At 36.8% G+C, this 69,752-nt stretch overlaps 2 protein-coding genes and 1 long non-coding RNA gene across 4 annotated transcripts in view; 1 reads left to right on the top strand and 2 right to left on the bottom strand.

Annotated features, from left to right (window-relative positions):
* RPE65 (retinoid isomerohydrolase RPE65) overlaps nucleotides 1–5,733 on the bottom strand; it is a 17,210-nt gene extending 11,477 nt beyond the window's left edge. Inside the window, exons 1-6 of the mRNA XM_049617028.1 lie at nucleotides 5,408–5,733; nucleotides 5,164–5,305; nucleotides 2,255–2,402; nucleotides 953–1,034; nucleotides 583–715; nucleotides 336–475 (exon numbers count right to left, since the gene is read on the bottom strand). Of these exons, the coding sequence (XP_049472985.1) occupies nucleotides 336–475; nucleotides 583–715; nucleotides 953–1,034; nucleotides 2,255–2,402; nucleotides 5,164–5,305; nucleotides 5,408–5,547 (785 nt within the window). The 5' untranslated portion in view covers nucleotides 5,548–5,733. The remainder of the gene's footprint in view (nucleotides 1–335; nucleotides 476–582; nucleotides 716–952; nucleotides 1,035–2,254; nucleotides 2,403–5,163; nucleotides 5,306–5,407) is intronic.
* A 29,944-nt stretch (nucleotides 5,734–35,677) lies between these two features.
* DEPDC1 (DEP domain containing 1) lies at nucleotides 35,678–57,499 on the bottom strand. 2 transcript variants are annotated; one of them, XM_049617025.1, is made up of 12 exons: nucleotides 57,347–57,499; nucleotides 55,001–55,266; nucleotides 51,381–51,537; nucleotides 50,811–50,929; nucleotides 50,256–50,386; nucleotides 48,837–48,884; nucleotides 44,706–44,843; nucleotides 42,566–43,417; nucleotides 41,938–42,110; nucleotides 40,046–40,222; nucleotides 38,448–38,633; nucleotides 35,678–35,856 (listed from the first exon to the last, which is right to left on the bottom strand). In XM_049617025.1, exons 1-12 carry the CDS (start codon nucleotides 57,392–57,394, stop codon nucleotides 35,710–35,712), a joined length of 2,442 nt encoding a protein of 813 aa, XP_049472982.1. In that variant the 5' UTR covers nucleotides 57,395–57,499; the 3' UTR covers nucleotides 35,678–35,709. The 2 variants fall into 2 exon arrangements, with proteins under 2 accessions (XP_049472982.1, XP_049472984.1); XM_049617027.1 differs by lacking the exon at nucleotides 35,678–35,856 and adding an exon at nucleotides 36,029–37,739.
* On the top strand, nucleotides 37,665–43,371 carry LOC125912518 (uncharacterized). The gene is made up of 4 exons (XR_007454765.1): nucleotides 37,665–37,751; nucleotides 39,555–39,735; nucleotides 42,998–43,039; nucleotides 43,281–43,371. It is a non-coding gene; the product is annotated as an uncharacterized LOC125912518 (long non-coding RNA).
* Nucleotides 57,500–69,752: the final 12,253 nt, after the last annotated feature.

The following is a 69,752-nucleotide window of genomic DNA, read 5'->3' as shown; positions in this document are numbered from 1 at the left end:
CCCCCCCCCCCCCCCCCCCCCCGCCCCCAAGGGATCTTGTCAAGTTGCGGTGAAGTTAAGTTTAAATTTACTTATCAGGTCATAGCACTTTTTAGTTTCAGGTCAGGTTCATAGACCTGATCGGTTTTCAGTCATTAACCGTGGTTTTAATATTCAGTTTGTGAGTGCTTCTGATTACCTAGCCTTCCTACTGCTTTCTCAATTATATTCTGCAACTTAAGCATACTTTATTTTTCTAGATGTAATTCAGAGTAAATATTGAGAGCATTGCTGAAAAAGGACCCTAATTTCTAGGAGTGACTGGAGACATAATATTATCCAATGTCCTTTCTTACCCTTTCCAGCAACAGAGATCCACAATCAGAAACTCACTGTCTTCATAAGTATTGATGTGATGGAAAAGATTAAAAGAAGAGGTCCTGTATTTATTATTGAGATACTTTCTTCTCTTCTTGTCAGCAATATGAAGCCAAACCTTGAAAAGTGAGGAAAATATTTTGATGGATTTAAAAAGGAAAACAGCATACATTATGAAACACCTTCTTCAGAAGCATGAATCTGGCAAATAAATGTAAGTCTTACCCCCATGGTTTCATTGGACTCAAAACAATCCATGTAGTTGGCTCCCCAAAGACTCCATGAAGAAAGGAACTTGAACAGGTTAATTTTGACTGGCGTCTCCACAAAAACAATATAGTTGGGAGTCAAACCAAAACTGTTTAGAAACACAAATAAACTTGTGAATGGGAAGGGCTGATTTTCAAACCACAAAGAAATACGTGCACATGAGGTATGCTCAGTTATATGAATCAACAGTGCCTACGTGAAATTAATTACATTTAAATTTAGGTTTCTGCAAGAAAATGTCATGATCAGGATTGGTATCAAAGGTAGGCAAAACAGATCTTTAAACTTGGTTTTCCTGAAGATTCATAGCAGGCCTTCAAGTTACCTATGGACGTAAGATGGCTTGAATCGGTCACTGCAGGGGAATTGTACAACGACCTCTGACTTGCTTATTGGATCTTCCTTGTCTGAAATAAAGCGGTTTTAAAAGGCTTTGGAAAAAGCCTCTCTTTTCTCTTTTAATACAAAGCATTTAGAACAGCTCATGCAAGTAAAGAAATACATTTCCAGATCTTGATTGTTTTGTTTTGTTTTGTTTTAGAGCTTATTTTCATTTTCTCAGTCATTGGTGTTTCTTAGGGAAATTTCATGAGAAGCTGCAGTCACCCAGGAAAATCCAAATAGCAGCAGATTTGGAAAAGTGCACTCAAATAGTGTTGTGCAGGCAGAGTACAGGGGAGTCACATCGTACAACTGGAGGTGGTAGGTGCTAAGTCAGGGAGTAAAGGAAAACTTTTGTATGGTCAAAATGCCTTTTATAATCTCTTAAGTTTCCTACAAAGTACAGTATATGTGGGTTTGTGTCATTAGCTCCGTACAGTAATTCTTAAGCACATAAAAGTTTGTTTACTGCTAGGTCAGTGGTCTTCAAACCTTAGTGTGCTTCAGGATGACATAAAGAGCTTCTTAAAAATCCTCACTGCGGACCCACACCCAGAATTCCTCATTTAGTCAACCACGGGTGGGGATCTGGATTTCTAGCAGCTTCCCAAATAATGCTGCTGATTCAGGAACTAAATCTTCAGAACCGTGCTACCCAATACTAAACAAAAATCCATTTTTGTTCAAATAGTTCTGTCACCAAGATGGTTATCAAATTTCTGGCAATGAATGGAGGATGAATGGAGAATTCTAAAGAGTACTCTCTTTCTGTTTTAATATTCTTTCTCTATAATATTAACATGAGTTAATAGATTTGTTTGGAGTTTGGGGAATTAAACACACAGAAAATACTTAGTACACTTTCATATATGTGTACATGCAATTATGCATACATATAGGTTGGTTTAAAAATTTAATCTTGCCTGGCACATGAATAAGTGCTCAATAAACATTTCCTGAATTTTAATCTAACTCTTATATGATCAAATACACATATGCACAATATTTTTGAAACATTGTAGAAAACAACTTGGCCACTTGCTTTCTATATTTTCAAGTTGTCATTTTCTGCTATGGTGCCCTTAACCATCGGTCCCTGGTAGGATAGGGGCAAGGGCAATCTGAGAATAATTTCACCATGCATATATAGTGCTATCCTGGTATTCTGATCTGGTATTCTGTATTTCTGGTAGCTTTCTCATAATATAGATACTTGTTTTAGGAAGAGTCAAATTGGTAAACTGACCTGCTTGTAGTGGAGGGATCTTTACAATATTGTAGGCAATTGAAAAATTTTTCCCAAAGCAATTACCAATGTTGTAAACAGTTCCATCACTTTCAATATGGGGGTGAGCAGTGGCTCCATTGACAGAGACATAGTTGCAAAGATCAACCTATGGAAAGAGAGCAGAGGTCATCCATGTAAAGAGAAAGATTGTATTACCCCTTTGGTCTCTAGGTCTGACCTCACTGCTCCCGCTTGCAGCCTCACCCTAAGTGCATTTTCTCTTTCTTTGCATCTTTCTGGGTTCTACCCTCTTTCAGGTCTGCCTGAATGCCCGTTTTCAGTGCAGAGCTCTCCTCTGACCCCCATGCGGACTCCCCAACACCTCTGAAATCTTGGAGATGTCCCTGGTCGTGCTCTTCAGTGTATACCAGATGCTACTCTAGTTAGCTACTTTCCTTTTGCGCATGCAGGTTGTCCTCAAAGTGGTAATTTGAATCTTGGGGTTTCTTTATATCCCCCTTATTTTATTAGGTAAATTGTGTGAAACTGCTTATGTGCAGTAATTTTATTTTACAAAAATGGCAAATTTGTATAGTATAATCTAAATACCAAACCTGTTGTCTTGCGGAGAGTATAAATTTGGAACTGAAAGAAACCCCAAGATTCTATTTAGTATAGAGTCTTAACCTAAATAGACTTCAGGAGAACCATGAATCTCCTGGAATTAAATTAAATGCAAATGTTTTTGGAGAGAAGATTTAGCGCTTTAATTCAATTTGGAGTCTCATAAGAAATTCAGAATCACAAATCTAGCATAAACCTCTCTGTTTATAGAAAGAACAACTGAGGTCCCAGACAGGTCAAGTGACTTTTTCAAGGATACAGAGCCACATGCTGGCAAAATCAGCACTAGAATTTCTACGTGGGACTGGCTCAACACAGATTTATCGAATGAATAATTGATGAGGTATGTATTTATTTAACCACAATTCTTTCTATTTGATTAGGAGAATGTGTTTTAAAGGGAGTTTTTAGCATTCTTATTTAAATAATAGGCGAGACATTCATTCATTTATCAAGTACTCATTGAGCTAATATTACTGTGCCAGGGTCTAGGAAAACAGAGATGGTCTTTGCTCTCAACAACTGTAGTCTAGACTTGTGCTGTCCAATATGGTAGCCACATGTAGTAATTAAAATGTGGATTAATTATGATTAGATAAAACTTTAAATTCAGTTCCTCAGTCATAGTAGTCACATTTCAAGTGCTCAATAGCACTTGGACAATGATGTATAGAATACTGCCATCATTACAGGAAGTTCTATTTGATAGCGCTGTGTATAAAATATAGTACATTGCTGGTAAATGCAAAATGGTATCTGTAGAGAAGGGTCATCTAACCCAGATTGGGAGATTAGGCAGGGTTTCTCAAGGGCAATGACTCCAACTAATGCTTGAAAGACAAGTAAAAGTTAATCAGGTGGAGAAGGATGACAGTGTGTTCTAGGGAGTGGGAACACTGATGTACACGCATTGAGTTGTGAAATAGCACGTGCTATTTGGGGATTACTAGTCATCGAACATGGCTGCTGTCAAAGGCATGCATGCAGGAGGAGAAAGAAGAATCAGGCGGCCGCAAAGCCCTGTTTGGACTTTATTTTAGAAACTGTGGATGCCTCCGATACCGTAACACATTTATGCCTGAATTTTAGAAACATTGCTTCTACTGAATTAAGGAAGTTGTATTTAAGAGAATCAGGCTAGAGGCAAAGGCACTGGTTAGGAAGCTATTTTAGTAATAGTAATAAAAAAGTTTCAGATTTTTAAAACTATATTTTTATATGAAGTCAAGGTACAGTGCTGTTGACCATGGAACCTGACCCCTAATAAAGGCTGTTTTGAAGCCATACATGAACATTATATTTGCAATTATATTCCCATAGCAATTTGAGTACAGGTTTACTTATCAGAGTTAAATGAATGGTTTAGACCTCAGCTACATGGTGCCTGGGTGGTTTAGTCAGTTAAGCGGCTGGCTCTTGATTTTGGCCCAGGTCATGATCTCATGGTTTGTGAGATCGAGCCCTGTCACACATGACGGGCTCTGCGCTGACAGCCGGGAGCTTGCTTGGGATTCTCTTTCTCCCTCTCTCTCTGCCCCTCCCCTGTTCACTTTCACGTGCTTTTTCTCTTAAAATAAATAAATAAAAAAAACAAAAGAACTCAGCTTAAGTTCTTCTCTAAATGATCTAACACATACTCTTATATGATTACAAACATACATGAAAAACAAGAATGAGCTATTGAGAGTATATGTTAAGCCTTAGTAAATAGTCTGCTGAGAACAATAAATCAGCTATTGATATAGAGACTTAGTGTTGGGAGCATTATTCCTTTCTATTTACACTACACTGAATTTCTAATTTTGGTCTTAAATTCCCCTAACTGGTCTCCTAACCATCTCTTATCTCTTCTTTATTCCCACATAGCTTCCAGATTAAATATCCTAAAGCACAGCTCTGCTTATACCATTTCTCTGAGCAAAAACTTTCAATAGCTTCCCATTAACTCAATAACTTATTCCAGATTTTTGTCTTACCCGTGTTGTCTTACCTACTGATGTGTCCTTTGCATCTAGTGTAAGTTTTGATACATGGAAGGGACTGAATAAATATTTGTGTCACAAATGAATGAATGAATATGTTAAGCATTTTTAAAGATTTTCCTTCAACCCGTATTATAATTGTTTAAAATTTCATAGATGAAGAAACAAAGTTTGCTCTGTCACATTAGGTAGTTGATGACAAAGCAAGGAGGTGAAACTTAATCTATCTGGTTCTCGTGTTCTTTCCCCCAAACTGCACAATTAATGGTAGGGTGCAAATTCTAAATTCTTGAGCAATGTTGCCTGAGCACTGTGTCCTACCTGTTTAATTGTCTCCAAGGTCTCAGGATTAATCTTTGTAATGAAGTTGGTCTCTGTGCAGGCATAGTAATCTTCCCCTACTGGGTAGATGTTAACAAGGGCATTGTCAGTGACCTCCACTCCTCGAAAGTAAGAAAAAAACCTGCAGAAACAAATGGAGTTTTCAGTCCAGTAACTTCCAAGCCATGAGAGAGAAGGGCTAATGTAAAATGTCTTTAATAATATGCCGTTGAGTTTCAGTAACCTGGAAAATATATTCTTGCAGGGATCTGGGAAAGCACAAGTGCCAAATTCCGTTATGACGATCCTTTTCTCAGTCATTGCCCGAACGTAAGCATCAGTGCGGATGAACCTGAAGGACACAGAGACATGACAAAGGGTCATAGGCAGGGCCAGTCAGTATGTCCATATGGAGCTGAGAATGGTCAGAGAGAATGTGGAATCCTAAATCCACTACATCAAGAATAAAGAGTATTGTCAGGTCACTTTCTCAGGGTGACTAAGAAAGAAAGAGACAATGCTGTGAGCTTGAATTTATGCCTTACAAACCTCCCAGTGACAGATGAGGAAATTGAGGCTCGTGGCTTGGACTTGCTGTGTCCAAGCACGGAAATTAAGTGGTTGGCGTCTGTAATGAAGCTAGGTTAGAACTCAAGTCGACCCAAGCCAGGAAACATGCATTTCTCCATATCACACTATGCAGTGGGTAGTTCACATAGGACCTCCAACTTCCTGTAGCCTATAACCCATCAACTACACTGAGTGGAGAAATACAGAACATGGTGTGTTGAATTATATTCTTTTCAGTCTCTTTGTCACTCTTGTTTTTTCTTCAATTGTAAAATTTGTTTTGCTAGTTTTAAAAGTAGGGTATTCTTGAATCCAGTATCTTGCACAGGCAGAACTCCCGAACCATATCCCATACATTGCCTAGGATTTCTCACATGGAAAATCAATTAAAATCTGATTTTGCACTTCCTGCAATCTGTATAATAAGTGTTTAAAGTGTCATAGATGAAGAAACAAAGTTATGAAGAGGAAAAAGTACCAAGGTCTTTAGTGAGCATATGAAAGCTTTCTCTGACTTCTTAGCTAAATTTTTGCTTGATCTGATCGAATTCTCTTCTATTACCGTCTGAGGTATCCTGACTACTTCAAGTCTCCATTTGCTCTTCAGAATTCCTGATACCTGTGGTGATCAACAAAGTGTCTAACAGGTCTGAATATTAAAGCATAAGACTATTTATTGTGGTGTTAATGGGTACTTCCTGGAGTGATGGCTTAAGCCTTCAAGCCTTTTAGCAACAATCCCCTGTTTTTAGAAAACTTCTCTTTCTTGTATTATTATGACATAATTTGGTCCTTCCCTTTGTGCCACCACTCCCTCCTTCCCAGGGGCCTTTCTGATTATTAAAAAAGAAAAGGAGTCAAGAAAACCAATGGTCTAATAACTATAACAGTAACTATAATAATAACAACTTATTATTACTGAACGCTTCCCAGGTGCTTCATTTAATCCTTGTAATGAACCCTGAAGTAGACACTATTATTTCTCATTTTAGAGATGACAAAACCAAGAATTAGTAACATCTTGCCAAACGTTGCCCACCTAGACAAATAGTGTCTGGTAGATATAGAATTTGAAGTCAGGCATGTTGGACCCCAAAGCTCTAGTTCTTAGGTTCTTTATCATGGCACACCTCCCAGGTACCTATGCAAATGCACTGGGCCAGTGGATTCTGAGAGTAAGCAAATATATAGGTCTCCTCTTGGGTTCAAGAGGTTCAGAAGCACATAGGAGGAAGAGCTGAGCTAGGTCTCACCCCTAGGAGGAGTAGGACCTAGCATTCTTTACCTTCTATGATATGTGACATGTCCTTCTTTAAAGTCAAACTTGTGCAGGAGGGCTTGCCCATCAAACAGGTGGTAAAATGGTTCAGATCCAACTTCAAAGAGTCCTGGCCCACATCGAAGGAGACTGCCAGTGAGCCAGAGGGGGATCCTGCCTGTGATGAAGGCGAGACATAGAACATTGCTTCTTACTCCTGCCCTTTGCTGTGCTCATCCCTGGTAAGGCGTGGTGATTATATTAGCAGCTCAATTGGGCAGCCTCTTCATAAAGCTGGCAGTGATTTTCATTCCCAGTTCTCATGCTGGGCAGCCCTGACAAAAACGCCTGCTGACTTGACTCTCCTTTCACTAGGAGACCAAGTGGTGGGAAATGTCACAGTGCCTGAGTTTGGATAAAGGGTTGGAAGGAGACAAGGAAAAGGCCCTTGAGGAAATGGATTCTCTACCTAACAGATTTCCCCAGGTATCAATACATTTGCCTTTTAAGAAAAAATTCAAATTTCTTGATATATTTTGATGGAGTGAGGAGTAGGAGAGGTAGATTAGGAGCAGGGATCAAAACACTATAAAAAGATATTTCAATAGAGAAGAGCATTTAAATGGAACAATAATACTGGCTTTTTGAAATCTAGAGTCCATTGAGGGTATGGACTACTGTCCAGATGAAGGTTAACCTGCTGTAGCAGGAATTGCACAGGGCTGGGTGTCAGAGACCTGGATTCTGGTTCAGGATTTGCCATGTGACATCTCTAGGGCTCAGTGTCCTCATCTGCAAAATGAGGGGTACACAACAAAGGCCTAAGACTTTTAGTTTAAGCGGTAAGGTCTGTGCCCTTTTATCCATTGAAAAGTGCAGTGTTTGCATAATCCTTACCAACTGTTTTTAAACAAATGGATTATTCCCAACAGTTCAGTTTCAGCAGCCTGCTTCCTAAGAATTTATATTTCTGATAAAAACTTTAAGAGAGCATGACTTAACTAAAGGCATAACATTAATTTCATTGCTAGAGCCTAAATTGTTAGCATCAGAATCTAGCTGAGAAAGAGCATTTGGCTCATCTCTTCTATTTTACAGAAGAGGAAATGGGGGGTAGGGGAGAGACTTGCCATATCCAAGCAAGGATGCTGTATGGGTCATATGAGGTCTTTGAATGATGCTAACAATAGTAATAATAACTACTTATTGATTGCTTTGTGTTGAATAGTAGGTGAATCTTTCAATTAGTCTTAATCTTCACAACATCCCCATGAGGGAAAGTTTGGTTTTTGATAGGTAAGGGAACTGAGGCTCAGAAAGTTTAAGTAACTTGTGAGATTCACAGCCAGTAAAATAATGGAGCTGCAATTAGCACCTACATCTGTCTGACTCCAGAAGCAATGTAACAGGCACGAAACCTACCACCCTTTATTGTAATGTTTCCAGATGCTTGTCACCCAGTCCTCACTTATCCGGACACTGATGGAACAGACATTTATAGGAAATTTACTATGTGCCAGACACTGAGTTAGGCACTGACTAGTTTAAAGATGACAAAGGTGTAGTCTCAGTCCCCAAGGGATTCCAATTAGGCAGGATTTTTCTACATTAGGGAAACAAAGGGTAAATGAGAGGAAATAGGTTTCTGATACAAAGAGGCCACACCTCCAGATTCTCCTGTCTGTAGCCCGCAGCGGGAAACACTACTGAGAGATGCCAATGAACAAAAGCCAGTGGAGAGGGATCTCGACAAAAAAGAGAAGATGGTTTCAAGACCGGTGAGACCAACCTGTAACATGAGCTGTGAGTGGTGAGGACAGTTCCTCCACAGTTTCAAACAGTTTCTTGTAACCACCAGCAGGATGTTCAACTCTGAAAAGGTGGAATAATGGGGAAGAAGCCCATGTTGATACTCAAAAAAGTCCACTGAGACAGAGGCACAGCTTCAGGAGAGAAGGCAGTCTCTGGATCAATGACAATGCACCACTGCCAGTCTAGCCTTTGCTGGGAGCTCATGGTATTTGGGGGCTGGAAAAGTCCCCAGGTTTGCAAGGCAGGGCCCCTGGTTCAGTCCTTCACCTTTGATGTGAAGGGAAATGACCTCCCGTTTAATGTCATGGTGGACTTAATTCTGCCTTCTGCAGTTTTCCCATATTTCTGTAATCAACTAATCCTGTTGCTATCTCTTGACTTCCCGACAGAGTCCTTCCCTGGAAGGGAATTACCCTGCCCTGTTGCACTGTTTTGTTGATTATCTTGCTTCATAAAGAATCTCCAAGGGTAGGGAGATGACAGCTTTTTGGGTTAGTAACTCATTCTCTGTTACTCACCTATATTATACCATCATCTCTTCCTATCATCTCATTTCTTCAACAGTCTCCAAGAGTTATGGTGCCCTTTAAAAATAGTCTGACTAGGAGATTCAGGTAATATTCTTGCTTATTTTCTGCCTCCTCACTTTGGCTCCATTTTAGAACTTCTTAGAGTGGGAACTCTGATCAGACTCCCTAATTATGATAGCCATCTTTTATTAAGCACTTACTATGTGCCGCACACCATAAAAAGAACTTTGTATGCTATTAGCTCATTTATGTCACAACACCACAATGGGGAAATACTTGTATACTCATTCTATATATGGGAAAACATAGACTACAAAAAGTTAAGTAATTTGTCCAAAATCACATAGCTAGGAAATGGCTGGAACCTAGACCTGCCTCATTACAACCTTCATGCTCACCACTGCTTTCAAGGCCCAGTCACAAAAATCCCACAGTAATTTAGACCTAAGTGCTAGATATATGCTTCAATATATAAATAGGAAGAAATTTTCCCTGTCAAGACTGGAGGCCTCCCATAAACAGGCCATCAATCCTCTTCAGGACCCCTTGAAATAGCCCATTTACTATCGACCCACTAAGGCATTTAAAAACATCTCTCAGAGATACTTACTGGATGGACATTTTCTCTCAGTGAAGGATTGAGAGTTCTGGCACGAAGTGCAGAATGAGGAAGCAAGTCCTCAACCAAGGGCCTTTATATGCCTTCTAAGTCTCTCTAAAAGGAGTTAGGGCTTTCCAAACCCTTTCCCACCCCCTCAGCTGAGAGAAGGGGAACAGAAGTGGCTTTCAGCACTTAGATCCTCCTGATGCTTGAGCATTATTTGGGCTTGCCGTTCCCATAACAGTTTTTTGGCTGTTTTCCAGAGACCTCAATCCTTCCCAAAGAGAATGACAAGTGGATTGGAAAGAAAGAAGCTGTGTGGGAGTGGCTAGCATCAGGCCTGAGCTGATCCGGGTCACCCCACTGGAAACTGGCACTATTCTCTGGCAGTCACCTCCCTCTACCACCTCTGTGCCCTCATCTTCACCCTCATTTATTCATTCACTTACATCTTTTTAAAACATCTATTACATATCGTCTATGGGTCAGACAGGGATGGGCATTGTCCCCATCATCACAGATGGTGTAATTCTGCAAGGAAAACAAGAAACTAACGAACTATTGAATAAAATTTTTTAAGTGCCATGATTGGAATAATCATGATATGGAGTGTTATGGAAGCATATTGTAGCACCTCCAACCCTCTCTGGCTACTTCATTGGCCCCATTCAGCACCCCAGTTACAATGAGGCTGAGGACTTTATGTCCTTCCAGTTTGCTAAGGATGAGCCCTTTTCATGTCCTTGCCTGTCACTAATGCTCGCTTGCTCTCCACCTCACCTTCCTGTTCATTGGTATGTGGGGAGACCTCAGAGAGTAGATGGCCTTATTTCCTTCACATTTCCATAAGCCTCAGTTTGCCAGAACAGACATGGTACTGCCTACTGGAAATGGACAAAATATATACTATACAAGCTGATGACTTTAACATTTTTTGAGAAACTCATTATCCATTTTGAAATTAAGAAGTGGTTATGGCTATTCACCCCAGAGCTCTTAAACAAAATGATTAACCTGGGCATCCCCAAGACAGAAGGCAAGAGCTTATTTTTCCAGCTTTCCTTGCAGTGAGGGCACAGACTTGTGACCTGGGCTCCACCAATCAGAGGAAGGGGCAGGGGTACTCATGGTAGTACACAGTGCCCAGCGCCAGCTGTGTCTCTGCTCATCCAAGGCAGTCATAGTGCCTCCATGGAGCCATTCGACAGTGGGGCCTGGTGTATTACCACTGGCCTGGTATTATCCAAGCCCCATCCTTTAGCCATCTCAGGGATTCTATTAGCTACCTAATATTTAAAATATTTGTGTGCTGTTTGATTAACTGAAGTCGGTTTCATTGTTTAGAACTAAGAGCTCTGTCTCTGTAAAATGTTGATAATATAGGATACTGTGGTATCACATAGGATGAATATCTATATTGGTATATGGAGGTCCCAGAGGATTTTTGAGGAAGTCTCTAAGCTGAGATAAGAAGAATATGTAAAAGTTAGCCAGTCAAAGGGCAGGGAGAAGAGTGTTCAGGCGTGGCTGGTAGCATTTACAAAAGTCTAGAAGTGAGTGTGATTTGGGGAAATGGTGAAAGATGAAGCTAGATTAGAGAGAACCATAGGCCAGATTATGTAGAGATTTGTAAACTATGTAAAGAAATTGAGACCCATATCTTGAGAACACAAGGAATCACCAAAATGTGTTATTCAGAAGGGTGACACAATCTGATTTGCATTACTAAGACTACTTTACTTACATTCTATATATTGGAAAGGGATATTTGGGCAAGATAAATTACAGACCAAACAAGTAAAGGTAACTGATGTAGGGGGATGTGTTGGGGTTGGAGATGAATGATCAGATTCAAGAGATATTCCAGAGATGGACTGATCAAATTTTATGATTGGTAAATGCATTGGAGAAATAAAAGGTAGAAAAAAGGATAAGGATAGATTTCTGGATTGAAATATGGTACAAATACTTGAAGTACATACTGTGTGTGTGTGTGTGTGTCGCGTGTGTGTGTGTTAGAGAGAGAGATGTTTTAGCAATGCAGAGAGAATGAATTCTGATTTTTATATATTTATTAAAGAAAGAGATCACTGGGGGCTGTAATAGTTGGAAGACTTCATAGGGAAGTAGAGTGAGTTGGAATCTAAGTGACACGCAGGGTATGGGCACAGAGAAGATAAAAAAAAATATCTGGTAAAGGGAGCAGAGTGAGAGAAGGCAGAGTAGGCAGTGTAGGAAGCAATGTTAAAAGGAATTTCTATCTCTTGCACCACTTCTGTTGGCTCAGAAGTGTCTCTTCTTGAGTAGAATTATGGGCCATGTTGTGATACCTGTCCACTATCCACTGTCATTCCACTAAAGAGAACTTCCAGGAATGCTATAACCCAGCTGCTTTTCTTCATTTTCACCTCGTATTGCAAGGGGCCAAAGTAGAAGGCTTTGTGGCAGCCAGGTGCTAGAAAACCTATACTAGCTGAGTGATGAAGCACTAACAAACTGCATTTTCTATTGAAGAGCATTTTCTGGGAGATGAACACCAATCTGATGAGTGCCCATGACTGTACCAAATGCCTTTCATAGGTATTCCTGTGTTGACTTTGGTATTCTGGGACCATAGCCATGTTGTTTAAGAACAGGAATTAATTTTGGTGATTTTTGAATTTAGTTTTGCATCTTTGGTAGCCTTTATTTCTCAACTTGTCTCAATCCTAGAAATCAGTGGCTTGAGCGTCATTTAAAAAAATATAAGTCAAAGTTCATTCCTGGAAGACTTATAGACTCATGGATCATGTGAGTCATCAAGTTAGCATGCTTTATTAAAGTCAAAATGAAAACTAATTACTGTGCACTGAACCTCACGGAACCCGGAGTTCTTCAGGTATAAAACAAAGGAAGTATGCAAAAGCATTTTTTAGCTCAAGGTACTCTATACAAATATTAAGTGATATTCAGCAATGCTCATGCTTAGGGAGTGTGAGTTCATGTCTAATCTTCCAGCTAATACCTTTTACCTCAGAGATAACCCATTTCTCCATATTCTCTCTTGGGTGAAGTCAGAAAACAGCTAGGCTGTATCCTTCCCAAAGCATTGTTTTGACCTCTTGGCTTCTAAAGCCCCAAATGTGGATCTCTTTTTCATCCAACCGTACCCTTCTGTTGTTTCGGTGTTATACACTGAATCACCAGTGTGTTGTTCCTTTTTCTTTCTTCCTCTTCTCTTATTCTCCACCTTAATTTTTTGTTGTTTAGAAAAATCAGATCTTCAGTTTCTGTGTCTGCCAAACAAACTATTTCATTTTGATATATTTTGGTACATTTACCAAAATAATATTCCTTTCTTCATGCAGAGCTTTCTTTACATTTAGTTATTTTTGAGAGACAGAGTGACAGAGCACAAGTGGGGGAGGGGCAGAGAGAGAATGAGACACAGAATCCGAAGCAGGCTCCAGGCTCCGAGGTGTCAGCACAGAGCCGATGCGGGGTTCAAACTCACGAGCCGTGAGATCATGACCTGAGCTGAAGTCGGAAGCTTAACCGACTGAGCCACCCAGGCACCTCTACATGCAGAGATTTCTTAATAGGAACTGATTTCACGTTTCTTTGAAGAAACCATTTTTGAGAGAATAATCCCAGCCATGTGGCAGACTATGCTGGGCTTAGAGGTCACGGTGAGGAACTTGAATTAGATTGTATTCTTAGAGCAGTAAGAAGAAATTAAAGCATTTTGAACAGGGTCATGCCTGAGGTGATCTGATTTACATCAGTCTCCTGGATATTTGAAGAACAGATTATAAGCATCTAGAGTGGAAGCAGAGAAAGCAATAGTAGTAGTTGAGGTGAGCTGGTAACGATTTTTAGTCTAGAGTAGAGCAATGCAGATGGATTTGAGATCTGTTTGGTAGGTAGAAGTTTAGGGCTTTGTGTGATGTAACTGATACGCCTGGGATGTAAGAAAATGCAGTCACGGGGACTATCATTTATCTCTTGTAACATAAAAATTAATCATCAAACCTGAGTGCCCTACAACAGTAAGTGCCTGGAGTGGCTGGCTAGGTAGATTTGCTGATATTGGCTGGACTTGCTGTCATAATTGGATTTGCCTGGCTGTTGGTTAATCTCTAGGTCTCAGCTGGGATGAGTGGGGTAAACTGGCTTTACCATACACATCTGTCCAGCAGGATAACCTGGGCACCTTCTGCCCATGGCAGAAATGAAAGTGAGCAAGTAGAAATACAAAAAGTCGCTTAAGGGCTAGGCTCAGAACTGATAACCACCTCCACAATTTTCTGTTAGCCAAAACAAGTCCTGGGACCAGCCCATACCTCAAGGGGTATGAAAATAGCCTCTGCCTTTAGTGAGAACTACAGTGGCACACAGCAAGGTCATGGATACAGGGAGAGATGAAGAATTAGGGCCATTTTGTAGCCAGATGCATGAAGAACTAAGTACGATTTTTAGCAACTGAATGTCATACTGTTCTTTAAGACTAGGGGAGGAATAGTTGAGTGGAAATGGATGTATCAAGAGTTCCTGATGAAATTTGAGATTCTGCAAGATATTCATCTTCTCCGTAAGACTTATCCACTCTTCTTCCCTCCTATAGCACCTTGGATCCTCCTTAGCCTGAAGGAACTTGTTCAGTGGAGGTGGGATTCAAACCAAAGCAGTCTGATTCCAGACTGATTCCAGTCTGTATTCTTATAAGTACTATTTCTAACCCCACACTTAAGTTTTGATAAATATTATCTTCTCGATTTTATTATGTGCTTAATAACATTTTAGTACTCCTTGTAGACAGATACTCCTGGAAGCCTCCCAGTTAACTTGTCCCTAATCTGCGTCTTCAACCATTCCCCAATAATACTGTCAGAATGATTCTTCTTAAAGGAAAATTAGACCATGTCCCTTCTATTCTTAGATGCTTTCAAGAGGTCTGCATTACTTACTAGATAAAGTCTAAGCACTTTAGCATGACTATGGGATCCCCCATACCCTGATCCCTGCCTGTGTCATTTGTGTCTTTGTGTCCTCATCTGCCATGCTCTTTCATTTGTGTTCCAGCAGTACCAAGCTGCTCATTGCTTCTCATCAATTGTGTACCATTTCATGCTTCCCTTTGTTCATAGAGTCTAGCTAACTTTTCTTGGAAAAAGTTTTCTTTTTCTTCTCATCCTTCCGTTGTCCATCTGGTATATGCCTAGTTTCTATCACCACCCTGATAGAGCATCACCTTCCTGTGATGCCTCAGACAGAATGCTCTCTTTTATACTTTTCTTGGAAACGTTTATGTAAGTCCATTTTTATATGTATCACGTTACATTGTTTTATTGTTAGCATGTCTATCTTCCGCTTTAGTTTGTGAGCTTCTTGATTGCTGAGTGATAGAATTAAATCACCCAGCACAATGACATTTGGCTAAACCATTCAACACCTGTCAGGATGGAAACTGGCAGCCACCCCAGCTGCTCCCCCAGGGTGAAAACCAATAGACTAGCAAAATCTGTGCACTCACTTCTGCTGCACCTCCATAAATCATGCAAGGCAAATATCCTGCCCCTCTTATCTCCCCACCACTGCCAAAATTAGTCTGCCCTGGCATCATTGAAAAATGTCATGGGGAAGGAGATAGACATATATATAGTCCCCTGCCATGCACACTCTATCTTCTGTCTTCTCTAGTAGATACCAGAGTGCTCTCTCTCTTTTTTTTAAATTTAATTTTATTTCATTAAAAACATTTGTTTTAATGCTTATTTATTTTTAAGAGAGACAGAGACAGAATGCAAGTGGGTTAGGGGCAGAGAGAGAGGGAGGCACAGAATCCGAAGCAGGCTCCAGGCTCCGAGCTGTCAGTACAGAGCCCGATGTGGGGCTCGAACTCACGAGCTCTGAGATCATGACCTGAGCTGAAGTCAGACGCTCAACTGACTGAGCCACCCAAGCACCCCCAGAGTGCTCTCTTATTGGTGGGTCTTGCCTCTCAGGAAATCCCCTTGCTTTGCACATGGCTATGTGAGTAATAGTTTACTTTGTGGTCTCTGGCTTGGGTGTAATATGTTTTGACATATCCTTAAAAAGGTGGAGCCTAGGCATCATTATGTTCAGGGCATCAGTATAAGAACTCAATAAAATTTGTTTGTTCAACCTAGTTAATATAGGTCACTAAAATAACTGCCTTAGTGAATTGAGCACGAGAATAATCTTAGAATTGTGTTTATAAAATGAGTGGAATTTGAGTTTGTTTTCTCTGAAGAATTTAAAATATTTTACTTAAAATGTTGATTATAGTCTTATTTTAATTAATTAGCTCTTGCTTCACACAGACACACAAAGCACAAAAGAGGATTCTGGGCCAGCCCTAGTGGATTAATGGTGCCTCAGCTATTTAAGGCCTTAGTACACTTTTAAGTTCTCTGGTTCTGCAAGTTGGTACAAATGCAAAGAAGAATGCGCAGCTGAAATCTTTCAGAACAGACTTTTTTCACCCTCTCTGGACCAGAGAACTGATTAGACAAAAGAACCTCAAATGTGGATTAGGAATAACTTATCCTCTTAACTTTAGGCACATGAATATCAGAAAAAGAACTATTCTAATAGCATTAGGAATCCTGGTTGTGCTAATCCAGTTTATGAAATTTTAGATTAATTATGGGTCATTCTCAGACAGTGGGAAAATAGGTTTACTAATAAAAGAAATTTGTTAATAACAATTGACTGAATGTCCACATATATCTTTGTTCCTTTACTTATTGGAGTATATTATCTGTTTTTGTTCTTGTTTCCCTACTTAAGAGTTTCTTGAGACAGTGCCCTTGTTTATTTGTCACTGTGTGGTAAAGCCCAGCACTTAGTAAGTAGTTATTAAATATTTTATTCCAATGTAAATCGTAGTTATTTAAATTTGAATTTCTGCTTGTTAGATGTTAGCTTATGGAAATATATTTTTGTAAATTGATGTTGTATCCTGCATTCTTCCTAAACTCATTTATTCTGGCAGTTTTTTAAGTAGATTCCATCATATTTTCTAATAGAAGATCATGTTGCTGTAAATAAAGACAGTTTTACTTTTTCTATTCTAATCTAGATGGTTTTTATTTCTTTTCTCACCTTATTTTACTGACTAGAACCTCCAGGACAGTGTTAAATAGAAGTGGTAAAAGAGGACATCCTTGTCTAATTCCTGATCTTAAGTAGAAAATACTGAGTCTATCACCATAAAGTGTGATGTCAGCTATAGCTTTTTTCATAGATGTCCTTTATCAGGTTGAGGAAATTTTCTACATACTGAGGGTTTTGAATCAGGAATGGATGTTAGATTATGTCAAATGCTTTATGTTGTTGTTTTCATTAAGATTATCATATGAATATTATTTATTAGTTTGTTAATATGGTGAATTATATTTATTTTCTTAGAATATTAAACCAACTTTGCATTTCTGGGATAAACCAGAAACATATTATCATTTTAATCAACTTTTAGATTCTGTTTAAGACTTTTACATCTATGTTCATGTAGGATATTAGTCTATAGTGTATTGTTTCTTGTAATGTTTTTGGTTAGTTTATGTTGGCTTTAAAGAATAAGTTGGAAATTGTTATCAGCTCTTAACTTGTCTGGAAGACTCTGTACAGATTACTATTATTTCTCCCTTCAGTGTTTGATGGACTTCATCAGTGAAGCCGTTTAAGCCTGAAACTTTTGTTTTTTGACAGGGTTTTGATAACAAATTCTATTTCTTTAGTAGAGATGGGACTCTAGATTATCTATTTCATTTAAGGTATCTATTTCATAAGATTTGTTAGTTTGTGTCTTTCAAAGAATTTATCCATTTCACCTAAGCTAGTGAATCTATTGGTATAATGTTGTCTATAATAATTCCATATTATTTTTTAATATCTGTAGAATCTGTAGTTATGTTGCATTTCTCATTCCTGATATTGGTAACTATACCTTTTTCCTTTTTTTTCACTGATAAATCTGGCTAGGGGTTTATCAGTTATTGATCTCAAAGAATAATCTTTTTTAATTTAATTTTTTTATTAATTTTGTTTCACGTTTATTTAGTTTGAGAGACAGAGTGTGCAAGCAGGGTACGGCAGAGAGAGAGAGAGAGAGAGAGAGAGAGAGAGAGAGAGAATCCCAAGCAGGCTCTGTGCTGTCAGTGCAGAGCCCAACACAGGGCTTGATCCCATAAACCATGAGATCATGACTTGAGCTGAAATCAAGAGTCAGACTCTAAACTGACTGAGTCAATCAGGTGCCCCAAAGACCCATCTCTTTAAACATATGTATATATGTGTATGTTTGTGTTTAAAACTGAATTTCTTGTTGGCTGAATATAGTTTGGTCTTTTTTATCAATCTGATAATATGTATCTTTTAGTTGGGATATATAGACCATTCATATTTAATGTGACTATTGATGTGGTTAAATTTGAGCCTACCATCTTACTGTTTTCTGTTCATTTCTTCTATTCTTTGTCCCTCCCCTTTTTTCTGCCTTCTTTTGGATTAATCAATTCTGTTGTTGTTAATACCATCTAGTGTATTTTCATATCAGATGTTGTAGTTTTCATCTCTAGAATTTCTATTTGGGTCTTTTTTTTTAATATTTCCTGTATCTCTACTTAAATTTTTGAATATTTTAATATACCTGTCTGGTAACTATAACATATGTGTCAGTGTCAATTGACTGATTTTTGTCTTAATTATGGGTTATATTTTTCTGCTTCTTTGCATGCCTGGTAATTTTTATTGGTTACCAGGCATTTACATTTTTACTTCATTGGTTGCTAGGTTTATTTATATTTCTTTAAACATTTTTGTGCTTTGTTCTGGGACTCATTGTTTTTGGAAACAGGTGCTTTTGAGTTTTGTTATTAAGATTTCTCAAGTGGGATTGAAATGCTCAGCGTAAGGCCAATTTTTCAGTACTGTCCAAATACTAAGGCAAAATTTTTCTGTGTGTTCTACTAAATTCTCTATGAATCATGAGATTCTAGTTTGGATGGTGGTAATAGTTAGGTCCTACTCTCAGTTCAATGCAGGTGACTATACTTTCCTCTAATCCAGACAGATTCCTCTTGGCCTTGGGTAATTTGCTTACATAAAAGCACTGATAAATATTTCAGCAGAATACTTAAGGGGGAAATTATGCAGAGCTTCAGAATTCTCTCTGTAGGTTTTCCCTTCTGTGGGACTCCTTCTTGTGAATTTTAAGTCACTGCATTCTCCTCAGATTCTCAGCTTCATCTCCGCAACTAAAATCTTCTAGATTCTATCTAGGTTCACTTTCTGGGCATCACAGCACAGAAACATTTCATAGCACTAAGCTGGTACATTTGGATGACTTACCTTGTTTAGTGATCATTATTTTTTATAGTATGATGTTGAGTATCTCGGACACTGTTGTTTTAATTTTTATTATTTCAGGCAAGAGGATAAATCTAGTCTTAAGAGCTTAATTTTGGTTGGGAGCTGAAGTTCACCAACTGATAAAATTTTTGACATAAATTTCAGAGACCTGCTTAGATTTCATATAGAACAACTTGGGGGGGGTGTGTTACATATCTTTGGAAGTGGGAAAGTGAGATTATAGTATTTTATGACTAAAGGCATTAGGCATAATATGCTAATGCAGGCTGGATAATGCAGGAGGCAAGAAATTTTAAAAAGACTGTTAAGACTTACAAATAGTGTGTACACTATGTATATGGTAGTGAATCAAAAGAGAAACTCCCTCTTCTAAAGTTTTTTAATCTACACCCGATATGGAGCTCAAACTCCAAGATCAAGAGTTGTGTGCCCTTCCGACTGAGCCAACCCGGTGCCCCAAAGTCCCTTTCTTCATCAGACTTCATTAGAGTTTGCATGAGCACAAGTGTTTGCCTAATTTATTATTTTTTGCACTCATTGAGATGTTTTATTTAATTAGGATAGACAATATAGCCCCAAGAATATACAACATATGACATGCATTACCTCACAGCTTTGTATTTCCCCATTGTAACACCTGTATTGTATTATAATTGGCAATTTATTTGCTTCCCCAACCAATCTGTCAGCTTCTCTACATCAAGATTAGGGTGTTTTTATTTAGTCTTTTATCCCCATTGTCTAGCACAATGCAGAACACATAGCCAGTATAAGTGAGTGAACAAATGAATGGATGATTAGATGAATGAATGGTATAAATTTTTAGTATTAGGGTTGACTGTCAAGGAAGTTATTTTGGATAAATGGGTCTTTTGGTTACTTTTAGGTCACTGTCCTGACACCTAACAGTCAAAATAGCCAACACATTTATTCTCAAGCCCAAATGAGGTTGGTGTGTAATAATAATAGGGTTATGTGCTCAGTATATGGTTTTTTTTTTTTTTTTTTTTTTTTTTTGTGAGTCAGCTTCACACCCAGTGTGGAGCCCAGTGTGGGGCTTGAAGTCACGACCCTGAGATCAAAACCTGAGCTGAGATCAAGATTCAGATTCTTAACCAACTGAGCTACCCAGGTGCCCCTCAGTATATGTTTTTTTAAAGTTTTAATACTAATCTCTGTGACAACATCAAGCTTTTTATTGCCTTCAAATTTAAACAAATAAACAGCAGTATTTCCTAAACTCAAACAAGTGAGAAGCTAATTATATGTCCATTTGAGCAATATCCAGTACTTACTTCATGATATGGCAAAGGCAGCTCTATATTCTTCCAATATGAAGCAATAAATTGATAGATAAAATTTTTAAAAGGCAGCAGTTAATTGTGGATCATGGCCTTGGCAGCAGGATCCATGTATGGGTCTCTAGGACCAAGAACAATGCCTAGAAGGGGTGCCTGGGCGGCTCAGTCTGTTGGACGACTGACCTCAGCTCAAGTCATGATCTCATGGTCTGTGGGTTCTAGCCCTGTGTCGGGCTCTGTGCTGACAGCTCAGAGACTGGAGCATACTTCAGATGCTGTATCTCTCTTTTCTCTTTCTCGCCTTGTGTTCTATCGAAAATAAACATTAAAAAAAATTTTTTTAAAAAAGAACAATGCCTAAAAATGAATGAATGAAGAGGTGAATGAACAACACTTCATCCTTCTATAGGTTAATTCACTATCTCAAAATGACTCTGGGAGCATAACTCAAAAAAAGGAAAAGGTGAACCCATTTAGCAAAGTAATATCTATAATTGATGAGGATGCTATTATTATGGTTTATGAAGAGAATACCCATTTTTTAAAAAAATGTATATTCAATAACGCATATATTTTATAATCAAATGGCCTTGGGCCACTGTAGAAAATGGGTGGGAAGATTGTTTTTTAGGATATTTTTGAAATATAATGCTGTAGCTTAGCTCAAACTATTCAAGCCATGATTCAATACCCTGAATTCCAATCAAGTTTGTAAAATGAGGTGTCACATTGAAAACCTCTGCCAGAATTAAGTTGCTTCTCAGAAGGTCAGAATAGTACAAGGGCACACAGGGGAAGAGAAGGAGAGAAGCCACACATAAAAGAAAACATGGCAAAGTTGTGCATAAGTTATGGGGCTTTAATGATATTTTATAATTCAACGTCTGGCCAGATATTTGATAGGACATCAAATATAATTATGAAGAAGTGAAATATCAGAAAAGAATTCATTAAAGATGCTCAAGTCAGACTTGTCAAATTGACTTATTTCCAAACTCTGCTTATGTTACATATAAAAAAAAAAAGGTCAAGGGGGGGCGGAAATTAAATTAGATTCTGATAGCTTACCATGCGAGCTTTGTTTTTTTTTTTTTTTTGTTTTGTTTTTTGTTGTTGTTTTGTTTTGTTTTTACCATGCAAGCTTTGAGGTTTAGTTTGCAACTGCTGATAATGGCACAAAAATGTGCATTCAAGCTGTGAGATATTCCGTGAAACTGCTACAATGACTTTTTCTGGCATCAATCATAAATGCAGAAATTCACATTCAATCCGATTTGCTAGCTTTTTTTTTTTTTTACCACTATAAATCTCTCATGATCTTTCTTTAGCTAAGTTCATCATAACTGCCTGGTCATATACAGTTGAGACAATTATTCGAAGAAACTACATCTTAAAAATCACTTTCATTTTTAGTGTTCACACTTCTGAGTGGACACTATAGATTTTTTGTTTGAATCATCTACTGTTGAGCTAAATTGCTTTTTTATATATTTTTGTATGAGGACACATTTCTGAGTGGGTAATGTGTTATTATTTATATTCATTAATCAGGAATTTCTTTTAACAACTGATTTAGAAAGGCTCCAATTGCACTGAAATTACATTTTAACTGTTACATTGAGAAGATCTATTTTAGATTGTTATGGCTGTGAAGCTTCTAACTAGTAGAACATAGATTTGAAAGAATCAGTATAAAGTTCACATTTGAAATAGGGTAGAAGAGACAGTGGTGCCATCTCTTCTATGAAGGGCATTAAATGAATTTCTCTACTATGGAATGGAGGAAAACTATTTAATCAGTCATTGGACCACTGGCTTCTTTCAGAGCTTCTGGGAATGTAAGAGGTGAAGAGAAAAGGAAGTGACAAGGAGTTCCTTCTTCCTCCCTGCCCGATGTCCGAACTTGGATTAAGTTGGAAACATTAGCTGGGTTTACAGAAATAAATAGATTTGTTGGTCTTTATTGAATTAACAGTCAGATTAATATAGTAAAACGACTATCAATTCAATAAACATTTCAGTCATACCAATGACTAGTTATATTTTCTTTGACTAGACCAACGCAGAATCCAAGATTAGTATAAAGGAGCTTAGAGATTATCTAGTACAAACCTCCCATTTACATGTTAGGATATTAAAGTTTGAAAAGTGTATCTAACTTATTAGTAAAAGTCTCATTGCTTTTACTTTCAACTTAGAATTGAAATGGCCTTCAATGGAGTACTACGTGGCAATGAGAAAGAATGAAATATGGCCCTTTGTAGCAACGTGGATGGAACTGGAGAGTGTGATGCTAAGTGAAATAAGCCATACAGAGAAAGACAGATACCATATGTGTTCACTCTTATGTGGATCCTGAGAAACTTAACAGGAACCCATGAGGGAGGGGAAGAAAAAAAAAAAAGAGGTTAGAGTGGGAGAGAGCCAAAGCATAAGAGACTCTTAAAAACTGAGAACAAACTAAGGGTTGATGGGGGGTGGGAGGGAGGGGAGGGTGGGTGATGGGTATTGAAGAGGGCATCTTTTGGGATGAGCACTGGGTGTTGTATGGAAACCAATTTGACAATAAATTTCGTATATTGAAAAAAAAAAGAATGAAAAAAAAAAAAGAATTGAAATGGCCTTGGTGTGGAGTATAACAACTAGATTTGGGGTATGTCAAAGCATATTTTCATATTTGTCAATTTTAATCTTTTCTCTCCACCAGAGACCATTTACTTCTGACAGCCCATGTGTGGCCCATATGGATGCGAGAGCACTTTTCTTTTTCTTTTTCTAACATTTATTCATTATTGAGAGACAGAGAGAGACAGAGCATGAACATGGGAGGGGCAGAGAGGGGGGAGACACAGAATCTGAAGTAAGCTCTAGGCTCTGAGCTGTCAGCACAGAGCCCAACGCGGGGCTCGAACCCACGAGCAGTGAGATCATGACATGAGCCGAAGTCAGACACCTAACTGACTGAGCCACCCAGGTGCCCCCAGAGAGCACTTTTCTATGTCACTTTTGATTATCAGGGGTGGGGCTCTAGGTCTTGTCTTTCAATTGGGCTATACCCAATATGAATGTCCAGACTGAGTTCCCTGGCAAAATTTACTTCCCACCATGGAAACCAATTTTCATGAACCCAGCTTGTAGGAGTCTGTCAAGCCAATAAGAATTAAGCTGTGATCTTTCTAGATTCAAATAGTCATGTTAGTTAAAATCATGCTACATGAGAGATAAAGCAGTGTTTACCAAATCTACATTGTCATAAGAATCACCTGGGATACTTTTTAGAAATACAGATTCTCTCTCTGAAGATTCAGGCTCATTAGATCTAAGTTGGTAGTTAAGACAAGATGGAGAAACACAATAGGGCATGCAGGCTGGCTAAAGCAAGGCAGGCACAATAGAACTTAGATGCCTGTTATCAGGGTAGGAAAAGCTTAAAAGGCAAGATCAGAGGTAGATCAGACAGAGAGGCAAGGGACCTTGTTCTTATTGGTTAGAGCATGCTTCAAAGTTGAGGCCAGTCAGGGTCATTTTTGGCTCTACGGAAAGACTCAATTCTCTAGAACTACCTCGTTGGTTCTTCTTCTAGTATTGTGTCATTAATTCCAGTTTACTTTGCTATGTCAAATTGTAAGTTCCTATAATTCCTGATGTTCCCAGTGTCCGGCATCATTGTCACTTGATTCAGATTGCTGGAATTAAAGCAAAACGGATTCTATAGGGATGGTGAAGAAAACTTACACAGAGGAATTCTTCCCGTTAAAGATGATTTAAAATTTTGCCTTTTAAAAATCATTGGCTGAGACTGTAAATGTACAACTCTCTCTTTAACAATGGTGGGACAGCTTCATTCTCTTGAGTGCTTTAGCGTCTGAATCTTGTGGAAAAGGAATGCCTTTTGTTGTGACCGGAGGCTATGGAAAAGTGTTCATGCCTTCAGATGATCTGGAGAGCTGTTCAATTCTGTCTTAATTCTCAGCAGCATCACATGGCTCCTCTGAGATCTTTTCTTTTTTTCCTGGTGGAAAGGATCTCTTAAATTATTTTACCTCCTTGTGCCTTTGTTTCCTCTTTTAATATGCCAGTAATAATTATACTTACCTCAAAGAGTTCTTCTGAGAATAAAATAAATTACTAATGCAAAGTACTTAGAATACTGCCTGGCAACAAGTGCTCAATAAATGTCAGCTATTATTATCTCTGTCACTTCAGAAGGAGAGTAGTTATGATGCTGAGGTAAGACAGAAAAGAATCATTGGGTCATGTGGAAGATTGATGACAAATGGTGGCCCTTATTCATGCCCTCTGCAATCTGTCTTTATAACTCTTTCTATCAAGAGATGGAATCTGTTTTCCCACTCCTCGAAACTGGGCTGGTCTGTGACTTCCTTAGACCAATGGAATGTGGTAGAAGAGATGCTGTGCCAGTTCCAGGCCTAATCCTCTAGAGGTATTGCCCAAGTCCACTCTGTGTCTTAGGACTTTTGTCTCTGCCGTGAAAAAAAGCCCAGGCTAGCCTGCTTAGAAGGTGAGAGACCACATGAAATGAAGACGATTCATCTCAGCTGAGGACATTCCAGGTCAGGCAAGACCAGAAAAACTATCCTGAGCCCAGCTGAAATTGCTTAACTGCAGAAGTATGAGTTACATAAATAGTCATGGTAAGCTTTTACATTTTGCGGGTGGTTGATAAAGGGGTAGAGGGCTTTTGGGAAGAAAGGTAAGTTGTGAGAAGGTGGCCAGAAAACGTATAGTAAGCAACAGTGTAATAAGGTTTAATAAGGTTTGTTAACCAGATTTGTCAGTGCCTTCTCCATTGGTGAGTTGTTGAGTTCTCCTTTTCCTGTTATAGGAAAGAGGGACATCTTTACAAATGGAAATTTCCTCCATAAATGTGAATTTCTTTTACAAAAGGGAAACGTGTGCCCTGATTTTAGATCTTTTTCTGGGTGTTCTGGTTCTCAGTAGCCTTTAGCTCAAAATAACCCACATGCCAAAGAGGCATATTTTGGGGTGGTGTATTCTGGTACTGTTTAAGATACAGAAGAAAAAAACCCCAAAATTTCTGGTCTTCAGGAGTTGTATTAATTTCCTATTATTACCACACACTTAGTGACCCAAACAACACACATTTATTATCTTATGGTTCTAGAGGTCAGAAGTCTAAATTGGTAGGACAAGGTCACTTTCCTTCTGGAGCCTCTAGGGGAGAATCTATTTCCTTGACTTTTCCGGCTTCTAGAGGCTGCTTCTATTCTTTGACTTGTGGCCCCTTCCTGTTTTGAAGCCAGCTGCGCAGCATTTTCTCTTCTGTTTTTTGCTTCCATCTCTTCACATCTGTCTTCCGTATTCCTCCTGTCTTTCTTCTATAAGGACCCTTGTGATTATATTGGGTCTACCCAGATAATCTGGGATGATCGCTCTATCTCAGGATCTTTATTTTCATCACATTTACAATGGTTTTTTGTTTGTTTGGTTGGTTTTTGTTGTTGTTGTTTTTTAAGTTTTATAAGGTTGATAATCAGGGGTTTTTGGCATGAGGACATGAACTTGTTTGGGGGCCTGTTATTCAAGCAGACACAGGAGGATGCGTTTTAGTAAAGCTCATCTTTATAGGATAAAGCCCAAATTTTTGAATATGAGTCAGATAAATTTTTATGTTCTTTCTTCCCAGCTGTGTCTCCAGTAACTCCCTGCCTCAAATACGTAGTTCAGCACTTCTGCTTCTATTATTCTTCCCTAACAGAACAGATCTGTATCTCATCCCTATGATTCGCCCTTTTCCTGCGTACCCCTCCTCAACAGCCCAGCACCCACTGCCTGGAAAAATACTCAGCTAGGGGCTTCGCCTTATCTGAGAAATAGCATCCCTCTTATTTACTCCCAAAGGCCCCTTTGCCTGCCTCCACCACTGATTGTATTATACTATATTAGAACTGTTTATGTGTTGGCTGTCTTGCTCCATTACTCAAAAGCTCCTTAAGAGTAGGGAGTGTGTCATTCATTTTTTAAGGCTCATCACTTAGCATGGTATCTGGCACACAATAAGGGCTTAAGAAATGTCAAATGAATATCACTGAAATTATTTATCTATTACTAATTATATGAGGAAGAAAGATGGGAAAAGTTGAAGGAGTTTTTATCTTGAATTGTTAAGAAAGTTTTTGGTAAAGAACAGATTTCTCGCAGAGCCTGGAGAAGGAACAGCAGACAGGGGAAAGAGATGAGATGAGATACAAATGACTCACAGGCAGTGATGATAACAAGAGCCAGAGGCGCTGAAGCTTGAGGGCTGCTCCTCTCGGTTGGGGTGTTTTTGATGTGTGCCTGCTTTGATCCCTGCTGTGTAGCTATGGCCCAGGATGTTCTGGAATGAAAAAAACTACTTACTGTTTCCTGTTCCCAAGATCCAGGGTGTGTTACAGAAGAAACACATGGTGAGGGGGTTGGTGGCAAAAGAATATTCATTTCCCAAAGGTAAATAGTCTCTCCAACATGGCTTCAGAGCTGAAGCAAAAGCAAAGAGGATGTACGGAGAGGCCATTTCAGTGTGCAGGAGAAAAGCAGAATGCAGCATAAAAGCAGAGACAAGAGGAAAACACTGAAGGGTGAGGTCAGCAAAGCTGTGTTGGTAATGGCAGCAGTGGCACACTGAGCCATGCGTGGAGGGATTTTGTCAGCCTCTTGGACAACACATGGGTACACAGATAGTGACATCTCAAGTGCTCTTATACTAAGGAACAGGACAACACAGTTGAGATCATGATGGGGGGGGCACACAGAAATACACTGCTGCCCCTCCCTGTATGGGAGACCAAGTGGAACTCCCACTGTGAGTTTATTTCTAGAAGCATGAATTATGTCCAAGTCATTCTTATTAAATTTATCTGAGGTGCGGATTCAATTATTCTCAAAAATTCCTTTTTGAAATAGAGCTTCCAATTTAGAAGTATGCTAAATCTGTACAACAGTCAGATCCTATTGACCATCTCAGGCTAGACTCTTATAAATGTACTGGTAGTTTAATCTTCCCAGCTTGGTAGAGAGAGAGCAGAATACGAATTTTTAAAAGGAAGAAGTACGTAGAACACCTTTGGGAGGTCATTGTGGGAAAATCAAGCACTATCATGCCACACATATTAAACAGTTTAAAAGGCAAACAGCTGGGACTGTACCTAAGCAAATATCTGATGGGACTTGATTAAAAAGAAGCTCTTTCTAAAATAGGCTACTTTTTAGAGTTAATTGTCCCAGCTCCCATATCCTGGTATTTGATGGGGTATATAAGCCAAGTTCAAAGTCACTGTAGTTCCACAAAGGTCGAAATCACATGATTTAGCACATCAGAAAAGAGAACTGGAAAAGTTCTTGCACATTTGGACACTAAAAAAATAGTTGACCGAACGAACACAAGTGGAGAGAAGCTGAAGCACCGAATCTATAAAACTTGTGCTTGTGAATGGGGTTAGCAATTGGGATGAAACATGAATGCCCTAAGTCCTGTGAGCCTCTGAGGCTTGCTTGGGTCTCTGCAATTTGGTCCCAGCAGAAAGCTAATAATATTAATAGCTGTGTTTTAATTGAGAGTGCATTGTGTACTACATTGTGAGCTGGATATTTTAGATATATTGTTTCTAACTCTCAAAATAACTCCCCAAGGTACATAATATCATCCCTGTTTTACACACGGGGAAACAGCTGTGAAAAGTTAAATAACTTTTCCAAAGTTACGTGGCTAGTGAATGACAGAACAGTAACTCAAACCCAGATCTGACTGCTAAATCAGTGTTTTGTACTCATCATACCACACTATCTCCAACAATATATATATTCCGAAAAATATTATCCTTGTAATAAAATTAGTACATGCTTGTAATAAATACAGGAAATATAGAAATGTATAGGGGAAAAATCAGTAATGACACCTCCACTGCTTTGTAAACATATGGCAATGCAAATAACTGATTCTCATTATTTGCAATAATGTTCTATAAAGTCACCATGGATACTGAGTTAGCAAATACTGAAAACTTGCTTCTAGGATAATTACAAGTTTAGGTTCCTGTGAGATTCTGATCACATTTTCATCAATCCATTAATTCATAACCTTGTTTTGTGTGTGTTTGTTTAAAGACATATTATTTAATATATGTTGTTGATGCATTAACGTTAACTCATAGCCGACAGTGCTATAACTCATGCCTGAATGAAGCTTATCTAACACATGCATTTTCTCTGTAAGATACATTCCAGTTTTGGTATGCCTAGGGTATACTAGCTAAAGATAGCACTTTAGCTCTATGCTTGGGGTTAATTTTAAATAGTGAAACCACAGACCAAAAGCACAATAATGCAAAAAAACATAGCACCACATAGACTGCAAAAAAAGGATGATTACTTAGAGTATGAGAGCTGAAATAAGAAGGCAGAATGTCACCTTGTTCAGCCTTAGTTGGAAACATGCGAGTTGGTGATTCAAATATTATGCCGCTCTGGGTATGTCCAGGGATGACCGTGAAGGTGCTGCAAGTGTCAGTTTGAGGGTTAAAGCAGATGAGTTCACAAATATGGAGTTGTGAATAATGAGGATCAAAAACTGATTGGTTCTGTGAAAATCATAGACACTGTACAAGAGAGCTTTTCAGAAACATTTATTCTATAAAATCTCATTTAGAGACTTCGGTGCCCCATGCCCAAGACAGATCCATGCAGCTAGCTATTTATTTCATTTAACATCTCTTGAATCTCTCCTAAGTGTATGCTAGGCACTGATAGGTATTGGAGGTAATAATGAACAAGACAGTTCCTAGCCTCTAGAAGCTCATGGTTTGATGGAAGGAGACAGACAGGTAAGCAAATTATTTTAACAAATTGTGGTAAGCTCAGTACTGGACGTAGGCATGGGGTCTTTTGGGAGCACACACAAGAGAGCCACTTCATAGAGGAGGGGTTGCCTCAGCTAAGTACTAAGGACACAGTCTGATTCAGTCAGGTGAAGATGAGAGGGACTGGTGACTGTTACTGCAAATAACACACAATAACATAGTAGATGTTAACAAAGGCCAATTAATGTGATTCGGAAGTCTTTGGAAACCAGTAGTAAAATGATTAATTACTAATTATTCTGGCCTGTGTTTTCCAGATAGCACAGGTTTTACTATATTTCTTTTAGCTCAGCCTGGACTTTATGGATCATCATAGCATAATTCATGCTTCCAACATGTCTTAAATGCTGGATAAGCAAAGGATCTTGTCTTGGTGTAGTATTTACCAAGGTAACTGTATTTGCATCAGCTTTCTACATAGATGATAAAATCCCCCAAGGCAAAGATTTTTCTGAGTTCTTGGTAGAAAAGTCTGCAAAGAGAAATAATTGTCTACTACATAATTCGGGTTCCCTTGAGAGTATATATTAAGAATTTAGAAAGTTTATCCCAAATCTGAATTGTTCAGTTAAGCCTTCTCCTTTTCTGTCTTGTTCCATGTAGAAGCAAAGACTTGAAGGGTGGAGAGAAGGAATTATCATATTTTAATGTTTAAAAAAAATTTTTTTTTAACGCTTATTCATTTTTTGATAGAGAGAGTGTGAGCGGGGGAGGGGCAGAGAGAGAGGGAGAAACAGAATCCGAAGCAGGATCCAGGCTCTGAGCTGTCAGCACAGAGCCGGACGGGGGAGGGGTAGGGGTGGGGGGCTTGAACTCACAGACTGTGAGATCACGACCTGAGCCGAAGTTGAACGCTTAACCGACTGAGCCACCTGGGCGCCCCTTTTAATGTTTATTTTTGAGAGAGAGAGAGAGCACAAGCAAGGGAGGGAGGACAGCGAGAGAGGGAGACACAGAATCCGAAGCAGGCTCCAGGCTCTGAGCTTTCAACACAAGCCAACATGGGGCTCGAACTCAAACAGTTCATGACCTGAGCTGAAGTGGGATGCTTAGCTGACTGAGCCACCCAGACACCCCTTATTTATTTTTTATATAAGGATAATCTCATATATTTTCCTTTTCCAGATATTTATATTTATTTGTTTTCACTTGAAAAAAAATGATAGAATTTAGAACAGTTACAAGGATATACACATTAAAAAATAAGCCTTCATATCCCCCCAATTCAGCATGTACTGTTTATCAATTGCTTGTAATTATCTTGAGGAAATGTTCTTTGCAGTTATCTACATATATTTAAAATGTAAAAGGCATAAAAATGAAAACAGAGGGCACAGTGGATAATAAGTATCCTAAGAAGACAGTTCCTTCAAACTCCATTTTCCCCCAAAAGGTAATGGTATATTTTACAACTCTTAAACAGACTGGGTACAAAGGCAATAAATAGTCTTTAGATTTTCTTACGTGTTTGTTTTAATTTTAAGGGAAAGGGAACTATTGTTCATTGGGACACATTGTATGCATATTCTATGCCAGGCACTTTATACATGTTATCTCATTTGGGCTCTCAAAGATGTCAAGAAGGAAGTATCATTCTCATTTTATAAATATGGAAACTGCATGTCAGAAAGATTAAAAATGTTAATGTAATGGAGCCACAATTAGAACCCAGTCCTGCATGATCCCAATATTTATGCTCATTCCATATATATTGAAGGTCTGATACATTATGTTTATTATTTTGTCTATAATTATACATACAACAATTGATATTAGGTCAGTGGGTTAAAAAATCCCTAACAGGGATTTGTAACTGTAAATTTATGCTTCCTAAATTTGTGCTTCATATCACTTTGTATTTGACATTATAAAGCCATAAATATTCAGTAGAGTCGAATCCCTTTTAAGAAGACAATTCAGGACTAATCAGAGCTGCATCAGAGGAGACCTGCAGATGGCCCTGCTGCCCATGAGTCACCAAAATCAAACTTCCTAATAGTTTAAATAAACAAAACAAAAGATAGTCATTGTAGAAATTATCCAACAATGATTCCAAAAGTTAAATTCAACCAACATTTGGGTGATTCCTTCCAATCTATTGTTTGATGTTAAAATTTGATTTTCAGTTTAATGAACAATGATTATCGTGCTTGATAATTTCTAGCCTAGCAATAGGTGGCATGAGTCTTAGTGGAGGGGACACAAGAGTATCAATTAAGCTGGGGAAGAGAAAGAAATTTGGACTCTTTGCTCGAGCATAAGGTGCTGCCTGACAAATCAGATCGTGAGAATCATGAGACAGAATGCAGTCTTCAGAACTTCCAAGTAACCTGAAAGCTGATGAAAGCCCACAAATGTAAAAATCTGAGACATTGTACATAATGAACAAGAATGGCAGGTCTTGATCATTGTATTTTTAGCTTCGGCATGAAGTTTTGGGAAATTTATTACCAATCTCAAATCCTAACCAGCCATAGAAGTTTTAGAAGACAAAAAAAAGAGCTACTTTTTCTTGAACCATTAAAAGACATAAAGTCCTGGAGAAAGAACTTCAAGATTTTCATAGGGCTGTATCTGGTTGGTAAGATTATGGGTGATTTAAACTTTTGTTTCCAAATCATCTACAATAAATGGAAATAACTTTTTAACAAGAGAAATTAAAATTAGTAAATGCTAAAGTAAAAACTAAATGAAAACTGATTCTCACAACCTCTCCTCCCTCTGTCCCCCTTTCTCTCTGGTATCATATTAACAGAAATCCTCCCCACCAACCCCTCGCCGCTTTTTGTTCTTTTTAATGCTAGGGGTCCTCTGTGGTGAGGATGAGGTGTTCCACGCAGACCTCCATTCACTGCTATGTCATGAATTCCCCCAGCTGCCAGGACTATTGGCTGCAGTCCTCTTTAGGAACTGTATGCTTGGCAGAAGGGAGTTGTCTCACTCAAGGTTACACCTCCTCTTCAGAATCAACCCATATTCAGTGACTGGTTTACATAAAGGTAAAAAGGCCTAGCACTTTCTCTGTTTGGGACAATTCTGAAGAGCCATCTCAGCTTCAGAGCCCCTCATGGGATCAGCTGAGGCCTCTGTTGCAATTGCACTGTAGTTCAACTTTTTCTTTTGCCCCATCCCAACTCCATCACTTTCTTACAAGTGTCCCCGAGAGTACTTTCCAGTAATATTCTGTGCAAATATCTGTCTCAAAATATGGGGAACATGACCTATAATAGAACTAAGACTAGTTCCAGGAAGATGACTAAAATTGAGTTTTAGAGTCAGATCAGCCAATGGCTGGCTCATAATGAGGGGACTATCACTGGTGGCTGGTAAGGTACTAATAGTCCCTGCCCAGACTTTTATTGGTGAACTGCCAACAGCTCCCAGCCAGAATAGCAAATCTAAAATAGTATCATTCAATTGTTCTCTGGGATTGCTTTTTCACAAGTCTACCGTTATTTTTATTTTCCTGTATAAATTATGTTTTTCTCTGGATTTTTAAAAAAATGTTTATTTGAGAGAAAGAGAGAGTGCGTGTGCATGCAGGGGAGGGGCAGAGAGAAGGAGAGAGCGAATCCCAAGCAGGCTCTGAGATGTCAGTGTGGAGCCCTACACAGGGCTTTCACGACCTGAGCTGAAATCAAGATTCAGAAGCTTAACCGACTGAGCCACCCAGATGATCCTCTCTGGATACTTTTAAGATTTCTCTATCAATAGTTCTCAGCAACCTGATTGTAGTATGTGCCTTGGTGTGGTTTTCTTTCTTTTGCTGGGGGTTACCTGAGTTTCTGTGGATTTGTGGTCTTCATCACATTTAGAAGAAATGCCATTACTTTTGACCAATAATTTTTATGTCTTCCTTTTTTCTTCTCTCATTCCTAGGCTCCTGTTGTACACATTACTCAGTTTCATAGTTTCACACACTTCACTGAGGCTCTGTGCTTTTTTCTCATTTTGTTTTCTCTTTATCTTGGGTAGTGCCTATTGCTGTTTTCAAGTTCACAGATCTTTTTTTCTGCTGTGTCTAATTTGCTCTTAATTTCATTATATATATCTTTCATTTTGGGTATTGTATTTTTAATATTTACAATTTCTATTTGGATCTTTTTAAATATCTTCTATCACTGTGTTCCCTATTTCATTCATATCCTACAATATACTTATAATAATTGTTAAAGTGTCTGTTAATTCCATTATATCTGTCATTCCAGGGTGTCTATTGACTGATTTTTCCCCCCGGTTATGGGTTATATATATTTTTTCTGTTTCTTTGCATGTCTAATAATTTTTTTCTTTTTATTACTACTATTATTTTTCTATTGAAGTATGTTGGCATACAACATATTAGTTTTGGGTGTACAACATAATGATATAACATTGTATATATGATGAAATAATCACATAGTAAGGCATGTCTGGTAATTTTTTATTAGATGCTGGACATTGTGATTTTTACATTGTTGAATGCTGGGTTTTGTTTTATTTTTAAAAGTGTGGAACTTATGGTGGCACACAGGAAGTTACTTGATCAATTTGAACATTTTGAGGCTTGTTTTTAAGGTTTGTTAGGGTTAATCCATAGCAGTTTTTATTCTAGGGCTAATTTGGTCCCACTAGTAAAGCATAACTCTCCTGAAGATGCTATCCAATGCCCCATGTATTAGGAGCTCTGTTCTGGCTGGTAACATGAACTATTCCCAGCTCAGTGAGGTCCAGGGATTATTTGATTTACTGCTTATGTTATTTTTTTGTTGGTCTTGTTGAATAGTACTCAAATGATTTCCTTCACCCAGCCCCAATTATTACTCAGAAAAAACCTTTAGACTATTCTGCAGATCTCTAGAGCTTTTTGTTGTTTTGCAGCTCTTCAGTCATCCTGAACTCTGGCCTCTAGCTACTAAATGTAGTGAGACACTGGGCTTTGTTTTGGTTCTCTCTCCCTGTACTGTGGCCTGATAGTTGCCTCCAGGTAGTAATCTAGGGGTAATCATAAGTCTCACCACCTTTGTTTCCCCTTTTCTCAGTTATCACAGTCCCATATTACCTACAGCTCATTATCTAAAAACAGTTGTTTCATATAATTTGGTCTCCTAGTTGCTTATGGAAGAACAATTCAGAGATCAACCAGTGTATATGAATCTATGCTTTAATTCAAAAATTGTTTTTATAATGAGGAAAAAATCATCACTACTTTCATTTGTCTTATACATTCTGCATTTCCTCCATGCACATTCTGAGGTTTTCAGGAGATAACAGCTAATCTGTACATCCCCACCCCTAGTTCTTAGAAAATAAGAAATAAGATTCTGAGTCAATAAAAGAGCTATTTTTGAGTAATAAGATTGTTAGTTGCTGTACTTTATTGTATTTAGAACTGTTAAGTTTATTCTAGTGAAACTGACTTTATTTTTTTCAGTTAAGAGTTTAATATTAAAACTAGCCATCCTTCATTTTCTCTCCTAGAAAGGCTTCAACGCCACACACACACACACACACACACACACACACACACACACTCTTTACCTTCAAAATCAAAGGCTGGTATATCTGTTGGAGAAGTACACAGGTTGCCAGGATATAAAATTTCAGAACTATCTCTAATTTCACCAAATATGAGGTCAAATTATTGCCAATGATAGAATAGAAACATATGGTGAAAACTGCATCCCATGTTTTCACATACTCAAGAATATTGGTTCTGAAGGTATTTGCACTTTCCTTCCTTATCAAATTTTCCCTTTATATTAGGTTAAAATTTTTTAGCCAGTGTGTACAATCAGAACCCTAATCTCGTAACTAAACAATAGTTTAATAAGACTCACCAATTGTTCACAATTTTGTTTGGTTCATGTGTGCCCAAAACAACTGAAAGAATACAGGACTATGTTTTTGCTAAGATCTCTTCTAAGTGCTATAATTCTAGGTAATTCTAATAATAATTGTTAATATTTATAGAATGCTTCTTCTAGGCTAGATACTGCTAAGCACTACATATGCATTGTTCAGTTTAATTCTCACAACAATCCTAAAAGAGAGATACTATTATAATCTTTATCTTATGGATAAGGAAAGTAGAACTTAGAGCAGTTAAGTAATTTGTCTGAGGTTACATAGTAAATAGCATGGTAAAATTCAAACCTGACTTCAAATTCATGTCATTAAAATTTTTTAAAGTTTGTTTATTTATTTATGTATTTATTTATGTATTTATTTATTTATTTATTTATAGCAAGCAAGAGAAAGCAAAAACATGAGTGGGGTAGGGGCAGAGAAAGAGGGAGAGGGAGTGAGAGAGAATTCCAGGCAGGCTCCATACTGTCAGTGCAGAGTCAGATGCAGGGGTTGAACTCAGGAATAGTGAGATCATGACCTGAGCCAAAATCAAGAGTGAGACACTTAACCGAATGAGCCACCCAGGCACCCCATGTTACTAAATTGTTACACCAATTTTATAATCTCAATTGCATGCACACTAGCTCAGATGAAAAATTACTGTCTTTATAGTATTTATATATTTAATATCAATAAATACAAAAACAAAATTAAATTGTTACAAACCCACAATAATTTTTATCTCAATATGCATAGAATTCACATTATTATACATCTTTAAACAGGAAGTTTTAGCATATAAACACCTTAGAAAAAGATCTAATTTGGTCCTATAATCTTACAGCTAAGGTTTCTGGGCAAAAGATATATAGTTGCCATTTTCTATTCAAGTTTTTAATAAAAAATCTCAAATGAAACACTGTCATTTTAGAGTACAACATTACATTGATAAATCAAAAGTCATTGAACAATAAGTGTTTATGACATCCCAGATACTCTGTACATTTTTACACTTGAATGGATATTAAATAATCTTAGAGTAAAATATGGAAGAAAAACTGCCTCAAGTTTGTGTTAAGTCAGTAAAGCAGAAATATGGATAACCCTGTATTAAGATGAAAAGCATTTATAATCTGCATTTTCTTCCAGTGAAATAATAAAGCCAATGTGCCACCAGGTTGGTATTTACTTGTTTATAAAAAGTGTTTAGGGACTGATTCTCAAAGTTGGGTAAATATTGGTATCATCTAGAGAGTTTGAAAATACTGATGCCTATATATCATCCCTTAAAATTTGGATGTAACTGATATAAGGTAGAGCCTGAGCATGTATTATTTTAAAACTTTCCAGGTGATTCTAATATGTAACAGTTTGAAAAACACTAGCTGAGAGAACTGTTACAAAACTAAAGAGCTCAGTATTCAGCTGAAGGACTCCTTCAGAGTGTGTATTGTTATTTTAAGTATCTGATAGGTGTCTCCCTTGATTAGAAAATAAATACTTTCAAGAAAGACATTTTGTTTTATTCATCTTAGTCTCTCTATCACTGGAATAATAAAAGGCACATAGTAGTTGCTAAATAAATATATTTTGAATGAATACATGATTGCTTTACACTTCTTTCACACCACTATCTTCCAGTAGATACATGAACATAAGAATGCAAGATATTTATTGAAAAATTGAATGACTGAAGCACTTGGGATAAATGTTTAAAGCCAACTGAAGACTTACATGTACATATTTTAAAAACACACATATATAAATAGATCAAAAGTAGAAAAAGAGTATACAAAAGAGTGCAGCATTTAACAGTAGAGAATTCACTGAGTTTTCCAATATTCTTCACATTCTTATTCTTAGAAATAAGAGTATCCCTAAATAACTTGTACTTTAACTAGTATTCATAAGCACATGTGCAGATAAGTTAATTTCTTTTAAAAACAGAATTATAGCTTAATCTTGATAAACATGTCAGGTTTCAAAATTCAAGTAAATAAAATTTTAGGACACACCGTAATAGCTTTTCCAGATGTTGTATCAAAAAAAAAAAAATTGTTTCTGGTTAAAGTATGTGGTATTGCTTTTGTTATTTGCTCACAGTTGAGACTCACTACTTTCTTAGCAGTCTTACACTGATAAAAAATTACTTTGGTACCATAAATGTGTTTTATTTAGAAAAACCTTATTAATAAATAGACTTCCTTTTTTAGTAGCTAAATTCTTAAGTATGGCTTCATTCACCAAAGTTCTACAAGTATTACATAATTTTTAATACAGTTAGTATCTTAGACTACGAAACTTTGTTTTTTTTAAAATTAGCATTGGTTGTTTGATTGTAGGTTTGTCACCAAAAAGTACTGCTTCGCTCTCCGTGGTTGGAAATCTTTTCTGATATATCAAGGGATATTCCTTCTGAAACTTAAAAATGAGGTGAGGAATTAGAGAGTATTTAACATTATTATCCTAGCTGAAGCCAATGTTCAACATTTTATAAGAATTCAGTGACTTTCTCAAAGATGTATTTCAGAAATGAGTATCTTTTCAATTTATCCTTGCCTCTCCCTCTGCTTTCTCATATATGAAAGGTGTAAGGTAAGATTTCTTAGATCCCAGTTAGCATTAATATACAAGGATTCTCTTCTGATGTGTTTTCCTCCTAAATTCTAGATGTTCTTCCTTTCCATTGGTAAAGCCTATGAAGGCCAGAATGATCTAGTATACTTCATATTTGAGTATCTCAGACCTGGAATTAAACTTGCCAGCATCATGTTACTACTGGATTTTGGTAGAGATAAAAATTGTAAATGGTAATAATGAGTCACCAAAAGCTATGTATTACAATCAAATTTTATAATTGTTTTTTCAGGGCAATCTAAGTTATAATCATTGGAAGTAAAGGAAGAGTTATCTGTTATTATTATTGTTATTATTTAAATTTAGTAAGAGTATATTTATATTTATAAAGAGTAAAACCAGGAATGTAGGTTACATTTACATAAACACCTATATATACAATATCTAAAATCCAAAATAATGAGAAATTAGATTCTAAATGTTACTAAATAACAATCAGCAACAGCATATTTAAAAAGATTTATGTGATTGAGAACTTATGCATTCTCTTACCTGTTTTAGTTTTTTCCTTTTCTCCTTTAGAGGCAAACTCTTGTTTTTAATAATATTCTCTAAAAGTTCTGCAATTGCAGCTTGTGAGGTAGACACTTTTTGTTCATCAAACTCCTGAGCACTAATCTGCTTACAGTATGAATATGTTGGCAAAGGAACAATCAGTCCATCTCCAGGATTTTTAATCTGTTTTGAACAAAATGATATAGTCCAAGTCTATTAATTCTGTTCATGTTCCTGTTTGCTAAGTGTTCTTTTGATAGGATTTAGCATGTATTCATTCTCCACCAAACATTCAACATTTAAAAAAAAAAACTGTGTTATGCAATAGAGTAGTGATAAATCCCAGGATCTACATCCCAGACCCACAACCTACTAGCTTTGTAACCTTCAGCAAGTTATTTAACTTCTCTTGGTCTGTTTCCTCACCTGTAAAATGGGGATTACATGAGATAATGTATACAAAGGGCTTAGAACAGAATAAGTATTAAATAAGGCAGCCATCCATCATCATTGCTATTAACCATGTATTTTATTCTTTTAACTACAAAACAATAAAAATCAAAGTAATATTTGAAAAGTTTTATTTATTTTGTGAGACAGGGAGGGAGGGAGAGAGAGAGTGTGTGTGGGCAGGGAGGTGCAGAGAGAGAGAGATGGAGAGAGGGAGAGAGGTGGGGGGCGGGGAGAGAGCAAGCAAGAGAGAGAGAATTCCAAGCAGGCTCTATACTGTCAGCGGAGAGCCCGACACGGGGCTTGAACTCATGAACCACGAGATCATGACCTGAGCTGAAATCAATAGACACTTAACTGACTGAACCACCCAGGTGCCCCAAAGTGATGTTTTAATTCACTTTAAAATATTAATGTTTTGACGTAGTGAGAGTATTCATATACTGTTTTTGAGGTGTAGGAGCATGGGAAGATACTATAACATCTGCTCATAAAGGAAGGAAATTATAGGGATAATTATGTTAAGCAAGGGCAATATTAGAATGGTATGTATGGGAAGAAACATGAATATATGTGCTGGGCTGCCAAAGAGTGAATATAATAGACATCTGTTGTTTTGGTTACTCAGTATTCCTTCTCTCCTTCTTTTAATAGTTTCTTCCCGTTCCACCTCCACTATCCTCACCTTTTTTGAAGAACAGATTCTCCTCTAATCTATGGAGAGCCAATCAGAGCATGGCCCTGTCTCCAACGCACTCACCCTCAACCACCTAAAAGATGTGTATTTAGCCTGAATGGGGCCAATCAGAGTCCATGTGAAGAACTTTTCAAACTGGTAGGTGAAGGGATAGTTCTTTTTTCCTTTGGATTAAAAATGTTAAGTCTGTGATTTAAGAACTTTAATCAGACTTATGGATCCCCCATCATGTGAAGGAGCCTTTTGTCAAATATAGGACCAAAATGGAAATAAGAGATGAAGGAAACAGTTTTATTGCTATTTGAGTCTCCAAATTCTGTCTACATTCCTGACTTTTAGAGGTTATTTACGTGAGCTGATAGTCTTCCCTTTTCATTAGGCTAGCTTGAGATGAATTTGCCACTTGGAACTGACTAATGCAGACAATTTTAAGATTTACAATACATACATAGCCCTTTTTTAAGTAGTCAAGATGTTTATCCACTGCAGTCTGTAAGTAAGAGGGTACTTGAAGAATTTCCTGGTGATGATCCATTAAGAAAGAAACTAATCTTGCAGCAAGAAGCTCATCAAGATCCACCTCTTCAGCACAGCATAGCACACACCGAGAAAAAGTGTGTATCATCTAGAAACAAAAGATGTGAATTTAAAAATTTAAGGTATTATATAAATAAGAGTATCAGTAGTTTCTGGGTATCATGCTAAAGTACTGAGATAAAGCGATAAGCAGACTTCAGCTTACAAATGAGGACAATTAATTACATTAGAAAGGTAAGAACTTAAAGTACTTGTTAAGTATTTCCTTAATATAATTCTAAAGGATTATAAAAGGCTTAGTTTTTTCTTTAATTTTGTCACAATTGTATCAGTAAATATCATGGGTTTTATTGGTATCATATAGATATGTTGCTTAGAGAATGTTAAAGAATAATGACTTATTACATTAAATTAATCTCATAAAACACAAGCCAGGAGAATACATAATATAGAAACTTAGTGGTTATAAAGTTGGTACCATTTAGCTTTTGAAATTCTGGAAAATAGTTTTTAATTATTTTGTCAGACTTTAAAGACAATACATGTATTATTCAACTCCATCATAAGGAGTCTTCAAAGTCTGGGATAAGTTTTGTGTTTCATAACTCATTTACTCTCAATCATATCCATATTACCCACTAGGTATTAGACACACGTAAACAGACACCTCATTCTAAAATAATTACAGTTATAAGAATTCTATTTTAAGAATTTTGTACATAATAGACAATGAACATATTTATTGAATTGAAATATTTTTGGTTTTATTCCTACATGTCAGTCATGTTTTCCTTTCTCCTTCCAAGACTCAGTCCTTAGCTTTTTAGTCTTCTTTCTTAGTTTTGTAGAGTTCATTTACTCTCAAAGCTTCAATTACTACCTCCCTCCAAACAATCTGCCTTCTGCCCTGATCTTCACCAGGCTCACATTTCTAACAGTCTGTTGGATAAACTTCACTTGAATGTCCTGTATAAACTCAAACTCAAAAAGCATAAAACTGAAATTATCTCCTTTCTACTCATGTCTCTCAAAATACATTCCTCTACAAACTTCTCTATGCTTTTTAATGGTGTCACAATTATGCAAGAATAATTCTTCTTCTGTAGTTTGGGTCTATCATTGTTAAAGAACTGTCCTTAATGAGTAGAAGAATAGAGCTCAACTCTAGATTCCTTGCTATAAGAAAATCATTTGAAGTTGCACTGAGGAAGTGGCAGCTCTTGAAGAGAGAGAAAGAGAGAGAAGATACTATTTTAAGAGTTCATTTCCAATCAATAGCTGTATAAAATGCCTCTACCCTCATCCTCTTATGGAGTCTGAGACTGCTTCACAGTAGTTTGTCCCAATTTCTTACCCACAGTGACATGCTATCCTGATTCACATAATTCATCAAATACAACTTTCCTACTACCATAATATTCCCATTAATTCTCTAGAGTTATAGTGCCCTTATGCTTTTAACTGTGCCTACTATCTCCTCTTCCTTCCCCACCAAACAGCATTGGCATAAGGCAATGGAATGTGGTCTGATGGTCTAGGTCAATCACTACAAAGTGATATGAATGAAGAGGTAAAGTGCTCAGACAAGATAAAGGTCAGGATATGAAAGTACAACATACTGGGCACAAAGGATTAATGCACCAACATTCTGCTACTAGGAAAGATATTTTTAAGAGCCTTTCTACCCCAAGAATCTAGGATTTTGAGACTAGGACATCATTCAAGTAGTACTTTTAGGTGATTTGCTTTTCTTTTTATAGTTTATGAACCAAGGCTTATTCCTTCCTTAAGAAATCAACTTACCAGTGATCTTGTACCCATTGCATCATGAAGTTGGGGCATATCAACGTTTTGACTCATTCGAGAAATCATGCGCATTAAAAGTTGAAGCTTTCTACGATTTGGTGGGGGAAGTAACAAACAACATAACTGTAGTGCATCGATGGCAACCCTCTCTAAATGAGGTTGCAGCAAACCTGGAAGGCAAAATTATACCCCACCCCCGAAAAAAATCATCAATGACACTAGTTGCTTTCATATTATGCACATATACAGTTACATAAAGAATACAGTTATATAAATATTAAAATAATATTTTAGTATCTAATTTCTTATAACTGTCCCTAGAAATTTCCACATTCCTCAAAAGCATGGTAAGATGCTCATTTTCTTCATAACCTATTTGAGTACTAATATCCTTCACTTACTACAAATAAAGTGACTCAGAATAAGTTAAAATGAAGTAAAAGAAAATAAGTGCTTTATATAAGTAGAATAAATCTTGGTTATGCCATGACAAGAGTCTTTTACGATAAAAACTTTTCCTTTTGGAGGAAAAATATAAAGCAGTTTCAGAGAAGAAAAGACAGGTAAGCAACAGTTAGTAAGCACTAAAAGTTAATATTACATGCATTGAAAGCATCAACCTTACTTTGTGTGCCAGTCAATACAGAAGAAGCTGGAGGTAAAGAATTTTCTGAAAGTTCTATTGTACTTTTGCAGAGTCTTTTATTGATTGTGGTACTAGACTCTCCGAGTTCATTTTCCATAGCTGTTTGTATACTTGTGCTGAGATGTCCAAGATTTGGTTTCATGATAATTTCAGCCACTGGCATATTGATATAACTATTACTTCTTGTACTACTTCTTAAAAGTAAACTCTGAGATCTACAAGGCTGTTTTGACTTGCATTTCCCAATACATAACTCCTCTTGGTCTTGAACAGTCAAAGTAGAGGTTCTCTTAAAACCAACACAGAGTGGTTTTTGAGTACTTTCCTCTGAATGAAGATTCATTAGGGATTCCTGTTTGGTCTTAGACTCTAAAAACTGCTTATTATTTTGTCCTTCTCTATTCACAACAGATTGATGGAAGACACTGGAGACCTCTTTACTTGAACTCCCTGGTAAGTCTACAATTCCTTCTAAAGAATAGCATCTTGATTTGACGTTAGAGGATAGAACATGCATACTACTTAAGCCTATTAAATTATGACAACTTCCTCCCATTATGTCATTAGCACTGGCTCTTCTATTTTTAAAATTAACTAGCTGCATTTTCTTAGCACATTTTTCTTGAAATCCTTGATCACTTATCTGCAGTCTCTTAGTAGTATCTGATTCTTCTTTGTTTTTGTCTTTATGAAGCAGACTGAGAAGAAGACACTCAGTTGATTTGAAGGAATTCAAATTGTTTAAGCGAAGGATTTTTGAAGACTGTGGATCATCTTGGATTTTATGTATCCCACTGGGTCTATCTGAAACTGTGACGTAGCCACAAACAACTACCAGGAAATGAAACAAAAATTAAGATGCAACTGTGTGACAGTGGACAAAAATAAAACAAAAACAATAGTAAAGTTAAAAAAATAAAGCATTACTATAGTATATATTGTTAGTATAGTACAACAGCAGTTGCTTAATTCAGAAGCCACTTAAATAGGACACATGCAACATTCAGTTACAAAGTGCAAGACTGAGTAGAGGTTTTCCAACTTGTGATATAAATCACTTAAAAATCTTTTCAACAATCTAATTAAAGGAATTGAGTAAATACATTAAAAAATCACTGGCTTTGTCTACAAGTATTAGAAAGCTCTTAATTATAAGACAACTAACTATACTATAATAAAACTTACACATTTGGTCTTTGTCTCTAGTAACTGGTATAGTGATCCTAAAACGTTTAGAATTTCCAGAGAGGGCGTCTTTTGTTATCCATAGTACACCTACTGGAGAACATCTGAGTTTATGGTAATGAGGTGACTTAGGGCTGAACTTGCTTAGAAGGTTGGAGCTTTCAATCTACCTCAGACCTCCCTGAATGACAGAAGGATGTGGACTGAAGACTCAGCAAAATCACCAATAACTGATGATTTAATCAATCATGCCTATGTAACTAAGCCTCAGTTAAAACTATGAAGTAACAAGGCCAACAGAGCATACAGGTTGGTGAACACATTGACATGATTGGGAGGGTGGAATCCCTGGAGAGGGCATGAAAGCTGTGTACAACCCTTACTTCTTCCACATAGCTGTTTCTGACTTGTATCTTTTATAAAAACTGGTACTCATTAAATAAAGCAGTTTCCAGAGTTCTGTGAGTTGTACTCAATTATTAAACCCAAGGAAGGTTGAAGGGACACCCAAACTGGTAGTCAGGGCAGAAATGCGAGTGAGTAAGCCTGAGGACCTCATCTGCAGGTGGTACCTGAAGTGTGAGGGCAGTCTTGTGGAACTGAGCCCTTAATCTGTGGAGTCTGCATAACTTTGGGTGGTTAGTATCAGAATTTAAGGAATTTGTCCTTCACTTGTAGGGTCTGGTCTAACTCTGGGTAGTCAGTGTCAGAAATGAATTGAATTGTAGTACACCCGATTGATGTGAATAACTGGTGTGAGAATGATATATTTGAATTACTGGAAGACAACATAACAGGAACCATAGTATTCCCAAACTGTAAAATAATTTATAGCTTGCCATCTTCATATTTACCTATACTTTGAGATCTTTTAAATTATGGGAAACTTGAAAATGTTAATAAATTTACATAATAAGTAAAAACTCATACATACCCAAAATGCTTACAAATAATTCATAATATTCAAAGGTAAGCAGAGGTTCAGGGAGATCTAGAAAATAATCTGCTATTGTTCTGAATACATCTCGTTCAAATCCAACATAAGTTGGATTATTCATATTACTTCTTGGCCCTAAAAGATAGAAGGCAAAAAAAATTGGTAAAATATATTTTATTTAAAAAAATTTTTTTCTACGTGGCAATGAGAAAGAATGAAATATGGCCTTTTGTAGCAACGTGGATGGAACTGGAGAGTGTGATGCTAAGTGAAATAAGCCATACAGAGAAAGACAGATACCATATGGTTTCACTCTTATGTGGATCCTGAGAAACTTAACAGAAACCCATGGGGGAGGGGAAGGGAAAAAAAAAAAAAAAGAGGTTAGAGTGGGAGAGAGCCAAAGCATAAGAGACTGTTAAAAACTGAGAACAAACTGAGGGTTGATGGGGGGTGGGAGGGAGGGGAGGGTGGGTGATGGGTATTGAGGAGGGCACCTTTTGGGATGAGCACTGGGTGTTGTATGGAAACCAATTTGACAATAAATTTCATATATTAAAAAAATTTTTTTTAACATTTATTCTTTTATTTTTTTTCTTTTTTGAGAGTGAGAGAGACAGAGCATGAGTGGGAGAGGGGCAGAGAGAGAGGGAGACACAGAATCCGAAACAAGCTCCAGGCTCTGAGCTGTCAGCACAGGGCCTGACGCGGGGCTTGAACTCATGGACTGCAAGATCATGACCTGAGCTGAAGCTGGACACTCAACTGACTGAACCACCCAGGCACCCCAATATATTTTATTTTAAATAAAAATTTAGATATACTTATAAAAAGTGTCAAAAAGTTCTCCATGATGGAGCAAAGTTTAACAAATTCTGTCACAGTTCAAACATTTCAAAGAATTGTGCACATCACATCTCATTCTTTCTCATTATGTTTTCATTACAAATCACTGCGAATAGGGGCACCTGGGTGGCTCAGTTGGTTGGGCATTCATCCGAGTCTGGATTTCGGCTCGGATTGAGCCTCCTTGTGTGGCTCTGTGCTGACAGGGTAGAGACTGCTTGGGATTCTCTCTCTCTCTGCTCCTCTGCTGCACCCATGTGCTCTCTCTCTCAAAATAAATAAATAAACTCTAAAAAAAAATCACTGCAAGTAACTACTAGCATTTTGTCTTAATACTTATTTACCTAAAAACTGTATATAAGGCAACATTTGAAATATATTTTAAAGCAGTAAGGTTATTTAATGAGATTTTATTGCAATTCATTTTACAAAACAAAGAATATGTAGATAATGAAAATAATTCTTCCAAATTATCTTTTGTAAATTTACATTTTCATGAATAAATTTTGTCTGACATGAAGCATACCCTTAATGAGTTTAAATAATATCTTTACATTGCCATTTCATTAGCTTAATGTTCTTTTTTTAAATTTTTATTTTTTATTTTTTTAGAGAGAGCAGGGGAGAGTGGCAGAGGGGAAGAGAGAGAGAATCTTAAGCAGGATCCATGCTCAGTGCAGAGCCGGACGCAGAGCTGATCCCACAACCCTGGGATCCTGAGGTGAGCCAAAATCAAGGGTTGGACACTCAACTGACTGAGCCACCTAGGCGCCCCTAGCTTAACGTTCTTCAAAGAATCATGCCTGCTCATTAGTTTTTTACTCAGAAATAAGATCTGACTTCATATTACAGATGAGGAAACTGAAGGTTAGAGTAACTTGCTTAAGATGAAGAAAACCATTGGTGGCAAAGCTAGAATTAGAACTTAGAGCACTTAAAGCAAGACTCTGAGCTTTGAGGTCTAACAACATTTAAAGTGTGCTCCATGGACTACATAATCAGACTCATTCAATGTGCCTGTTAAAAATATGTAAGTTCCTCTGTACAAACCAGAATTTATGGAGGTGAAGCTAAGAATTACTGACTTAGAAATGTTTGCTGCTGGCTCACTAATTTAGTAGTTTCCAAATGCTGAGTGTGGGAATCTTCACTAATAAGAAGCTTTTGAGGCATGTTTAGTCCAACTGGAATGAACCTACCTAATGAATCATCTAAATCAGAATCTTTGGCTAGTCTCCCTAGTGACTGTAATATGCACTCAGGTTTGAGAGTCACTATTTTATCTTTCAAGTTAAAATCTTTCTCTTCCCAAACCCAAATAATTTTACTTTTCTGCCAGCAAACTTTTGTATGGTCATAATGTGAGCACACACACTGAAAAAGGATTGAAGAAAACAATCACACACATTTAACAGCTTAAAGGCTAATATGGGTTTTATGTAGAGCAAAATAAAAATCTTTTAAAAAATTATTGTTAAAGTTTTAAGTTTATTTATTTGTTTTTGAGAAAGAACATGAGCAGGGGAGGGACAGAGAGAGAGAATCCTATGCAGGCTCCACACTCAGCATGGAGCCTGACATGGGGCTCGATCTGTGAGATCATGACTTGAGCTGAAATCAAGAGTCAGATGCTTAAGGAGGATATAAAATATATTCTTAATATGTAGAATAAAAAAATGTGATAATCATTAGAAAATTTTCTAAGAACATACTCTTATTAGAATTAAAAATACAAAATTTATAGTTAGTGTATCTAGGTTTGAATACATATATCTTTATGTATCAGTAGAAGACTTTCAAAAGACTTACTTTCTCTTCTAAAAAAAAACTGGGGATAGTATGTTAATCACTCATTCCTATATGTCACAGGATTACTGTAGGGGATTGAATAATAACTAAAAGTCTAAATGCTACCTCTAGCTAGATATATTGTTAAACTGGAATCCAGTAAATTATATCTTTGCTATCATTTAGGTATAACATGGACTGGTAAGAAAGGGAAAAAAAAAATCTCTAAATATGGGATATTTGAGAAATTCCTGAAAATATAAGCATTGGGTTGCTAACCATGAGCCAAAGTATAAGACAGAAGGGCAGTTAGGTGGGGGAAGGCAGAAAGAGAAACTCACAAATCAAGCTTATGATTAAGATCTTTACACCTCAGTTTGATAAATAAAATCTTTCTATAACTTACATTATTTACTTTATTGCTATTTATTCTGTTATTTTGTCATATTGACACCCAGTGGACAACAAGGGAATATGTACCTATCTTGAACATTATTAATAAAATACTCATTTCATAAGAACTAGAAAAAATCCTTTTATAAAAAAATTATTGAAATATAATTTAACTTTTAATGATTTAGAAGCACATATTTCTGCATATTTTTAAAACTGATTTTTAGGGGCACCCGGGTGGCTCAGTCAGTTAAGCATCTGACTTCAGCTTAGGTCATGATCTCACGGTTTGTGAGTTTGAGCCCTGCATCGGGCTCTGTGCTGACAGCTCAGAGCCTGGAGCCTGCTTTGGATTGTGTCCCCCCCACCCCTGCTTGCGCTCGCTCTCTCTTCCAAAAATGAATAAACATTAAAAAAACTTTTTTTTAAATAAAAAAATTGATTTTTAAAGCAATTAGGGCTTTGTACTTGAGCCAGTGTCTCAAATTATAAAAATTAATTATCACTGCTCACTATTGAAAAGCTTTTTTTCCATTTACTGATTAGTGACAGATCATTTTTTTTTATAAACATAAAAGTTCCATTAATGTATCTTATGGAGTACAAGCATGTCATGAAGCAGCTCAGTGTTGACGCTGTGTACAATGGCAAGGGGAATGAAGTAGATTTAATGTGACTTCATTTCTGATTGAACTTTTCCACTTTATAAGAGCTATTACTTAAAAGTTGCTATTTGAACTCTATAGGCCTCACTAAGGCAACTGGTGTAAGTTATACCTAAAATCCTTTGATATCCACTAGCCTGTGATTTTATGATTTATGAAAACTGAGCTACAAATGATGAACTTAAATTATGAAATCACCGTCTGCATAGAAAAAGTTATGTACTTTATAATGCATTCCACATGCAAGGAAATGCGATCAGATCTACTAGATTGTCATTCAAACATCAAAAGAAATGGCATACTTTATCAGGATTTCTATACATTGTTTTCAAAATTTCCTCAGCTCTTATTAAATAGTATAAATATATATTTTATATAAATATATTTTATAAATAAATATATATATACACATACACATTTTGTTTGTTTAACTTACAATTTGCCAGGCACTTCATGGCAGATAATACCCAGTGAGGAAGGTCATCTATACAAAAAAAAATTTTATATTGTTCAATAATATCACCTAATTTCCATGATACTATATTTAAAACTTTATGCTTATTATATATAATTACATACACACATATATATGTATATATGCATATGTATGTATATTACCAGGATTAACAATTATTATATGTTTAATAAGACATAAGGTGAAGACAATATTTTAAAATATAAGTTTAAAAGTCATAGAGATCTTGAGTTTGATTCTTTCCAGAATACATAAAACAATTACCCCCAAATTGAGGATATTTTGGTGGAGGGGTTCATAAATAGTTAATGTTCATACTTGTCCACTGCCACCATGTTTTCTTTATCTTAATTTCCATTCTGATTATAGGTATGCTATTTGAATATTATTGATTTGAGTGAGACCTATGATTGAAATGATATATCTGAATATTAGTGTGCTTTTAGTGAGGCTTGCTTAAAATCTTTCATTTGCTACTAACTGAAGTATGCTGCATAAAATCGAACTGTTTTTTGACACCAACACAAAAACCACATATACACTTAACTTGAAGAGTTTATGGTTATAAAGAATAGAAAGTTTGAATAAGAGAATATACTGGTAAGTATGTGATTTTAGGTAATTTAAGATGGGAGTGGTACAAAGCCATATGCATATGCAACATAACTTAAGTTTTTGCTTTTTGTTCCTACAATTCAAACTTTAAAGTTCTTGCCAACACAAAGAAACTCAAGTGATACATACCAGTTAATTCTACAGGCAATAATTGATTATAAAAAATGAGTCAACATTTTGAGATTTATTGATACATTTCTTAAAATGTTAAGTTTTAAATGTAATGCAGCTGGCTTGAATATATCATTGATTTTTCCATCTTATATCTAAAATCAATACATTATATATATATAAATATATATAATAAACCAGTGATCTTTAAAATACTGGTCTTGAGACTTTGGTCTTGAGGGTTTTGCATTATGTCTTGACTTGTGTAAATTTATATATAACTGCTCATGTAAGCTCCAAGAAGCCATGGACCATTTTTCTCTTGTTCATCACTAAATCTTTAGTATAATGCCTGGTACATTGTAGGCCCTCAATAAAATGTAGTTAATCAATAGTTTTAATTATATTTCATACCTTTTGGATGTTTAACCTTGCCATTTAAAAAAAATCATGCATAAATACCATGAGAGGCTAATAGTACCAATAATATTCACTTAAATGATTACTAAAGCACTTATCATGATAATCTCCCCTTAATACTCTTTCAGTTAAAGTATTCTACTTTCTACATTTTTAGTCTCTCTACACCCCCACAATAGCTGCAACCTATGTTAGCAAGTTTAAAAGAGTCCAACTTCTTTTATTGATACCAACCTGATTTGTCTTGTAGTATAACTATTCCATGTTTACTTGTATTGGTCATGTTGTACGTTATGTATTGAGGAACTACTTGATTTGGATTTATGACTTCTTCTAGGGATGACACACCTAAAATGGTTTGCAGGCTAAACAGAAGAAAAAATACAAACTTCTTTTTTCTACATAAAATAAGTGGAATGGGATAAACATTAAAGAGTATGAATGGCAAACAAAGCCATCAGAATATTTTTCTTAAGCCAAACTGATAAAGGTTATAGTTAGTATCCACTTTCAAATATACTTACCTTAGTAACCTTGTAATGATTCCAATACAGACCCCGAACTATAGCTATATATAACTTTGACTCAAAGAAAAAACAAATCATACTGAAAACATTCTATTTCAACTGTACTAGAAGTTCAAGAGCAGTTATTAAGAAATACAAATACAGGTTAAATTCTAAGCTTTAAGAACTAATCTGTTTTTTTGCATTTGTAGATCTCGATGAAAATGTCAAATTAACATTCTAGAACACTTTGGAACGTGGTTAGAGCTTAGTTTTAGCTTACTAGATCAGAATAATATATCTCCAAACTTCTTCAATATCTTCTGGGCTTATTTCTCTATTACCAACTGAGTTTTCTTGATCTTCATTGATTATTACATGGTTCATTTTCTCTATATTTTCCTGGAAAAAAAATTACTTTGGTTTAACATGCTATGCTCAAATTAAGGAAATATTGAACTGACACAATTCCTAATATTTAGTAATTCTACTAATAAACAGTCCACTGTGAAGCTGTAAGTTTAAGTGTCACCTGAAGGAATAAGGTTAACATATGGCAATAAAGCTTTTTGGTTTTGTAGCTGCCCCTACCACTCTCAAATCAATTTAAAACAAAACATGTTTAAGTTATACAAATACTGTTTCAGGTGTGTCTTACTACCATTTTTATTATTGTTCCTATGGGTTCTATTGTTCTACAGTAAAACATATACACATATTTTTGGAATATAATGTAGGTTAAGAGACTTTAGTATTGGCTTCAAATATTAAAGAACTATCTACTTTTAATGTTTTATAATTAAGTACATGGTAATAATATTTAAACTAGTGATTAGTAAAAAGGATGTTTTACCTGAGAGAAATGTAATCCAGATTTTTTAGGAGTTCTACGAGATAAATTTCGTAATTTAAAAATGCTATCTTTATCTTTGGAAAAGTTCTCTATGCTGTTTTTTCTCAATTCTGGATGCCTTCGTGGAAAACTTTTAAGCGGAGAATTTGCAGGAAATCTGGTTTAAGAATAATATGCAATTAAATAATGTAAGATCAGAAACAAAGTTTTAGTGTCTGTTTATCTTTTAAAAATCACAAAAGAACTGAATTTATTTATATTATTTATATTACCAAGGAAGGAAGATTCTACATAAATTGATTTTCCCATTAAACCTTTAAAAAACATTTTAATGGTTTCCTACTTTTTTAGTATATTGTATGTATTTTAACTTTATATCTGGATAAGTAAGAGTTATTATTGGGATCAATTCTGTTGAAGAAAAAAATAGTTCCATTTTCTAAATTTCTTTGACAAGCTATCTAATTTATATATATTTTCTGATCTTTGTCTGACTGTTCTTTTTCTAATTTCCAGAGCTTGGTCTCTGTTATTCCTTTTGACTATAATGCTTTTTCCCCCCTCCAGTATAACAAAAAATATTTCAAAGATACAAGAAAGTACAGAAAATAATGTAAACAACATCCAGATATGTAATCATCAACCATCAAACAATACAATATGTAACATTTTACTCAAGACTTCATTATTAAAAAAAAAAAAAAAAAAGACTTCATGATTTTTTTTGTTAATCAAATTCTTTGCCTATTCTATTTCTTTCTCTTTCTGAGGGAAGCCATTAACTTGCAGTTAGTGTGTTTCTTTCTTATTCATGTTTTTATACTTTTAATAAGTATACATAAACAACATATGGTTTGGCTTTTTTTCTCTATGGTATTTATATATTAATATATAAGATATATGTATAATGTATAAAATAAAATATACTAAGTTTTTAGTGACCTCAGAAGTTCTTATTCCATGATCCTAAAAATATTTTCTTATACCAAGTTCCCATGTACAGTTGACCTTTGAACATGGGTTTGAACTGTGCAGCACACTTATACACATTTTTTGTATATACAGTACGGTATTATAAATGTATTCTCTCTTATGATTTTCTTTTTTAAAAAATTTTTTTTTTAACATTTATTTATTTTTGAGACAGAGAGAGAGAGAGAGGGCATGAACAGGGGAGGGTCAGAGAAAGAGGGAGACACAGAATCTGAAACAGGCTCCAGGCTCTGAGCTGTCAGCACAGAGCCCGACGCGGGGCTTGAACCCACGGACCGCGATATCATGACCTGAGCCGAAGTCAGACGCTTAACCGACTGAGCCACCCAGGCGCCCCTAATTTTCTTAATAACATTTACTTTTCTCTAGCTTACTTTAATGTAACAATACAGTATATAATACATTTAACATACAAAATGTGTGTTAATTGATTATATATGTTTTTGATAGGGCTTCTGGTCAACAGTAGGCTATCACTAAAGTTTTTGGCGAGTCAAAAGTTGTATGTGGATTTTTGACCATGCAGGGGAGGGGGTTGGTGCCCCTAAGCTGCGTTATTCAAGGATCAACTGTATGTATAGTTTTGTTTTTTCAGTACTTAATTATTTAAATTTAAGCCCAGATATTGGGTAGGGAAATTCTCTCCTCCTTGTTCTTCAAAATTGCCTTGGACTTTTATATTACTAAAAAAACTTTAGAACCTGCTTGTCAAATTCTATAAAAAATTATATAGGGGTTGTGAATGAAATTGCATTTAATTTATATATATATCAATTTGGGGAGAAATGACTTATTTATGATACTAAGTCTTCTTTCTTTAAAAATGTTTATTTATCTTTGAGAGAGAGAGCTCATACACATGAGTGAGGAGGGGCAGAGAGAGAGGCAGACAGAGAACCCCAAGCAGGCTCTGTGCCATCTGTGCCCTTAGCACAGAGCCCAACATGACTGGAACTCACAAACTGTGAGATCATGACCTTAGGTGAAATCAAGAATCCAACGCTTAACCAACTGAGCCACCCAGGCGCTCTGGATACTAAGTCTTCTGATTCATCAACAGGATATCCTTCTTCACTTATTACCTTTAAAACAATTATATAATTTTCTCCAGTAAAGTCTCACACATTTTTGGTAAAGTTTATTTTTAAGTATACTTTATAAATTTGCTAACATTATAAAACACTTAGAAGCAGAGAGACTAGTTGAAGAGTTATGCAGAATTCTAGGTAAGAGAGAAAAATGGTTTAACAAAATGAACTATCAGAGTGAAGGGAGGAGTAGATCAGAGAACTGCTAAAGTGGTATAACAGAGATGGTCTGTTAATTAAATCATATTTAAAGGGGAGAAAAAGGAAAAGAATCAAAACAACTATAGGGAAGACAGTTAAGTATGGAGTAAGAAGATAAAATTTGGGTTAACACATGATAGTGATTTTTCTATATGTTATATCTGGAGTGTCTAATGGGCAAAAATAGGTCTGAAGCTCAGGGATATATTTGGGTTGGAAGTTTGAAAGTTATAAGGAAAGTAGGTGAAGACATGGCAAGAGATTGCCCAGGGAGTCAGTGAAGTAAAGACAAGTCTAGGACCTTTAGAACCAGTAACAGCTAAAGGATGAATAATAGCAAAGGAGCTCACAAAGTGCCTGAGCAGTAGTTAAGACAGTCAGGATTTGTAGAGTGCTATACAAAAGGAACTACTCACATGTTTGTTACTGCAATTTACTTGTACAACATAAATCATCTTTGATACACAAGAATCAACTACTAAGACACTTCATTTGAAAAGTACTAATTTTGCAGAGAGAAAAAACATGGATATTAGAATCCAAAGACCTAGTTTAATGATATATAACATAGAACCCTGCACATGAGAGAAAAAGCAATGGTGCTGGCCTAAGGGAGTCAGAAAGGCTCCACAGAGGAGGCTGCAATAGAATTGACAGGAGAGCAAATGTATTTACTAATCTGACAATGTCTACAGTGTTTCAAGGTAGAAGAACATATTTCAGACAGATATAACAAGATTTACTGAAGCATGGTCTCATCTTCCTCATCTGTAAAAAGAAGTTAATACCTAACCTGCTTAGCTAGTCCAGGGATTAAGTAAGAAAACATGTAAATCATACAGCAGGTCTTCTGATATATGGTAAATCCTTAAAAAATATTCTCTTTAACCTATAGTATATTTCTTCTGTTATTTATTATATAAAGTTTGCTATTATTTGTTTTATCACATGTATTCTTAGGTTATATGAGATTATGTTACTTGGAGGCAAGGACCTGTGAGAATTTGTCTTGTAATTCTTGAATCTATGAAACTAAAGGTTAATAATGACCTATCCTTGAAATGTTACAGATTTCGGAATATGCAGAAGTGATATCTCATTCTTTCCTCCCAATACTTATTTTATTATATATACTATCTAACATTTTAAAAGTTTTAATTGTGTAGCAATTAACTTTAAATTCTAAGTGGTTTTAATTGCACTAAGAGCAGTAACAGTTTTATAAAGAAAACATGTTTTTTTCTGAAAAAGCTGCAATTTTAGTAAAAGTATTATAGAAGTGGAGTTAAATTATATTGTTAAGTAATTCAGTTTTGTAGTTATTTATCTGTTCAGTACCTGAATAGCTGACTGTTGTCATCAAGATTTTCTGATCCCCATCTGCCTTTGATATCTTCAATTACATGATTCTTAAGAAATTTTCTTAACAATTGGATTGTCTGTTGCCTTGTAACTTCAGGACCAAAATTATTATTATTTCTTAATAGGTCATAAAGCCAGTCCACTGCTTCTCCTGCTGTAAAACAATTGCCATATTTTTTAAAGTGTTGCCTGTGTTTTCTTAGAGGCATTCCTGCTCGAAAAGATGTTGTAATTTCATTCCACTGCAAAAAGAAAATATTAAAAAAGAAATTAAACATTGTGCTGATTCAAAACAAATGAGACAAAGAGCATTATTTTATTCATATCTGATTACATCATAATTCGTGAAGAAATCATTGATCTTATTTACTATAGAAAATTTTATATATCATACTGATTTCTCTTTATTAATGCTGGCATTGTAATAATATGTCTTTGTAATAGTGTAAAAGCACTTATTGGCTGGTTGGCTTATTTAGGAAACCTAGAAATAATGAAGAACTGTAATGAACTTGCTTCTTAACCTTCAACAGAGAAAGTGCCCTTTTTTTTTTAAATTTTAACTAATACTAGTAAAATGCTGGTAACATTTGTGTCAGACACTGCTCTACATTCATTACTTCACTTTCATTCTCACAATTCTATGAATAGGTACTATTATTATCCCGTTTTCATATAAGGAATATGAAGCACAGAGGAGAGACTGATAATTTGACCAAGGTCACAGAACTAAGTGATGAACTCAGGCATTCAAATCCAGGTTTGATTTATTCTACAACTTGCAGTAATAACTACCAAGCTGGCCAAACAAAATTGATGGCAGGCAGTAGTTTTACTGGTAAAATACCTTTAATGTTGCAATATCTTATATATTTATTATAGTATTTTTTAAACGTTTATCTTTGAGAGAGAGAGAGACACACACACACACACACAGAGAACGTGCGCTGGAGTGCAGGGGAGGGGCAGAGAGAGAGGGAGACACAGAATCCCAAGCAGGCCTCCAGCTGTCAGTGCAGAGCCCGAGGAAGGACTCAAACTCAGCAACTGGGAGATTCTGACCTGAGCAGAAATCAAGAGTCCAACGCTTAACCACTGAGCCACCCAGGCGCTCCAATATTTACTATAGTGTTTCTTATGTAAAGATTCCAATAGTGAACACAGAACAGATGAGGCAAATTAAGTAAGCTTTAAGTCCACTATATATTTAGTAACACTGATATACCTATGTTTTAAAAAGATACTCATATTTTCTAAATTGTCCTCAACCCACACTTTCAAGGTTTGTGGCGGCTAGAACAGCGGAGAACTAAGGTGGTGGTGGTGGTGTAAAATGAACACATCACTTTTTAATTGAAAAATCCTCCATTAGAGGCCAAGAAATCTGACTTGTAACCCCAACTGTGTGGCACCACAACACAAAACCTAAGAGTTGAAAACACAATAACCGTATTCTTTTCTTCCCACCACACCTCCCCATTTCACACATTTATTTACTCAGGAAACACTGAGCTGTAGCCTATCCATAGGATCTATACATCACAACACACGTTCACATGCAGTATCCTCTCAGGATATCCTTAAGGTAGATATGCATCATTAGCCCTACTTTCCCAATGTGGAAACTGAGGCTCACAGCGGTTAAGTCACTCTCCTAATGTCTCCTACCCCGTGGCGCTGTATTCTCTTGGTTTGAAAATTTAAGTGCACAAAGACTCTGCACAAATCCAGTTGACTACCAACAGTGGTTCCTGACGAGTATCTTAAACACTCTGGGTTTAGTTTTTAAATGGGCAGCTGTTACCTACTGCTATTCAGTCGGTAGATCCTGCATTAAATTCTACAGGCCCCGCAAAACGAAGCTGTCACATTCGGACTGTCCCCATTCTGACACTCCAGAGTAATGGAACTCTGAATTTTTTTTTGTATCCAGATGGGGGGAGAAAATCAGACGTGGGGAACGGCTAAAATCATAATATTCTCTGATGTTCCAGGGCAAGCTGACAACTGCAGGCACCGTTGTCGCCCAAACAAGGCCAGAGTATGACGCGCCATCCCGGGGACGAGACCCTTTGGACAAACGGCTCACAGGGAGGGACACAGCCCCGACCTCCAGGTAAGGGGGAGAGGCGTGTCCCGCAAGGGTTTCTTGATACCGGTTTATTCCCCGCCCCCCCCTCCCCCGACGTCTCAGAAAACCAAACCCAAACCAGGTTCTGGGACCCGTCTGTCCGCCCCAGGCAAAACTCCGAACGCTCTCACGTAAAGTCGGTGGCGGCCACGGCTGCGGTTGGCCGGTCTAGTCGTTCTGCGCTGTCTTACCAGCTTGGTGGCCCTATAAGGTCCGGGAGGCACACTCCGACTCTCCATTCCGCCCGCCGGGCCCGGAGGTCTGTCAGCGCTCAGCGCGGTGCATGGCGGCCTTAGGCGACTCTAGGGCTTTGGGGGCCCCGACGGCGGCTGGCTGGGAACAACCGTCCGCCGCGCCGCGGATTTGAATAGCGCAGAGGGCTGCGCTGATTGGTCGCGGCCCTGAGTCACGTGGCGCGCCGCCGGGATCCGGCTGCGGTTGGCTTGCACAGTGGAGCCTCTCAGGGCTGGGGTGCTGGCGGTGGATGGCTGGCACCCGCGAGTCAGCGCGGGGGCCGGGCCCGTGGGACGGGCTCTGGGCTTCACCCGGCTGTCCTGGAGCTGCTTCTCCCTCTTGCGGTTGCAGGCGAGGCGGAGTCTTGTTTCCACACTAAGAACCGGTGAGGCAGTTTAGTCACGGACTGGATGGTTTGGAGACCAGGCTTCGGCTTAAGGGAATTTGAAATTTGAAAAGAAAAAGGAAAACAAAACCCTAAGCCCTTTTAGCCTGGCCCTACAGGATCTCCAGCAGTGGTTGGCATGCAAAACAAAGCATCTCTGGGGCGTAGCTTTCACCTGACAAATCCCTTGGTTTTGCTTCTAAAAAGCTTCCTGGGTGTATGTTGGCTGTGCTGTCGTTCTGATACAGCTTAGCAGGGGCCATGATTCTGTTCTCAGTGCAAAAATATAGGTTATCCACACCCCCTTTAATTTGGAGGTAAAATGGAGCATAAGTAGATTTCCGTTAAGTACACACACAATGACGGGCTTGGGAAAAGTTATGTAAAACTTGCCAAGTAGCTCCCCTGAAGAAAATCTACCATGTCTTTACAGGAATGCTGGTTACGTTTAAATCACAATCATACGCTTAAAAATTCGATGGGATTTTAGAAAATCTGTAACAAGCGTTCTTTTTCTTCTTTTTAAAAGTTTACTTATTTTGAAAGAGAGAGAGCAGGGGAGGGGAAGGGAGAGAGGGAGAAAGAATCCCAAGCAGGCTTTGCACTGGCACTTGAACCCACAAGCAGTGACATCGTGACCTGAGTCGAAATCAAGAGTGGGATTAACCGCCTGAGCCACCCAGGTGCCCCCAAACATTATTTTTTTCAAATGATATAAACTAAGTTCTGAACGTTGAAGAGACTTACCCAAAGTCCTGGATCTCCTTGGCGGAGGCCAGAAAATAAACGCTCTATCACCAATTTGAAACTGTTTGATCATAGGAATGCCTTGCACAGCATACTGAGAGGTTGAGTGATTGGTAACTGTAGAATAATTAATTGGAAATTAAACAGCAATTTTAGAGGATAGGACTTAGCAAAAAGACCAGGTAAGGGGAAGTGTTCTAAGGAGGAGTAGTAGAATGGTCTGAAGTTTACTTTAGCTATTGAACTTAAGATAATTTAGATGGATATGCATCTGTTTTCTGAACAGGACCAGTGGATAGGAATTTTCAAAAACCACTTGGTGAACACAAACAATCAACTCCATCTTGCTTTTGTTTTAAGGAAAAGTAGAGTGATGGATGTTATAACATAGTGCTAACTATTGTTTATCTGGCTTTATGATATATTGTCCTTTCTTTTCTCTTTTCTTTTGCCTCCTATTTCTCTTCAGAATGAAAGGGAGATGAGAATGTGAAAGCCAAATTCATTTTGCATTTTTGCCTAACTCCTTAGCTGAAAATGATCTCATTACAGCCTTTGATATGAGTAGCAACAGCTTAATATGACCTAAGTTTTTAAGACGTAACCTGATGGAGGATAATATTAATGGCACAAAATTAATTTAAGTTATAAAGTATCAGGGTGTCTGGGTGGCTCAGTCAGTTGAGTGTCCCACTTTGGCTCAGGTCATGATCTCACGGTTCATGAGTTCGAGCTCGACTGGCTCAGAGCCTGAAGCCTGCTTCAGATTCTGTGTCTCCCCCTCTCTCTGCCCCTGCCTGGCCTGTGTTCTTTCTTTTTCAAAAATAAATAAATAAATAAATAAATAAATAAATATTGAAAAAATTTATAAAGTATCATCTGGCATGTTTTAAAAGGTAACAAGTAAATCCAAACTTTTCATAAGAGGATGGTTGGAGAAGTTCTAAAAGGGTGTGCAACAAGATGTAGGTGTCATATCTTGGGAAAGCCTCTGAGACTCTTTTTTAGGTGCTTTTATTATGTCTGAGGACTTGATTTGCATCATTCAGCTTCACGTTGACTGTTTCTGTAGACAAGAAAATATCTAAAAGTTGGGATTTTGTCAATGTGAGTCGTTTATATTTCTTTAGTTAGCTTTGTATATTTCTGCTCTTAGCAACTATTTATTGATTTCATAGTTTGATTCTTACAAGTAATTTTATTTCACTATTTTTTTCCTCATACCCCTACCTCAGGATTTCTTAGATGGGTAACAAACCACTTCATTAGGATCACCTGGGATACCTCTTAAAATGCTAATTCCTTGGATTCCCCAAATAATTTTGGGAGATCGGGTGTGTGTATGTGTGTGTATATGTGTGTGTGTGTGGTGTGGCCAGGTAGGTACAGGATACATTCTTAGGGATGGAGGAGCCTAGATCTTTAAAGACTTCATGGAATTGAGCTATTAGAATGCCCACAGGCCACCTACCTGTGGATTTATATATAAGAGAAATATGAACCTCTGTTAATTTAATTTTAGAGCTGAACATAATCCTAATTGATAGAACAAATATCACAAAATAAATGTAGTATCACCTCTTAAATATGATGAAACAAAATACAATGAAATGCAAAGTTTCCTACCTACATAGAGATTATTTAGCTCAGCAAGCTTTTTCCATTTTGCCTGCAGTTTCATTTGGTCCTACTAGAATATAAGTTCCATAGCAGAAACTTTATCTCATTTGTTCACTGTTGTATCTCCAGCTGCTAAACAGTTCATAGGAATTTAATAAGTATTTGGTGAAAGGATGAGTTTTTCTTCTCACTAAAAAGAAAGCTTGTATATGGGTGATATAATCCAATCTTTTCTTCCTAGGAAACTTAAAAAAAATTCTTTTTTTTTATTGTTTTATTTATTTTTGAAAGAGAGAGAGAGAGAGAGAGAGAGAGTGTGTGAACAGGGGAGGAGCAGTCAGAGAGGGAGACACAGAATCCGAAGCAGGCTCCAGGCTCTGAGCTGCCAGCACAGAACCCGATGAGGGGCTGAACTCACAAACCGCGAGATAATAACCTGAACTAAAGTCAGACGTTTAACTGACTGATCCACCCAGGCGCCCCCCCCCCCCCCCCCCCCCCAGGAAACTTTTTATAAAATATTTCTGCATATTTGTAAGATTTCTTTCTTTTTGAAGTTTAGTCTTTCCACCATGCTATGTCTAGTTATGAGTCTGATTTCATAAATCTTGACTAGTATTTGGTCTGGTCTGAGAAAATTTCCTCTTTTTCTTTTGAGTCGCTCCAGTCTATTTTTCTCCCTGCTTTTGAAACTGTTATTGGTTATTTGATATCTTGGGTATATCTTATTTTTCTAATGTTCTTCCTTCTGTGATTTTTATTTTATTGTTTTTTTTTCTGTAAGTTTTGAGATGACTGAGCTTTGAATTCACTGGTCCAATTTCCTTTACACCTTTATGTTTTATAGTAACTCACTATGAAATTCTCAAGAATGACCTTCTCTGAACTGCTGATTTTTTTATTGTGTGCATTGATTTGCTTTCATTTACATATTCTTCTAAGATACATATTTTTAAAATTTGCCACCAGTAAATGAGGTGAGTCCTAGCAAAGACTGGCTAAGTCCATGAAAATATTAAAATATCTACTTTTTATTTTGTAACCATTAATTTCCCAGATCCTGCATTCTCAAGTATGTTGACAGCTGTTATAGTTTAAGGTTAGAAGTAAAGTTGACACTTATTGTTTTGTGTGGCAATTGGCTCTCATTTCTTTTGGGAATAGCATTCCTCCTCCTTTGGAGAACTACTTCTTCCACTATAACATGTATTCTGAATGGATTTTTCCATGTTCCTTGCTCTCAGGAATGAACACTGTATCCAACTGAGTTATAGCATTCAGTTCCCCTGATTCAGTGAGGTGGTTAACACGCTGGATCAAGGAGAGTCCTTTGAGATTTTTTATTTCAAATTGGGTCCAGGGGGAAGAGCCTCCTCTTTCTGGTAGCTAAACTGAGAAAATATGAACCAGGGGCCAATGCTGGCTATAGTTACAACTGAATGAAACGTCTAGTCTGTAAAATACATTAATGCCTAAAGAGAAACAGAAACGAAAGCTAGAGAGTAGTAGTTTTAGTGTTTCTGAGGCTAGCTTACATCCCTAGAATTTGATTATATGGTACAACAAATTTTTTTTTGTTTGTTTAGATTTTTGTCACTTAGAATTCAACGATCTCCAGTAAAAGAATTTTTTTAGAGTGCTAATGATGATATTTCTCAGTGAGAATGCCTTTCAATTCCTTGGTAAGGTTTTATATCATTTCAGTATGTTACAGAGCTGTATATAGAAAACAGAGGAGTCATATAACTGCATTGGGGAGATTATCAGGATTGCTCACAATTAGGTTCTGGCCTTCCCGAGGAGCTTCTCACATGTTTGACAGCTAAGCTAATTTTGGGACCTATGACTTTTTTCTTTAGTAGGGACTCTTACCTCCTGAGACTTCTAGTCTCCTACTTAGTACACAGTATATAAAAGTCCCTAACTTACTTTTCCAAAGCTTCTAGTAAATCCTATAGTCTCAAACACACTATACTAATATACTGACGCTTGGGAAGAGGAGAATGACAGGAACCAGTAGTCAGGCTGCCATATTCCATATTTTTCTGTATTGTGTTTTTGTGTGGTGGGACATTTTATAGTAAAGAAACATTTGGGGTTGAAAAGACTATGAAGAATTCAATTGTGTGATTTCTTTTTCTCTATGTGAGATTGTATTAGCCGGCCGCCAGTGATCCATGCTTTTGGTGTTGTGTCATCCCATCACAAACCAAGTAGGGCCAACCTGAGTAACCAATTGGATGTTGCAGAAATGACAGTATGAATCTTGACACTAGGTCATAAAAGGAATTCCTGTTCTTGCCTTGCTAACTCTTGGATCTTTTGCTCTGAGGGAGGTAAGCTGCCATATCATGAGGCTAATTGGAAAGTCTTTTGAAGATGACCATGTGGAGAGGAATTGAAGCTTTCTGTTAATAGTCAGCACTGACTAAGTGTGCCACCTTAGAGTGGATACTTCCAGCCCCACTCAAAGTTTTGGATGACCAATCTTCGACAATATCCTGACTGCAATCTTACGAGAGAACTTGGGCTAGAACCAGTAAGCTGTACCTGGTTTCCTGACCTGCAGAGTCTAAGATTAATAAATGTTTATTGTCTTAAGCTGTTCTTTGGGAGAATTGTTACAGAACAATACATAATATAAAGACCCTCATTGTTCTTAAGAAATCAGTCTGATAAATCGTAAAGTTTATTTTGATAAAGAAGATTGGGGGAAGAACAAATTAGAATCAAGAGTTCAGCTTTGGACTTGTTAATTATGAGATGCCTAGTAGAAATTCAAGTGCAGATGTCAAGTTTACAGTTCACTATAAGAGAGGTCAGAGTTACAGAATGAAATTTGAAAGGCATCTGTATATAGATTGTATTTAATACTGTAGGAGAAGATGTAGAAAAGAGAATGGAGCTCACCATTGGGTCACTCCTAAGGTTGAGGGGAAGAAGATGAGTCAGCAAAGAAGTTTAAGAAACAGTCATTGAATTAAGAGGACAAGAAACTAGCTGTGTGTTAAGGGAGCTAAGGGAATAAAATGTCTTTAGAAGAAGGGAGTGACCCACCTTGTCAAATGACCTGAGAGGTTGAGCAGGATAACCGAGAAGTGTCTATGGGCGTTGACAACATGGAGATCAGTAGCACCTTCCTGATAGCAGTCTTAGTGTAGTGGTGATAAAAAAAATGAAGCCCAAATGGAGAGAACTTACAAGAGAATGGGAATGAGGAAGTTAAGACAAATACCACTAACCCATTCAAGAAGTTTTACAGTGAAGGGGAGATGAGAAACAGCTTCTTAAAGAAATAGTAACTGGAAGAGGATATGAAGGCAAGAGAGGGTTTATTTTTGCTTTATTTGTATTTAAAAATTTTAAGAGACAGGATACCAGACTATGTAAGCTGATGGGAATAATTAAACTGAAGAGAATAATTGATGATGCAGGAGAGAGGAGATAATTGTGAGAGCAAATCCCATGAAAAACTCAGAAGGGATGAAATAGAATTGGAGAGGTTAGTCTTTGATGGAAGCAGGAAATACTTCTTTCTTTGTATTAAGAAGGCAGTTATAGGCCTTTTCTTTAGTAATACAGGGAGTTTGGGAATGGAAAATATGTCAGAGAAACTGTCTTGCCATCTCAAGTCTTATTCTATATAATGAACTGGAGGAATGAATCTCTGATACAATGTTGATTGATTATTCCTTCATTTAACAAGTATATATTGAACTCCAACAAAAGCAAAAGTTGCTTTGGAAAAATAATAGAATGTCTTTCTCTAGGAAATTAAAACTTGCATTGGAAATGGTCATGCAAATAAGGAATTAAAATACAAGAATTTAATGGCAATAATGGAGGTATGTTTAAAATACTGTGGGATCATAGGAGAAAGAAGGTCCATCCCTGTTCAGGGAAGACAAGGAAGCCTTTGTGGCTGAGGCTTAATGGAAACTGGAAGGAGAAGCAGGAATTTACAGTTCAGCTGGTTAATAAACAACCATGATAATAAAAATAGCAGTGATCATTCTGAGACCCTTCATTCATGTACTAGGGAACACAATAAAAGAGTGAATCCTTTCCTCCCTTCCTCCCTGTGGTTTATGTGAATGCTCTCACATAATTGCACATTAGGTCCTGAGTGGATTATCTTTGGAGTTCTCTGTTTAGTAGCACATCAGGATACTGATATAAGGTTGATTACTTCTAGGCCATACAGATTTAGAAGTCTTCAGAGACAGGGAATTGAACATTTCCTTAAAAACTAATAGCAATATTTAGTAGCTTTTCAACTGGAAATACTACATTTTAGAGTGTAAACTAATCTCTGTGAAAACAGACTAAGTATATCTTGTGTGTACATAAAATTGAAATTCAGGTAAAAAAAAATACTTGATTTATATGGAGTATTCTGGCCAATAAGAATTTTTTGTTTAACTAGAATAATTTTTTGTTTAATATCATTGTTGAAAGTTTTTCTAAAATCACTTTTCTTTTATGTCTTGTTGATGCTTAAAAATGTGTATTAGAAATTATGTGGAAAAATTTTTAATTAAGTAATTTTCAATTTCATTTTGGTTAAGATTTTTGTATACCTGAATATTATTGTTTAGGTCCCTCCCCTTGGATTTCTTCTCTTTGAATAATTCTGATTTGTGTTTGTGTGTGTTTAGGGCATGATAGTAACAGTAATAAAATTTTATAAATTATATTCTGCCATTAATGTAGAACTTTAGTTTTTTCCCTAAAGTCATTCATATGAAGTAGTTTCCATTTACATTTTCCTTCATTCTCTCTTTTTTTTTTCTTACTCTTTTGTCTCTCCTGGTAGAGAGATAGTAGTAAGGGAGGAGGCTGTAGGGAATTCTGGTCTTCATTTGATATGTCATTTTATAGACTTCTACATTTCTTTGAACTTTAACACTAATCCTATCTTCTTCTTTAAACTCTGCTTAGTCAGGACTTACACTATCCTGGAGGGAGTAAAATTCATTAATGAATTTTAGTATACATAGAAAATGCTAATGTAATAGACAACCATCAAATGTCTGTTTGTCCTTGTTTAATATGATTTCTATGTTTTTCAATTAAAAGTGATCCATTAAAAATTAATTGGTCTGTAGATGTACAGTTATACATGTCTAAGACATATCTTGGTATGTAAGTATAATACATATGTGTTCTCAAATCAGAAAAAAATCCTTTGGTGGACTGCTCTGTAACTACAGTATGTACATGAGAAATCCGGTGAACTCAGGGTATGACAATAACATTGGTAGAAGGGGATTTATAGAGAAGATGGGGCAGTTGGTGAACTTTTTGGTGAGAAAAGACTGCATTAGTCTGTAAATGACTCTTGCCTTGCAGGATGAAGGAACATTCTCTCCTAGTATAGTGGACATTTACTGATTGATTAAACAGCATTGCTTTCCCTTATTCATCTTTCTTATATCCCAGGTTGTTCTTACACTTTCCATTCCTTTGATACATGGTGTGTAAGTTCAGCTGTAGGTATAGCCCTGGATTGCCTTAAGCTAATAAGGATATTAAGTTGCCTTGGATGCAATTAATGTTGATTGGGTTTAAACCATTGACTATGTTGAATCTGCCATATTTTATAAAAGTCCTTCCAGTCCTCTAGGAAGGTTTTGGGCATTTAACCACATTAGTTAGGGTCATTATAATAATGGTACCAAGATACATCTTGATGGGATAATGTATTAGACATAATTTTTTTAAATATGAAATTTATTGTCAAATTGGTTTCCATACAACACCCAGTGCTCATCCCAACAGGTGCCCTCTTCACCCACTTTCCCTTCCCTCCCAGCCTCCATCAACTCTCAGTTTATTCTTAGTTTATAAGAGTCTCTTATGGTTTGCTTCCCTCTCTCTTTTTTTTTTCCCTTCCTCTCCCCCATGGTCTTCTGTTAAGTTTCTCAGGATCCACATAAGAGTGAAAACATATGGTATCTGTCTGTATGACTTATTTCACTTAGCATAACACTCTCCAGTTCCATCCACATTGCTACAAAAGGCCATATTTCATTCTTTCTCATTGCCAAGTAGTATTCCGTTGTGTATATAAACCACAATTTCTTTATCCATTCATCAGTTGATGGACATTTAGGCTCTTTCCATAATTTGGCTATTGTTTGAAAGTGCTGCTATAAATATTGGGGTACAAGTGCCCCTATGCATCAGCACTCCTGTGTCCCTTGGGTAAATTCCTAGCAGTGCTATTGCTGGGTCATAGGGTAGATCTATTTTTAATTTTTTTAGAAATCTCCACACTGTTTTCCAGAGCGGCTGCACCAGTTTGCATTCCCAACAGTGCAAGAGGGTTCCCGTTTCTCCACATCCTCGCCAGCATCTGTAGTCTCCTGATTTGTTCATTTTAGCCACTCTGACTGGCGTGAGGTGATATCTGAGTGCGGTTTTGATTTGTATTTCCCTGATGAGGAGTGACGTTGAGCATCTTTTCATGTGCCTGTTTGCCATCTGGATGTCTTCTTTAGAGAAGTGTCTATTCATGTCTTCCGCCCATTTATTCACTGGATTATTTGTTTTTCGGGTATGGAATTTGGTGAGTTCTTCTAGATTTTGGATACTAGCCCTTTGTCCGATATGTCATTTGCAAATATCTTTTCCCATTCCGTCCATTGCCTTTTAGTTTTGTTGACTGTATCCTTTGTAGTGCAGAAGCTTTTTATCTTCATGAGGTCCCAATAATTCATTTTTGCTTTTAATTCCCTTGCCTTTGGGGATGTGTCAAGTAAGAAATTGCTACGGCTGAGGTCAGAGAGATTTTTTCCTGCTTTCTCCTCTAGGGTTTTGATGGTTTCCTGTCTCACATTCAGGTCCTTTATCCATTTTGAGTTTATTTTTGTGAATGGTGTAAGAAAGTGGTCTAGTTTCATTCTGCGTGTTGCTGTCCAGTTCTCCCCGCACCATTTGTTAAAGAGACTGTCTTTTTTCCATTGGATATTCTTTCCTGCTTTGTCAAAGATTATTTGGCCATACTGTTGTGGGTCCAATTCTGGAGTCTCTATTCTATTCCATTGGTCTATGTGTCTGTTTTTGTGCCAATACTATGCTGTCTTGATGATTACAGCTTTGTAGTAGAGGCTAAAGTCTAGGATTGTGATGCTTCCCTCTTTGGTCTTCTTCAATATTACCTTGGCTATTCGGGGTCTTTTGTGGTTCCATACAAATTTTAGGATTGCTTGTTCTAGCTTCGAGAAGAATGCTGGTACAATTTGATTGGGATTGCATTGAATGTATAGAATGCTTTGGGTAGTATTGACATTTTAGCAATATTTATTCTTCCAATCCATGAGCGCAGAATGTTTTTCCATTTCTTTGTATCTTCTTCAATTTCCTTCATAAGCTTTCTATAGTTTTCAGCATACAGATCTTTTACATCTTTGGTTAGGTTTATTCCTAGGTATTTTATGCTTCTTGGTGCAGTTGTGAATGGGATCAGTTTCTTTGTCTTTCTGTTGCTTCACTATTAGTGTATAAGAATGCACCTGATTTCTGTACATTAATTTTGTATCCTGCGACTTTGCTGAATTCATGTATCAGTTCTAGCAGACTTTTGGTGGAGTCTGTTGGGTTTTCCATGTATAATATCATGTCATTTACAAAAAGTGAAAGCTTGACTTCATCTTTGCCAGTTTTGATGGCTTTGATTTCCCTTTGTTGTCTGATCGCTGATGCTAGCACTTCCAACACTATGTTAAACAACAGCAGTGAGAGTGGACATCCCTGTCGTGTTCCTGATCTCAGGGGGAAAGCTCTCAGTTTTTCCCCATTGAGGATGATATTAGCTGTGGGCTTTTCATAGATGGCTTTTATGATGTTTAGGTATGTTCCTTCTATCCCGACTTTCTCGAGGGTTTTTATTAAGAAAGGATGCTGAATTTTGTCAGATGCTTTTTCTGCATTGATTGATAGGATCATATAGTTCTTATCCTTTATTTTATTAATATGATGTATCACATTGATTGATTTGCTATATTTTATAAAAGTCCTTCCAGCACCGCTTGGAAGGTTTTGAGCATTTAACCACATTAGTTAGGATCATTATAATAATGGTGAAGATACATCTTGATGGGATAATGTATTAGACATAATTTTAAATGCAGTTTTTTACTGGTTCTAAATGAGTTTAAGTCTGTTCATTTATTTTCCAGTTATTCCTGTGGTATATTGATTTGAGAGGACTTTTATTTCCCAAAATAATTATTACTGATTTATAATTTTATGTTACTCATTTAATAGTATTCATTAGAAATTTTAAGACAAATAGTTTTTGCATGTAATTAACATTAGGTATGTATATAATAATGTGATTAATGTTACATACATTTAATGAATACTACTTATATTGTCAGTCTTTTAGCCTACTTTATACCAGGTACTCTGATAGGATCTAGGGGTAAAAAATGTACGGCTGTTGGTTGCAAGGAGCTTATGGTCTATGAGTAAAATAATCAGGTAAAATGACAGTTGCATGGCCAGTTAACATATGAAAAGATATACATTCACTAATAATCATGGGAATGATAAATAATTTATTACAGTTTTTGTAGATGAGATGGTTGATAGTATCACATGTACCCTTTGCCAGAGTGTGGCAAAGTGATGCTGTTTTGGATGCTGTCTTTATCCCCTTATCCAGCTTTATTTTTCTTGTTAGACCTTGTCAGCATCAACATGGTATATGCTTATATGTATGTCATCTGCTTTTGTGAATTAGAATGTGAACTCCACGGAAGAATGGATTTAGAATGTTTTTGTCCACTGCTAAATTCTTAGTACATATAGTAGTGCCTGGCACACAGTAGGCATTCAATAAATACTTGCTGAATAAATGAATAGCATGGATTTTTGTTACATAGTATATTAGAATTCAAGCAAAACTGAAATTACCTGTGTTATGACTTAGAAATTCCACTTTTTAAGGATGTAACTTATAAATGTAAATTATTTTTATGCACAAAAATGTTCATTGGAACATTCTTTAAGTAGTGAAAAAATTGAAAACGAACTAAATTTTTAAAAAAGTTTATTTATTTTGAGGGGTGGAGTCAGACAGAGGGAGAGAGAGAGGATCCCAAGTCAGTCTTGCACTGTCAGGGCCCGATGCAGGGCCCGAACCCACGAACCATGAGATCATGACCTGAACTGAAGTCGTACACTCAACCAACTGAGCCACCCAGACACCCCCAAAAATAAACTAAATTTTTATCAGAAGGGAGATAGGTTACATAAAGTGTGCCACATCCATGCCTTGAAGTAGATACATGTTTACTGTCATGGATAGATGCCCTGGAAAGGGTATATATATATTTTTTTCCCTAGGGCATACTTTTAAGTGAAGAAGAAGTTATAGAACAATACAAATAGTCTTATCCAATTTGTATGTGTGCAGTTATATAAATTAAAACAAAAACAAAAACAAAAACAAAAAAACCCAGGAGAACACATACCAGTCTAGGAGTAGCAAAAGAGTATGTAATGTTACTTCACGTAAAATTTTTATTCTTATCTATGAGGTTTTTATATATATTATATATAATATATTATATATATTTTTATTTTATTTATATTTATTATTT

The sequence above is a fragment of the Panthera uncia genome (genome assembly GCF_023721935.1).
Source record: "Panthera uncia isolate 11264 chromosome C1 unlocalized genomic scaffold, Puncia_PCG_1.0 HiC_scaffold_4, whole genome shotgun sequence".
In the NCBI taxonomy this organism is placed as follows: Eukaryota; Metazoa; Chordata; class Mammalia; order Carnivora; family Felidae; genus Panthera; species Panthera uncia.
Note: the sequence above shows the minus strand (reverse complement) of the source record. Positions and strands in the feature narration are given on the sequence as shown.

What these genes read in the sequence shown, in the direction of transcription:
- DEPDC1 (XM_049617025.1), bottom strand. Translation starts at nt 57,394, where the DNA reads ATGGAGAGTCGGAGTGTGCCTCCCGGACCTTATAGGGCCACCAAGCTG. An exon ending in TATACTACAAGACAAATCAG is followed by an intron (nt 48,885 to 50,255) that starts GTTGGTATCAAT and finishes TTTTTTGTATAG; the next exon opens with ATGACCTTCCTCACTGGGTA. An exon ending in ATTATTTGTAAGCATTTTGG is followed by an intron (nt 43,418 to 44,705) that starts GTATGTATGAGT and finishes ATTTCCTGGTAG; the next exon opens with TTGTTTGTGGCTACGTCACA.